The 71850-nt window shown below is 39.3% G+C and overlaps 5 protein-coding genes across 8 annotated transcripts; 1 reads left to right on the forward strand and 4 right to left on the reverse strand.

Annotated features, from left to right (window-relative positions):
- Nucleotides 1–17774: 17774 nt before the first annotated feature.
- On the reverse strand, nt 17775–20844 carry LOC107806774 (vacuolar protein sorting-associated protein 55 homolog). 3 transcript variants are annotated; one of them, XM_016631005.2, is made up of 5 exons: nt 20626–20844; nt 18961–19088; nt 18820–18859; nt 18374–18458; nt 17775–18264 (listed from the first exon to the last, which is right to left on the reverse strand). In XM_016631005.2, exons 2-5 carry the CDS (start codon nt 19057–19059, stop codon nt 18072–18074), a joined length of 417 nt encoding a protein of 138 aa, XP_016486491.1. In that variant the 5' UTR covers nt 19060–19088; nt 20626–20844; the 3' UTR covers nt 17775–18071. The 3 variants fall into 3 exon arrangements, with proteins under 3 accessions (XP_016486491.1, XP_016486492.1, XP_016486493.1); XM_016631006.2 differs by having other exon boundaries at nt 20599–20751; XM_016631007.2 differs by lacking the exon at nt 20626–20844 and having other exon boundaries at nt 18995–19088.
- Nucleotides 20845–22075: 1231 nt separating this feature from the next.
- LOC107806772 (phosphoacetylglucosamine mutase) lies at nt 22076–28556 on the forward strand. Of its 2 annotated transcripts, none has more exons than XR_012705956.1 (9): nt 22076–22233; nt 22850–23112; nt 24641–24760; nt 25162–25304; nt 25386–25628; nt 26288–26706; nt 26796–26971; nt 27096–27487; nt 27640–27736. XR_012705956.1 is itself a non-coding variant. In XM_016631004.2 (9 exons), exons 1-9 carry the CDS (start codon nt 22173–22175, stop codon nt 28303–28305), a joined length of 1677 nt encoding a protein of 558 aa, XP_016486490.2. In that variant the 5' UTR covers nt 22078–22172; the 3' UTR covers nt 28306–28556. The 2 variants fall into 2 exon arrangements, 1 of the variants encoding a protein (XP_016486490.2); XM_016631004.2 differs by lacking the exon at nt 27096–27487 and adding an exon at nt 28151–28556 and having other exon boundaries at nt 22078–22233.
- Nucleotides 28557–31092: 2536 nt separating this feature from the next.
- LOC107806770 (uncharacterized) lies at nt 31093–31401 on the reverse strand. The gene has a single exon (XM_016631002.2). It carries the CDS (start codon nt 31399–31401, stop codon nt 31093–31095), a length of 309 nt encoding a protein of 102 aa, XP_016486488.1.
- Nucleotides 31402–36541: 5140 nt separating this feature from the next.
- Nucleotides 36542–37905, reverse strand: LOC107806771 (transcription factor MAMYB-like). Its single transcript, XM_016631003.2, has one exon. It carries the CDS (start codon nt 37777–37779, stop codon nt 36811–36813), a length of 969 nt encoding a protein of 322 aa, XP_016486489.2. The 5' UTR covers nt 37780–37905; the 3' UTR covers nt 36542–36810.
- Nucleotides 37906–46727: 8822 nt separating this feature from the next.
- LOC142177345 (uncharacterized) lies at nt 46728–48582 on the reverse strand. Its single transcript, XM_075245820.1, has 2 exons — nt 48519–48582; nt 46728–47077 (listed from the first exon to the last, which is right to left on the reverse strand). Exons 1-2 carry the CDS (start codon nt 48580–48582, stop codon nt 46728–46730), a joined length of 414 nt encoding a protein of 137 aa, XP_075101921.1.
- Between the last annotated feature and the right edge of the window lie 23268 nt (nt 48583–71850).

Here is a 71850-nt window from a genome sequence, read left to right on the forward strand (position 1 = left end):
AAGAGCACCTAATCTATGCAGCCACCTTCTAGGAAGGGTTCTATTTGAACTTTGAACTAGGCCTCTTAATAGCCAATAAAAAATTATCATACTAATATTTGTAAGCTCCTATATAACTTCGTTGTAACTTATCTATAATTTCTCTCGGACATTGTTCTGGAATTGGCAATGTTGATTGATGTTCCATGAGTTCCATGCCGTCATCGCTCCCAGTGCTAAGTATCTCATTGTATTCTTCTTCTTCCCTAGTAGTTAATTTTTCAAAACCAAGATTTTTTCTTTCTGAATTAATCCAATCTCTGAATAATACAGAAATCTCTAGGCTGTCCTCCGCTAATGAATGTCTATGATCTCCGATTTGAAATCTTGCCGCGCTAAAAGCACTCTCCGATGCTACTGATGATGCTTGAATAGCAAGGATATCTCGGGTCATTATGGAAAGTGTTGGAAAAGCCTTGCCACGCTCCCTCCACCATTCTAACTGTAGTCTTAGGAAAACCTTGAAAAGCAGGACTAGTGGGTGTTTCATCTAATTCTTCTTCCTCATTTTCTTCATCCTCATTTTCTTCGTCCTCAATAAAAATATCATTGCCAAATTGTCTTTGTAAAGTTTCATGATCTAGTTGTTCTCCGAAATTAATATTATAACATGCGGGGGGTTGGAAAAATGAAGTTTCATCAACATGAGTCATTTCATCTATATGTTTTCTAATTATAGGAGAAGGGCTAGGATTAGGATTACTACTACTTTTACCTTTACTACTTTTTTTACTAGTTTTTTTAAATACGCCAAATACATTTTTAGGTGTCATAATTTAAATACGAAATTAAATTAAAAAAGTTAACACAAAAATTAAAAACACAAATAAAATACGAAAATAGAACACGTAAAGTAAACACAAAAATTAAGCACTAAAATAATGCACAAAAAATATATATTAAAATTAGGAGATGGAACGAGTGCACCGTGATTAAATATTAAAACTTGAAGAAATTGCCCAAAATATTGCTCCAAGTACTTGATAAATTAATTTGAAGCTTGAAAGTTGCTCCAAAAATTTGTCCAAATACTTGAAACTTATCACTTAATTGCGAGAAAATTGAGAGAATAATATAGATAGAATGTAAGAGATTTGAGAGAGAATAATTTATTTTTGTGGGAAGAAATGAAGAAGGATTGGGGTATTTATAGTAAAAAAAAAAGGGCCAAAGTATAATTTAATAAACTTAGAGATTATATTAAAAGTTTGGGGGTAGGGGGTGTTTTGGTCGGGGTGGGGGCCAAATATGGCCTTTTTTGGCCGTTGGGAACGACTATTTTTGCAATTATAGCCGTTGCCCAACGGCTATAATTCAAAAAAAGGGACACGGGACGGGACGGGACAAAACGGGAGGAAATGGGACGGGATAAACGGGACGAAATGGCAGAAGGGACGGGCGGGACGGGCGGAACGGGACAGAAGGGACGGGCGGGACGGGACAGACGGGACGGGTGGGACGGGACGGGACGGGATGAAATGAGACGGGATAAATGGGACGAAATGGCCATCCCGTCCCATCCCATGTCTCGTTTAACATAGGCCCATCCCGTTTAAAATTAAGTGGGACGGGACGGGATGCGGGACGGGATCGGGACGGGACGGGACCGGGACGGAACGGGACGTCCCGTCCCGTTGGACAGCCATTCATAGAGTTAATGCTTGCATTATTTTTTCAAACACCTCCTACCAAACGACCCCTTATACTGTTGACCTTTTTTTAATTGCAACATAAGCCTAACCCTTTCTCTCTTTTGCTTTGCGTTGATCATTATAGATTCAGCTTGGTATGGTGTGTTCTGATTCTAATGTTTGATTTTCTTTTTCTTTTTTTCCAGTAGATACCAAGATAAAAGTATGTGTTGTCAACTATAGCTGTTAAATTTCAGATTTTATCCTATTGTAACGTCAACTTTTGTATTAGTTTGTATGAAGCATATTAGTTTGCTTGATGGTATTGCTTCCTTTTTGGGTAATCCTACTAATCAACTTAAATAAGTATGAAATTATCTTTCTTAGTGTCGAACCACTTTTGTACAACTATCTTAGGCATAGCCCTTGCTGTGCACGGGCACGAGCCCCCTCCCCCCACCCCACTTTTGTGGTATATCTTTGATTTCATCGCTTGATAAATTTAGGGACACAATCACCCATTTAAATGAACCATCTTTTCCAGTATCACAAAGGACCATCCAATGGAATTTCCTATTCACAACTATATAATCATCATTGGTTGAGTCGTAACCCAACCCAACCCATAGAGTGGTTCCAGCTCACATATTTCCTCATTTAAATCAAGTGGAGAATTGAGAAGTCGTCTTAACTCATTGATAGTAGGGTTCCAAAGATATGTATCAAACAAATCAGATAAATCTAACAGCAGGCGAAGATTCACGCAGAACAAACCATTAACAGGCGAGCAATGAACAGTGGCGGATATAAAACTTTTCCTTTCATTATCGCTAGCATAGTTAGGTCTCCAGGCAAAATACCAAAAGAAGATCTTTCTAACCTAATGTACTTCTTCAGTTACTTTTGATTCCTGCTTCTTTTGTCATGTCAGCTTTAAATCTGTATAATTTAAGGAAAAATCGTTTTCCCCTGAATCTGCATGATTTAAGGAAATACTCCCTCGGTTTCAATATATTGAACTCATTTGAGTGGGCACGGAATTTAAGAAAAAAGAGAAAATTTTTGAACTTATGGTGTAAAATAAGGCATATATATTTTGTGTGGCTATAAATCATTGCATAAAGGTAAATTGTTTTCAAATAAGGAAAGAGGTCGTTCTTTTTGGTACGGACTAAAAAGGAAATAGGTTCACATAAATTGAAACGGAGGGCGTATCATTTTTCCCGGAATCTTTATGATTTTACGATAAACCCAGTTGAAAGCGGCACCGCCCAAAAGATAGCCACAAAATTACCAAGAAATCCTTTATCCAGCCATCGAAATGACCAAAATGTCCCTGTGCAATCAGGGATATCAACAAAGACCTCCCTGCTTCACCTGCTTTTACCGTGCTTCTTATACCGGAGAATATAATCAACGCCATAAGCCCTGTGTCATGGCATGATTCATTGACCAGCAATTGCCTTTTTTTTCCCCTCCATTTTTGGGATTTTTCTATTATATTTTACCCATTTACCTCATTAAATTAACCAACAAAAGCCACCGATTAACTTTTTAAATAAACAATTTCTACTTCCTTCGTTGATAATGGCAGCCCATCAATTTCAACCAAAACGTTTCTTTTTCTTTTCATTAACTATGGTAATTTCGAACACTAATCTCTCTTCTTTTTTGTAACGATCCGATCGGTCGTTTTGTTTTCTAGAAACTTATTCCCCTAAATAAGACTCTTCATATATGCTTTTACTATTTCATGACTTGCGGGGATGGATGGTTCGGGTTTGGAAGGGTTCAGGGCTGAAATCAGAACACTTAGTTCCTTAATATTGGCTTAAAAGGGGTTGAGTTTGACTTGAGTCAACATTTTGAATAAACGACCTCAGAACCGGGATTTGACGGTCCCAATAGGTTTGTATGATAATTTTGGATTTCGGCGTATGTTCGGATCGGGTTTTGGATGACCCGAGAGTATTTCGGCACTTAATATTAAAAGTTATCGCATTAAAGGTTTTCAAGTTCTTTAAGTTTGGTTTGAAGTAGGATTTGGTGTTATCGAGGTATGTTTGAGATTCCGAGGCTGAAAATAGTTCTGTATGGTGATTTAAGACTTGCACGCAAAATTTGGCGTCATTCCGAGTTGATTTGATAGGAATCGGACGCGCGGAACTATTTTTTTAGAAGTTTTGAATTTCATGATTTGATTCATGCGTTTTGGCGTATGATTCGTGATTTTAGATATTATTTCGGTGTTTTGATCGTGCGAGCGAGTTCGTATGATATATATTTAGACTTGTGTTGACGTTTGGCATGGAGCCCTAAGGGCTCGAGTGAGTTTCGGATGCGTTCGGAGGACTGGAAGGACTTCAACTTTCTGGGTTTTTTTGTTGGTGCCTCAGGTATCGCAAATGCGAAGTTCCATTCGCATTTGCGAGGAACCCTTCACATTTGCGAAGTTGGGAAGGCACTGAGGATTCGCATTTGCGAAGATCCTGCCGCTTTTGCGAACTACCTCTCTTCGCATTTGCAAAGTTCTTGGTCGCATTTGCGACCATGGTGGAGATGGCTATCTTTCGCATTTGCGAACTAGATGTCACAAATGCGACATCTGCGACTTATGCAAGAGCTTTTTTTATTTCGGGACTTAGCTCATTTACCACTTGGTCTTACGCGATTTTTGAGAGCATTTACGGGGTGTTTTCATCAACATCAAGAGGTAAGTGATCTCCATCAATTCTTTAGCTAAATACGCGGGTCATGGGTAGATTTAACATGGAAAATGGTAAAATTAAAGGAATTTTGAGGAAAAACTAGGGTTTTGGTAAAAATGGGATTTAACCACGAAAATGATTATGGAATTGGGTGAAATTATATATTTGAGTTTGTGAGGTTATGGGTAATAATTATCTTCGAAAAATTTCGGAATTCGGGCATGTGGGCCCTGGGGTGCATTTTAGGAATCTTTCAATTTGGGTTGGTAATTACTCTAATAGTTAAATTATGAAATTTTGAACATGTATTGACTAATTTATATAATATTTGACTAGTTTCGGATTGTTCGGCACCGAGTTAAGGCTTTAGAATGAATTTGTGGGCCGAAAGTGAGCTTGATAACGAGGTAAATCTCTTGCCTAACCTTGTAAGAGGGAACTCATCCCCTTAGGTGTATTTTGTTGTGAGTTATTTGTGTAGGAAGCTACGTACGCACTAGGTGATAAGAGTCCGTGCGTAGCAAGATTTCATGAGATGTCCGGGTAGTCTTAGATTTAGATCATGCTTTAATTGTACTGTCATATTTGTTATGTATATTAATTATCCTGAATAGGACTGAGACTAGAGACGTTAAAGTTGAGAAACTTCCAATTTAGAATTCTTATTTTGGGGAAGAATTGATGGATATTTAATATCTCTGAGAAATCCATGTCCTCTCGCGTCGCAAGTATTTTCGCGAGCGAGGTAAACTTCTCTATTCTCATGGGAGCGGGTCGTTCGCCTCGGCAGTGTAATAGATGCATTTATGGTTTGTGCCGTTCGACCCTCGGCAGTGCACACAATATATATATTTTTGGATCGGGTCGTACGACCTCGACATAAATCGTGTGTGGTAATACTCGTAACCGGATTACACTTGATATTATTTCATGGCTTGTGAAGTTATAATTTACTTAATGATAGAAATTGAATTGGGATTAGTAGATGTTGGCTAGAGAAATTTTTGGAATTTATCATCAGTTAAGGAACCATTTATTCCCTGCTTGTTATTGTATTATTATTATTATTATTATTATTATTATTATTATTATTATTATTATTATTATTATTATTATTATTATTATTATTATTATTATTATTATTATTATTATTATTTTCACGTTCCATACCTGTTTAGAATTTTTGCATTTTATTATTGGCCCATAGTAAGTGTCGAAGTCGACCCCTCATCACTACTTCTTCGAGATTAGACTGGATACTTACTGGGTACATATTGTTTATATACTCAAGCTACACTTCTGCACTAACCGTGCAGGATCTGAGGCAGGTGCATCTGGTAGACATCCTGGCGCGCACCCCTGATACCCCGAGACTTAGTGGTGAGCTGCTTCCCAGTCCGTTCTGCAACACCTGAAGTCTCTTTTTTGTATTTCTTTTTTGTCTACTCTAATTTATATAGTAATTTAGTATTTTGTATATTCTACTAGTAGCTCGTACACTTGTGACACCAGGTCTTGGAATTATACTAGTAGACATTTGATGATTTTTGAGTATTTATTTTATCACACTTGTCCTTATAATTGCTCACACTTTATTTTTATTAAATTTCTCGCCTTCCACTTACTTAATAATTAAAAATCAACCATTTCTAAAATGTTAGGGGAATTTGGATCGTGACATCTCTCTTCCATGAAAAGATCTGTAATTAGTGATGAACCTACGGAAGATTAAGGGTCAAAAAAATAATGCTTAAAATTGAAGGCATACTAACGTTCATCACATCATTGAATAGCAAACTAAGAAGAACGCGAAAAGGAACAGCAATAGCAAAAAAGCACAATTCGATTGTACCATCGCTCCTTTAATAGATTTGGAAAAGGTACACTCTTTTTCTATTTCTGTGTTTTATGGTATATACACTGCACAAAAGATACTCTTTTCACCAATTATCACATTTTGACAATTTGTGTGTTGGCTTAAGTTGGATTTCTCAAAACCAAAAATATACATTTGTGCCCGATAAAGATTGATTTTTTGCTATTAGAATTGTTTGTGAAATAGTTGAATAATTGATTGTAAGCATAATTATTATCACTGATAATTTTTTATTCGAATTCTTCTGTAGTCCCGATTTAGCTTTTCTTTGAAACATTTTTTGCCAGGTCGGAAACTAACATGTCGTATATTATAAACCGTGCAATATGGTTAATCTAGAGCAGTGATTGAACTAATGGCACTTTTTACTCCTTTCATACTTATTTTATCTGACATTTGTAGAGTATTTTGTTAAATTAAAGTCACTGTTTGTTCTTTTGAACATCCAAGATGTCATCTGAATTGGAATTCAATTAGTTGACAATCAAGTGGTAACTTAAGGGGAAAAAAGATTGGTAATGTTTTTAAATCGATCAACAACTAAAAAGTCTATTTATTATGTAATTTTTGATCCATAATATCTGTTTCAAATATAATATTCTTCACTTTTTGCTCTCTTGATATTTTTAATAGGAAAAACAATGTTGGACTGTGTTTTCACTATATGTCGTTACCAAAATTTCAAGCTTTTGGTCACTTGGCTTTACTTTCTTGTAGATTCGATTATAAATTGGAAGAGAATCACTTTTTGGGGTAACTGGAGCAAAATATCAACCTCTATCATCATTAGTTAGTAATGTCTTCCTTCTCCGCTCTTTCTTTTTTTAGTAGATTTTTTAGGTCGAGATTGTTAGTCCCGCCAATATTGTTGTATTTGTAACTAATAATTCTGCAAAATATAAGTTATCGTAATGAAACAGTAATTAATTCGAGCCCACTGAATTCACAGTGTTTCCTTAAGGAATTTAATCCCCTCCTAGTACCCAAGGTTATGGATTATTTCCTTCCAGGATAGAACAAATCACACACTGGTATAGCGGTACTTCAAACCCCAGTGTTTCAGCGAACACAAAGTTCGGTAGCAAATCACACTTACAGTTGCTTTGTTTGAAGTTAAATCAATGCAGAACGAAGGAGTAGAAACTCAGAAAATCGTATGGAAATGCTGAGAGGAAGGAGTGCAATGTATAGCCAAAGTTGAGCGTTTTTCAGTTTTGTTGGTGTTTTCGTTTTTCGTTCGTATCTTTCTTCAACAGCTGCTGCACATATATATAGCAGCCAGCTTTGAAGATGAACGACCCTCCACCCTCCATGGTGGAGCATGCACTAGTTTGTTTGTGGAGCAAGCACTTGGCCATGGTGGGAAGAGCATTAGGCGGCTGCTATTGCAGCTGGTGGTCAATACACGGATTGGAACATATCCGTTACAAATGCGGATAATCTTACGTTAATATTTACTATTAACAAATAAATTTGGTCCAAAAAATTAATCAATCAATCGATCATTTGACCAAATCCAAATCCAAATCCAAATCCAAATCCGAATCCGAATCCGAAGCCGAAGCCGAGCCGAGCAGAGTGAGCGACGACGATGACGGCGCGAGGCTTGCTTTCTTCTTAACTCTTTAAGAGCTACAAGAGCAATTATATATATATACCCACCAAAAATCTTTTCCTCTTCCAATATGGGACAATGTCTCATTGTCAATAGGGAAAAACTTAAAATTTTACTCAAAAAATTTCATTTTCCCTCCATTTCCCATTCACCCTCATTTTAAGACTATTTCATCTTAAATAACAAAAACCTCAACAATCCCCCACATGAATGGGGAATGGCTATATCACGGAAGTATGCATGAAAAAACTGTGTGATTTGCAAGCAAGGATTAATCGCATCTGGATAAGTAGGTTTCCCTTTGAACTTTCCGTAGTGAACTTATGTCGGATATACTCGGTCAATCGGTAGATTTGATATCTTTGAACCGTCGAACTTTGGTGTATACCTAGACAACCATAAGTCACACAACCGACCCTTAACCGTTTTTGGCTCTCATTGTTGTGTTCGTTTCAGCCATGAACACCGCCTGATTTCATTAGTGCGTAGAGAACTGGCCTTACAAAGTTCTCCTTGAAGCGGCTAACACTTCACACTTACATAGGTGATTCCTAAACGTGTCATCCTGTAGATACACTATTTGATATACCCCGTATCAAATTTAGAAATCGTTAAAAAGCCTTAATGCTTTATCCTTGGTACTGAACATTGTCTCATCACGAGAACGGACTAAAATTTTATTTGACAATGTTGAACCATCATTAATGACTTTGTTTGATCTCCTTGAACCTAGATCTTGGGATCTCCAGTCTTCTAGGTAGAGTTACGGCACAATGACTTGTTCTCGGCCATAGCCCCATTCCCCTTGATGATTTCTCAACTACCTCTCTAGTTAGGACTTTTGTAAGTGGATCCGACACATTATCACTTGACTTTACATAGTCAATCGTGATAATTCCTCTAGAGAGTAATTGCCTAACAGTTTTATGTCTTCGTCGTATATGACGAGATTTACCGTTATACATAACGCTCCCAGCCCTTCCAATTGCCTCTTGACTATCACAATGTATGCATATTAGTGCCAACGGTTTGGGCCAAAATGGAATGTCTTCCAAGAAATTCCGGAGCCATTCAGCTTCTTCACCGGCTTTATCTAAGGCTATGAATTCAGCCTCCATTGTAGAGCGGGCAATACATGTTTGTTTGGACGACTTCCAAGATACCGCTCCTCCACCAATAGTGAATATATATCCACTCGTGGACTTAGAATCAGTTGAACCGGTGATCCAATTTGCATCACAGTATCCCTCAATCACCGCAGGGAATTTACTGTAGTGCAAGTCAAAGTTCTGGGTATGTTCTAAATATCCCAAAACTCGTTTCATTGTCATCCAATGAGATTGGCCTGGATTGCTCGTATATCGACTCAGTTTACTTATAGCACAAGCTATATCTGGTCGTGTACAATTCATGATATACATTAAGCATCCCAACACACGAGCATAATCCAATTGTGATATGCTTTGGCCTTTATTCTTTGCTAATGCAAGATTCACGTCAATTGGAGTCTTTGCAGCTTTAAAGCTCAAGTGCTTGAATTTTTCAAGTACTGTCTTAATATAATGAGATTGTGACAATGCCAGACCTTGAGGAGTCTTATGGATCTTAATTCCCAGAATTAAATCAGCAACTCCCAAGTCTTTCATATCAAACTTGCTATTGAGCATACGCTTAGTAGCATTTATGTTGGCAATGTCATTACTCATTATCAGCATATCATCCATATATAGGCAAACAATGACTATGTGATTTGGAATATTTTTAATGTACACACATTTATCACATTCATTTATCTTAAAACCATTTGACAACATTGTTTGGTCAAATTTCGCATGCCATTATTTGGGTGCTTGTTTTAGTCCGTAAAGAGGCTTAACAAGTCTACATACCTTCTTTTCTTTACCTGGAACCACAAACCCTTCAGGTTGTTCCATGTAAATTTCTTCCTCTAACTCTCCATTTAAGAAGGCCGTCTTAACATCCATTTGATGAATTTCAAGACCATACACTGCAGCTAATGCTACTAACATCCGTATGGACGTAATTCTTATAACTGGAGAGTATGTATCAAAGTAGTCTAGACCTTCTCGTTGTCTATACCCTTTGACTACTAGTCTTGCCTTGAATTTATCAATAGTGCCATCATTTTTTATTTTTCTCTTAAAAATCCATTTAGAACCCAAAGGTTTATTTCCAGGAGGAAGATCAACCAATTCCCATGTATGGTTGTTCAATATGGATTCTATTTCACTATTGACTGCCTCTTTTCAAAATAATGATTCCGAAGAAGTTATAGCTTCTTTAAATGTTTGAGGCTCATTCTCCAATAAGAAAGTCACAAAATCTAGTCCAAATGAAGTAGACGTTCTTTGACGTTTACTACGTCTTGGATCCTCCTGATTACATATACTTTTTTTTGTTTCTTCCCGAGGTCGTTTAGATCCTTCACCAAACGACTCACATTCATTTTTATACGAATATATATTTTCAAAGAACTCAGCATTATCTGATTCTATAACCGTATTATTATGAATGTCGGGATTTTCTGATTTATGAACCAGAAATCGATATGCTTTACTATTTGTCGCATATCCTATGAAAACACAATCAACGGTTTTCGGTCCTATCTTTACCCTTTTGGGTTTAGGAACTTGTACTTTTGCCAAACACCCCCACACTTTAAAATAATTCAAGTTGGGCTTCCTTCCTTTCCATTTTTCATATGGAATGGATTGTGTTTTGCTATGGGGCACTCGATTTAATATTCGATTAGCCGTAAGAATGGCTTCCCCCACAAGTTCTGTGGCAAACCAGAACTTATCAACAACGCATTCATCATCTCCTTTAATGTGCGATTCTTTCTTTCCGCAATCCCATTAGATTGGGGCGTGTAAGGGGCTGTTGTTTGATGAATAATTCCATATTCTAAACATATTTCTTCAAAAGGAGATTCATATTCACCATCCCTATCACTTCTTATCATTTTTACTTTCTTGTTAAGTTGCGTTTCAACTTCATTTTTGTATTGCCTGAATGCGTCTATTGCTTCATCTTTACTATTCAGTAAGTAAACATAGCAATATCGAGTACCATCGTCAATAAAAGTTATGAAATACTTCTTTCCACCGCGAGATGGTATTGACTTCATGTCACAAATATCTGTGTGAATTAAGTCTAAAGGATTTAAATTCCTTTCAACTGACTTATAAGGATGTTTAACATACTTAGATTCCACACATGTTTGACATTTTGATTTTTCGCATTCAAACTTAGGCAGTACTTCCAAGTTAATTATTTTCCGCAAGGTTTTATAATTGACATGACCCAAACGTATATGCCATAAATTATTTGACTCAAGTAAGTAAGAAGAAGTTGAAATATTATTATTATTTTTCACAACCATTACATTCAGATTGAAAAGGCCCTCGGTGAGGTAACCTTTTCCTACAAATATTTCATTCTTCTTATGACAACCTTGTCGGACACAAAAACGCACTTAAAACCGTGCTTAACAAGAAGTCCAGTAGAGACTAAATTCTTTTTCATTTCGGGAACATGAAGGACATTGTTCAAAGTCATGACCTTGCTAGAAGTCATTTTCAGAAATATCTTCCCATATCCTTCAACTTTTCCTGTTGAAGCATTTCCCATATAAACTTCTCTCCGGGTCCAGCAGGAGCATAAGTAGCAAAAGCTTCTCTAACTGCACAAACATGGCGAGTGGCTCCTGAATCAAACCACCACAGTTTAGGATTTCCCACCAAGTTACATTCAGAAAGCATGGCACACAAGTTATCAACATCATCATGGTTTACTACCATGTTTGCTTGACCCCTTTTCTTGTCTTTCTTCGGAGCATGACACTCCGTAGATTTGTGTCCGATTTTCCCACAGTTATAGCAGTTTCTACTGAACCGCTTCTTGCTTGGGTTGTATTTCAGACCAGAAGCCTTCTTCCTCTTTTTGTTATTTTTAACAATATTTGCTCCCATTATTGTTGAATTTCCACGGCCTCTCCTTTCAGCAGTTTTATTGTCCTCTTCGATTCTCAACCGAATAATGAGATCTTCAAGGGACATTTCCTTTCGTTTGTGTTTCAAATAATTTTTGAAGTCCTTCCACAACGGAGGCAACTTCTCAATCATTGCTGCTACTTGGAATGCTTCATTGATGACAAGACCTTCAGCAAGTAGATCATGAATAATCACTTGCAATTCCTGAACTTGGGTAATAACAGACTTGCTATCTACCATTTTATAGTCCAAAAATTTTGCTGCAACGAATTTCTTCATCCCGGCATCTTCAGTTTTATATTTCTTTTCAAGCACATTCTACAATTCTTTTGACGTCTCCACGCCACTGTATACATTATACAGATTATCATCCAGTTCACTAAGAATATAATTCTTGCATAAAAAATCAGAATGATTCCACGCTTCAATCACGAGAAAGCGTTCATTCTCTGGAGTTTTATCTGGCAGATCAGGAACATCTTCCTTGATGAACTTCTGTAGACATAATGTAGTTAAGTAGAAGAACATCTTCTGCTGCCAGCGCTTGAAATCAATCCCGAAAAATTTTCCGGATTTTTTTGCCGGTGCCAACGACGGTGTTTGGCTTGTCGTTGCGTTGGCAGTCACCGTCGGAACAGCTTGGTTTTCGCTTTCAGTCGTCATTTTTTCTGTAAAAGAATGACACAAACAAACGTTTAATAAACGTTTTCAAACTGGAGTAAAAATCACGTAGATTTTAATCTCCAACAAAACGCCACGAAGGCTTTACTCTCCAAAACGGGAGTACACAAAACCACTAAGGTTTTAGTTTGCAGAATAATAAGAATAACACAAATACAGAAATAAATATTAAATTTCTTAAGCTTGTTAGTCCCGCCAATATTGCTGTATTTGTAAATAATAATTCTGCAAAATATAAGTTATCGTAATGAAACAGTAATTAATTCGAGCCCACTGAATTCACAGTATTTTCTTAAAGAATTTAATCCCCTCCTATTACCCAAGGTTATAGATTATTTCCTCCCAGGATAGAACGAATCACACACTGGTGTAGCGGTACTTCAAACCCCAGTGTTTCAGCGAACACAAAGTTCGGTAGCAAATCACACTTACAGTTGCTTTGTTTGAAGTTAAAACAATGCAGAACGAAGGAGTAGAAACTCAGAAAATCGTATGGAAATGCTGAGAGGAAGGAGTGCAATGTATAGCCAAAGTTGAGCATTTTTCAGTTTGGTTTGTATATCTTTCTTCAACAGCTGCTGCACATATATATATAGCAGTCAGCTTTAAAGATGAACGACCCTCCACCCTCCATGGTGGAGCATGCACTAGCTTGTTTGTGGAGCACTTGGCCATGGTGGGAAGAGCATTAAGCGGCTGCTATTGCAGCTGGTGGTCAATACATGGATTGGAACATATCCGTTATAAATGCGGATAATCTTACGTTAATATTTACTATTAACAAATAAATTTGGTCCAAAAAATTAAAGCCGTAGCCGTAGCCGAAGCCGAGCCAAGCGAGCGACGACGACGACGGCGCGAGGCTTGCTTTCTTCTTAACTCTTTAAGAGCTACAAGAAGAGCAATTATATATATACCCACCAAAAATCTTTTCCTCTTCCAATATGGGACAATGTCTCATTGTCAAGAGAGAAAAACTTAAAATTTTACTCAAAAATTTTTATTTTCCCTCCATTTCCTATTCACCCTTATTTTAAGACTATTTCATCTTAAATAAAAAAAACCTCAATAAAGATCTATTTCTATTTAATTATTTTTTGTACTATTGGAGTTCTGCATATGACTGCATTAGTTTTTATTCTTTCTGGGTGGCAGACGAGGAGAGTTTCGACGCGCATTTCCTAACTTATATTTTCCTTTGTGATGTCGCCATTGGATACTTCTCTTTCATTAGATCATTCTCAGCTTTTTGTGTTCGAAGGCATCAGATTATGATGCCATATAATGCTAACCCTAAATATTATGAGCCAATCTTCAATATTTCTTTAGTTTTTTCTGTATTTCCTGTGGACGTTCAATGAATCTTTTTGTTTGTTGGCATATGAAGCAAATAATTTAGCGTTTGAAATAAATTTTTCAATAAATTATGCAGTCTATTTCATAATCATGTTGTATAATCCTGGTCCATAGCTTCCTAGATAGTGAATTTGCACTTAAGTTCATTTGAATCGGAGTTTTCCATCTTTTGTTTCCCTTTATATTTTTTTCATGAGTCTTGCTTTTTCTCGTAGAACTGTATTCTTCATACTGCTCAATTGCCTCTTCTGTAACATTTCAAAGAACATTTTGGGAAGATGTGAGTGAAGTTTACTAAGCAGAACGTATAGAATGCAAATTTAATTTGGAAGAGTTTGATGAATGACCACAAAAGTCATATTTCAAATAGTAGTTCAAAGTCACGCTTAATGTAAGAATGAGATTTCCAAGATCAATGGTCAGAAAATTGGCTTGTATTGGGAAGCAATGTTACATGCTTTCTTTTATTCTACTTGCTTGGGTAAAAATATGTTTGGAGCATACGTTACTTTGATCTTAGTAATGAGGGCTACGGATTACTATAAGACTAATATCATATACTTCCTTCGTTTACTTTTATTTGGCACGTTTTGACTTTTCATGCCCCTTAAGAAATAATAAATAAAGTGCATAATTTACTGTGATACCCATATTAATTGATGCATATTTTATTGGATTGAGAAAATGATTTGAAATGAGTAATAAATATTGTGGGTATAACAAGAAAAAAAAATATCTTCTCTTGATATGCATAAAGTGACAAGTAAAAATGAAAATCTATTTTTAGTATAAATGTCAAGTAAAAGTGAACGAATGGAGTAGAAGGTTTAGGGATGAAACAGAAGCAAATGAGAAGGAATATAGGGAAGATTTATGATGTTGAAAAATGAGTATTTTTCTTCTCTTTCCTTGAAAACTGTAGGTTGTCTTGTGAACATCTGGAATGAGCTATAGCTGGAAAGTATTCAATTCTACATCTAATTTCTTAAATCTCACTTTCAGTGTTCTTTTGCATTTTATTTAGGGTGTGTTTGGTATAACGGAAAATGTTTTTCGTAGAAAATATTTTCTTGGAAAACAAGTAGTAATCTTATTCATTTTTCGGTGTTTGGTACGCATAAACTTCCAAACATATAAACCTTTGAACTCATAATTTTAGAACTTGTAAAATTTCAAACATGTAAACCGAAAGATGAAAAAACTAAAACTGAAAATATATTTTTTTTTAAAAAAAATCGAGGGGGAGAGGGGAGGGTAGTAGGGTGGGTGGTGACAAAAAAAACTGAAATTTAAAAAAACAAAAGCCTTTTCTGAGAGAGAGGTGGGGTGGGTAGGCATGGGATAGAGTTAGGTGGGTAGGTGTGTGAGGGTGTGGGATGGGTGAGGGCGGGGAAGGTTGAGAAGGAGTTTTGGAAAATATTTTCCCTTCTCTTGATAAGGAAAATATTTTCCTCCAATTGGAGGAAAATGAGTTCATAAGGAAAATATTTTTCAAAATATTTAAACCAACCAAACATGAAAAAATTGGAAAACATTTTCCGAAAAATATGTTCTTTCGTACCAAACACACCCTTAGAGTCCTCTAAATTTGTTTCTATTAAGTTTTGCTGGTACAAATTTGTTTTCAAATATAGTGTAACTCTTCTTTTTTGTTTTTCGAGACTACAGTGTACGAGTGTTCGTATATTCATTTACAACAATATTTCTTTCTAAAATTTTACATGGAATCAATACACGGTTGTGCATGGATCGGATAGATTTTAGGAATTCGGATTCTAGAAAAGAATTAATATCGGATCGGATCGGATTTTTGAATTTCGGATCAAATTATTATGCCTCAAAGTTTCAAACTCATATGTATATTTTCTTTGTAAAATAGGCAGTACAGTAAGAAAAATTCATGTTTATATAATTATGAGAGTACTATGGTGCCAATAGAGCTAAATCCATCAATTTTAAAGGTAATAACTTGGAGAAAAATATAAAGAAAGTACTAATTATCCGAATTAAAGTTTAGAATTTATACATGCCCTAATAATTTCGGATTTCGGATCGGATCGTATTAAAATTATACCAATCCGAATCCGATACGAAATCCGAAATTTTAATAAACACAATCCGAAATCTGATCCAATCCGAAATCCAAAATCCAAAATTGAACGGATCGGTTCGGATTTCGGATATTCGATCCAAATGAACAGCCCTAATACACAACCATGAGAATGCTACAATATTCAATAACTAATATATACCATTTTCGAGTTTAGGCTTCGACGACTGTTTTACTGATATTTGTTAAATATTTTTGGTTATATTGTGATTTTTTTACCTAACAGGAGAAAATATTTATATTGTATAAAATGCATGGAAATCGTACCTCTTCTATCTCGATTAAGTTTATAACACGATCATATGACAAATTTACTAATTTTTGTAATGACCGCGCGAAGTGCGGAGAATTTCACTAGTTCTCTTACTAATATTTGGCTTCTAGTACAGATGTGACATGCACTTAATCCTTACATCACACAATGTACTAAGCTCCCGTTTGGCTATCGATTTTGGTTTCATTTTTTCAAAAAAAAAAATTATAAACATTGTTTGTTTATGAAATATGATCATGTTTTGGGAAAAAAAATTCAAAAATTTTCAAGTTCCCAATAACTGGTTTAGGGCGATTTTTGGGTGAAATTTTTTATTTCAGTCACAAAACTTTAACTTTTATTCAAATAAAATACATGTCCAAACATAACTTCAACTTTCAAAAATTATTTTTTCGCACAATTTCTAAAACTCTTTTTTTAAGTTTCAACTTTACATTGAATTTAATAATTAAACCTATCGGTTTGGATGTGGAAAGAAAAAGGACCCTACAGTTTTTTGGTGATTTTTGACAGTAAACACTTGCGATGAACTGAAGATGAATTACCTTTAAACGAGAAGTTTAGATGAAAATTATTAAGTAGATCAAGAGCAATTGGTTGGTTAATTTATGTAGATTTTACAATTCGCGTCATTAACTTGAAATGAGAATTGAGCTGTAGAGCTAGTGAATGTCTTGCAAATTGATGGGAGCAGTGTTACATTCTCAGTACACTATTTCACTCTGAAAGAAATAAAGGTACTCTCTCCGGTTTATAATAAGTAATTTTTTTGGTTGTTTTCACACAGATTAAGAAATTCACTTTTTAATATTAATTAGCAATGAAATTGACCATATTAACCTTTACTATCTCTTCACATAAACACTCCTAACACATACTCCAGCACTATTTACTCCAAAGGTAGTGTAGGAAAAAAATAATTAATTCATTCTTAAAATCTGAAAAAATCACTTATTTTGGACCATAAAAAAAAGGTCAAAAAATCACTTATTGTGGACGGGCGGGAGTAAAAGTTTTCAATTGTTTTTTAACTCATTTGACCGTCCCAATGAGGGAATAGGAATCATTGGTAACATACCAAAACTATCAACATTCCTAACCTACTATTCTTCATCAACCATGACACTCTTCCTTCAAACAGAAAAATTAAGGTAAAAGATTTTAACTTCTTTTACCCCTCTGACTGACCAAATAAAAATTCTCAATTTCATTACGCGAAAATAAAAAGATAAGGAAAGATTTGTCATGCTGGACGGTTTCATAAGGTTCAAGTCTCCAAATACTGATATTGATTTGAAACCTCATTTTCTTGCTGCAATTATTTGTTCACTAATTTCTCTCCATTCTCCACCAAAATTAGCAACCTCCAAAGGATTCTATAACAAAAGGTTGCATCTTAAGGGCCATTTGATTCCAAGAATGATTATGATGATTTATCAACTATTTTTCCCTGGATTAAAACATCATTGAGTTTCTTCAGTCATGAACAGAAATTCTGTCATGAAATTCTTCTCACAAATGGAATACAATTTCCAATTACACAACCGAAATTTCAATCAAAAAAAAAATTTATCCTGCAAGAACTATCAAACATCAAATGTAGCTCGCGCAGTAATTGTTGACTTGTCACAACCAATAATTTACAGACAGCAATATTTCTATCTACAAAACATAACAAGACTCAGACAATGACCATGTTGACAAGAATGGGAAGTTGAGGTTCCATATTCTGTTGCACGCAAATAGAGCAGGAAGCGTAAGACCAATTTCAAAGCATACTATATCCGTCCTCTTCATTCATCCCAAGATAACACAAAATGGACAGTACAAGCACGAAAAAGGATGAGAGCTCCAACGCCATGGCTCCCCAACCGATTACACCAGCATGCTTTAAGATAATCGGAATTGCAATGCTGCCAACGGTGGACGCTCCAGTCAAGAACTTAGTCGCATTTAGCCAACTGTTAATCAAGTCATTTAAAAGCAAATATGAGGCCTGGTCCTTGAGAAGAAGTGCTTTTATTTAAGATTTACTAATTATCGCATGATGTGCGTAAGAACAAGCCTCACCCGCTTCCAGATTCAGAGTACAGACTGGAAGTATCTGAACCAGCAAAGAACATCAAAGGCATTGGTAGAATGACATACATTATAACTACAGCAACAAAAACCAACAATAGTCAGGATCCATGATAGTTTACAGAGCATTTTTAACTCAGATATTTAAAAACAACAGATTTCACATGTTATGTCTTCTAAATGTTCAAGATCTCAAAGCTAAGCACAAAATTATGTAATATCTAAACTACACACCCCAACTAAACAGAAAGGAAATTTCCTTCTGAGACAGTTGAATCATTTTATATGGCCATCCTAAAAGCAGAGTTTCCAAATTTGCGTATTGACAGGGAGTAAGAGTGAATGGATGATCTAGTTTAAATTTGCACAAGTGGATGACTGGGAGTAAGAGCAAATGGATGATCTAGTTTAACCCAAGATTTATGATTTCAAAACACCTGTCAACATTGGCCACCAGTTATTGTACAAAGCACATGCCTGCAACACAATACAAGGAAAGCCAGATCAGGACAAATGACTACAATAAGAGAGAAAAGAGATCCTATAAACATAGGATATTAAAGGACAATGGGGCAGACCAGAATTTGCATTACAATGCCTCCAGATACTAACATTGCTAAACAAGCTAGCTTCCCTGTGTGCAAGCATTCTCTGAGATAACGTGGCATGTCCGTCATTATCTTGCCCACTTCATACAAGAGAACGGCTGCAGTACAGATTTTCAGCACAGTTTCAGAATTAGGATTTTCAGACCATATGATGTGGGTCATAAATAGTTTGAGCAATTAAAAATAACAGAAACAAAAAAAAAAGGAATTAAGCAAACTAAACATTTATGCCACGACATTACACATCCAATACATCTTTTCTTTCATGTAGGGCAATATGAGGATAAAACCCTTTTGGCAGAATTGTTATTGATGACCACAGTCCTCTGTTCCCTAAGATACACTCTCTTTCAAAGTTAAAAACTCCACACAGTTGCTTCAGTAGGCCATGAACTAGGCAGTATTACTCATAATGGATTGAAACACAATTTTATGCCAATAAATACATCCAAAAAGAGTAGTGTTTACTCTGGAGAAGAGAATTTGCACTCCAGAGTTTCTACATATGCCTTTGCTAATTAGAGGATAATTCCTCCACTAGATGCGTTTTACTTCAGAGCTAACCTTCCATGCTCCAAGAAGTTGCCCCTATGTCCATCTCCAGAGCATAAAGCAAGAGAAAAGAGCATTTGAAAGAATTGAACAAGCCTCAGAGCCACTGAAACCATACCCATGCCCATGTCCCCTATCTGTTTTCTTTTACTCTCTTTGACATATTAGGATCAAAGTGGCAATTTCTGCTCTTTTTTCCTTTTCAAAAACTTCATTAAGCAAAAGAGATGACATCCAAAGTATAAAAAGAAAAGGCAAAAATTTTTGGTTTACATTCTTAAATTTGTGATTTTTTCAGGTAATATGTCTTTATTGGATATCGCCATATCGGTGTCAGTTTAATGTTAATATATAAACTTCTAATTATCCTTAAACTTGAGTTTTCCCCCTAGACTTTAGTGAGAGACAGCGAGAAACTTGACTAGGAATACATTTGCTAAGTTACACAGATTGTTAGACCTACAAGTGGTGACGTCTCTCCATATTGAGCTATCTTTTAGGATATGCTCAGAGTTAGAGATACTTCATTTACATACAAATGCAAGAACGTCACTTGTCCATTTAGGATCTCATCATCCTACTTCGACATCCAAAAAAATAGAGATAAATGATCTCCTTCCTGTTCTTATATTTTAAGAACCTCGAAAAGATTCCAACTTTAGTAGACTTTAATCAACAAGCACGAGGACTAAACGTTTCTATTCAATCACTTTAATTCTCCATTAATCCTACATTTCTTCATTGATGCAGTAAACCTTTAATATCATTATTTTTATTTTTTATTTTTTATTTTTTATCACAGTGATATCAGGGTACAGCTTCTCCCACTTCAGCTGGGTGAATAAAATTTAAGAAAAAGTATAAAACCAATTTAAAAAAAGCCTTAAACTTTGGCAGATAAATTAGTTAGAGCAGATCCTCAATTTCAACACTAAACTTCTAGTCCTGTTCTAAAGAATGCCCGTAAAGATTCAAATATAATTAGCGATCACAAAGATTCTGAAAATATATAGAACAAATTAATTGCACTAAAATTAATGAGAAATGTAACTTTACGGTAGAAAATGATGGATTGGGGGATACCGATCACTGATGAACTAATATTCTAGGGTTCCGATTGCCGGCGGCGTTTGATTGGACAAGATTCAACTGTATTTTTCGCCGGAGAGCTGAGCCGCGACAAAGATGTTGATATTGAGCCTTGTCTGTAATATTTCTGATTTTTTATAAGGCGATAATAAACTATTTTGTTTGCTGAAAAGCCATTATTATTAGGGAAATTACCACTTGCTTGTCATTTTGTGAAATGGAAAGTGCGCGCGGGCAAATGTAATTTGTTAGGCTATTAAATCACTGTTCAATAATGATTTGAAATTGGTGCCAGATAAGCAACGTTGATGGCAAAATAAAATTACTTTTTTTATGATTTTATTTTTCACCTGGTATTCAGTATATGTTCTGGATCACATATAATTCAGATTCATTACTTTTGAGGTAAAATGCTTCTGACTTTAATTTCAAGGTTCAAACATCGGGTTAAAAGCAAAAGGGTATCTCTATAAACTTTTGGTGATACTAAAATAAAATTCCATTAACTTTTGACATGCATACGTAGAAGTAGTGACCTACTTATAAAAATATGGATAGTCGTTGTACATTTTCAACCACTTTCTTTGTCGCGCTTTTAAATTTTCATTTAAATAAGCATAACTTATACTAGTAATTTCCCTTAAGGTATTCTGCATCTGAGCCCAACAAAACCCTGGGCTTTGACTCGCTTTGCTTTTTCCTTCCGAAATTTTTTCATAAAATATTATAATTTAGAGTCTACTAATTATAGTTTGTCTAATTATTATTTGTACTTAATGTTTAACTGTTACCAATATATATTACTTGTATTCAGAAGAACAACGAATACAGTTTGTGTCTACTATATTCGTTGCGAAAACAACAAAGGCAACGACAACAGTAAAATCCTACCAGTGGGGTCTGGGGAGGGTAGAGTGTACTCATACCTTATCCCTACCCGGAGGGGTAGAGAGGCTGTTTCCGGAAGACCCACGGCTCAAAGACAATAGATCCGTAATAACAACATAAACCAAAAAAAATAAAATAAGCTACGTGAGAGACAACAAATAAATGAAAAAGTAGTAACATAAATAATATGCAAAAGTGTGAAACACAACATAAACCGCTAGCGGTGCTAGACAAAACGAAAAAACAACAAAGGCGAAATATAAAAATACAAATAAAATAAAATTATTTGAACTCAAGAACTCCGTTTATTAAACAAGCACTCTAACCAACTGAGCTGCGAGAGCCTGTTGCTCTCTTATTTCAGTTCAAAAATATTGATCTTTTATTTCATGAATTTGCTATAAAATTCAATATAAACAGGAATGGTAAATTTGTCGCGTAATACATTCTTTAACGAAGAAATTTCTGATTAAAAGTGATAAAGAACATATTAAAGGGGGTAAAAGTCATAGATCCAACTATCCGACTACACTTATTAATTAATGTTAATGAAAGACAATTGAATCACAATTTAAAGGGGGTAAAAGAAAAAGGGAAAAAGCAAACCAAAAAGCAGCATCAACTGAAACACAGTGCTCTCAGCTCAGAAAAGGATGAACGAAAAGCAGCAATCACTTCTGCTCGAATCCGCCGCTCGTTTCCCTCCTCCCAAAGGTCCAATCTTTCTCCAAATGGGTTTCTCAATTTCACTTTTTTTAAGGAAAAAGCAATAAGAATCACTAATTTGTCATAAAGATCAAATTTTGTTTTTTGGTATCCAAATGAAAAGAGGTTCTTAGGATGGTGATTAATTGATTGTTAATCAATTTTCTTTGAAATGTATGAACTTTATGAGTCTGAATAGAGAAAAAATGTAAAGCTGGGGATCAAGGTTTTAGTTGATTGATTTATATATAGCAGGCCTTAGCTAATACGGGATTGACGTGTAATTGTGACTGTTGATTGATTTTCTTTTGAAATGTATGAATCAAAATGAGTCCAAGTAGATGCAGAGTGGATACAATTGGTTCACAAAAACCGACCCAACTAGTTTGGGATCAATTTGTAGTTGATTGATTATTGCTTGATTTATATAGCAGGCGTTAACTAGTTTGGGATTGAGGCATAATTGATTGATTGGTGACTGATTTTCGTTGAAATGTGTGAACCAAAATGAGTCCAAGTAGATGCAGACGGGATACGAATGATTCATAGAAACCGATTCAACTAGGTCAGGATCGTGATGCACTTGATTGGCTGTTGATTGATTTATTTGAAAATGTATGAACAGGGGTGAGGCTGTCTTATGGGACAGCTGGCTTCAGGGCAGATGCATCATTGCTCGAATCGACAGTATTCAGGGTGGGGATATTGGCGGCATTAAGGTCGTTGAAGACTGGGTCAGTGATAGGTTTGATGATCACTGCATCACACAACAAAGTAGCAGACAATGGAATCAAAGTGGCAGACCCAAGTGGTGGAATGTTGACTCAGGATTGGGAGCCTTTCTCTGATGCCATTGCTAATGCCCCTGATCCCCATTCCCTCCTTCAGGTTTCAATCCTCTCGTTTTTTTAAAACACATATACTACGTATGCAAATATATGTGAATATGTATTTGTCTGTCAAATTTTCAAAAAAATGGAAAAGAAAAAGCTTTCATTTTTATAGTACTCTTGCGATCTTGTTCAAGTGGAAAGAATGCAGGTTAATGGGATAAATCTGGAAAATTTGAAGATTACCTATTTACAATATGGGCGTTAATAGAGCAGAATGAATGCTACTAGCTTGCGACGGAGACATAACTGATTAAATGATTGATCTTTCTTTACTATATACTGATTACGAAAGAGTGCATTAATTCACATATATCCTGGTATATCACAGCAATTACAATGCACAGCTGCTGCAACATAAGCCAATTAGAGGGTTTGAGAAATATGATTATATTACTGAAGTACGGGAATAGAAAAGATAAGGATGTTCTGGGTGAAAGGGCTGCTAGGAAGAGAAAGAAGGGAAAATGTAAACTGATAAAAGGGGATCATAAAAGGAAACTGGATGTTTTGATAAAAAAAATCCTTGATTACACTTAGCTGAGGGCAAAACAACTACGTATAGCAACTTTCACTTACTTCCATATGGAAGCTTTGCTTGATTGGCACAAACTCATTTTAGTATTTAAGTGAGTACAATATGATGTTATTACATAAATGAACTCATGTTCTATCAGTCCTGCTACTGTCTTTGTGTGGAAATATATTTTCTCTTTCTCTTTTATGTTGTGGTTGTGATTGCCAAAAGTCTCAAGCTTGCAGTTGAAATTGACCAACAAGATACGTAGAAAGGTTGGAAATCCCTAGAACATGTGGAGTTAATCTGAATAGGATAGGCATGGCTTGCATATTTTTCCATGCAGATTGAAGAGTGGGAAATGGTTTTGGGACATGAAAATATGGTTAGAACAAGTCTGAATAGAAGGATCGCACTTTTACGATAATGGGCAAGCAACGGGGTGTTACTGTTAGTACGATGACTATTCTTTCTTCTCTTCTGATAAATTTCTTAGAGAGTTAGCTATCAATATCTTTAGAGAGGTAGCTGCTACATACCACTTGCACACAAATTGAAGAATGGAAACCAGAGAATAAGTGTACAAAGAAGAGTATGACTGGCAAATGAAACAAATGTAGGACTTCTCTTGTAACCAGTCTTTGTAATTTTTTTCGATAGGTTGAACTACGCGTAATTAGTATTGGTAAGATGGATAAGGGGGCGGGGGTATTGTCCTATATTGGAAAAGAAGATCAACATTAAGAATATAATGTGATTCTGGACTGTTGCTATTGATTGAGACCCCAATAAGTAGTTTTGGTATTACTGCATGAATGTGATTTACTAGTGTGCTTATAAAGTGTTTTAGCTATGCTGATAAAGTAGTTTGACATTTACAAATGTCAATAAAGATTTGACTTTATCTTCTCTGTTTTCGCTTCTGCCTATAATCCTTTGCATCAAGTGATGGATTAGTATTCCGTCAATTTGCTAAGTTCTGATTCATTATATCTTGTTCTGGGAACAGCTAATAACTGAATTTGTGAAGAAAGAAGAAATTGGCTTTGAAGGAAGACAGCTAGCGGAGGTGTTATTAGGAAGAGACACAAGGCCTAGTGGAGAGGCTCTCCTTGAGGCTGCCAAACAAGTAGGTCTTTTGCATAGCTTCTATGGACATTGTTCACATTTCTTTAATCCAGTGTCTATCTGCTTCACTGCAGTTAAATTCAGGTGGAACTCGAGCTGCTATAGGCTCTGACTTTGTACACCATATTGCTTTACACTCCTCTGCTGCTTATCTAGAATCCTTTTCATCTAATCCCATTGTCTAGTTTACCTTTAACAATAAAAAAATCCATTGTCTAGTTTAGGTTTAATAATTCTCTTCTCTTTTCTGTGTCTTTTGATTACCCTTATAACTCCTGTTGGCCTTCTGATTCATGCATGAACTTGCAGAATAGAAGTACCAAAGGAACCTCCTAGTTAGATAGACCAGCATGATTTGCAGTTCAGTTGTATTTATTGGTAGCAAATAAATGTCTATTGAAGGGAATCACTTCAATCATTGGAGCAATTGGCACTGACATGGGAGTGGTTACAACACCACAACTGCATTGGATGGTTCGAGCACGAAATAGAGGCCTGGAGGCATCTGAATCTTGTTATTTTCACCAGCTTTCAACCTCTTTCAGGTCACATTAAGTAGACAATTTCTTGAAGCCTTTAAATTTAGTTGAGATATGTTTTAATAGAAATGCTACTGACTTTTTTAGGTGTTTGATGGATTTAAAGCCCGAGGAAATCAGCAAGAATGGCAACGATGCTACATTGGTGGTGGATGGGGCAGATGGTGTTGGTGGGGAAAAGCTTGAACAGTTTAAGAAGATGTTGACGGGGTTGTGTATTGAAGTTCGTAACAGGGGAGATGGTATACTTAATGAAGGTGTTGGTGCTGACTATGTGCAAAAAGAGAAGGTTGCTCCACGTAGCTTTGGTAGTGCCGATGCTGGGCTAAGGTTAAACATCTTCTTGTCCATTCCTTAATCTAGAAAAGTTTCTGTTGAACATTGTCTAACTGCAGTGTTTGGGTATTGTGAGTTTAATGCTGCATAAATATAATATGATATTCACTAGATCTAATATTCATTTGGATGAACGTGCAGCTACTTTTAAATATAAAGCAGAAAAGAGGAAATCTGATTATATCCTATGCCATTTCTCTCATTGGTGATAATGGTTTAGTTTAACTTGTTTTCAGTCATATGGATTTGTTAGGATCTCTCTTATACCTGTTTAGTGCACTTCTCTTGTCTTTCTTGGCCCTACTTAGGATGCTATATGCGTGTAGGAGTTACTAACCTGATAAGGCTTCTTAGATTGCACTTATGTGTGTTTCAGTATACATTTCGATGGAAAACTGACTGATAATTTAAGATCATATTTCTTGCATAAATTAGTGTATCAATTGTTTCCAAGAAGCATCACTTTTAGGAAGATTTTCAGTAAGAAGATTGTTTATCATATGCTCATATCTAGTCAGAGCGGATACATGTTATGGTTAGTATCATCTGTTGATGTGGTAATCTTACTATCTTTCCAGTAACTGATCAAAATCCTCAGCTTCCATGGTGAAGAGAAGTGGTAATTAATTACTTCAATACTCCTAGTGGTTCAGGTGTGCCAGTTTGGATGGGGATGCTGATCGGCTAGTCTATTTCTCAGTTCTGTCGAAGAAGAACAACAACATTGAACTCGTTGATGGGGATAAGATATTGTCTTTGTTTGCTTTATTTATCAAGGAGCAACTAAGTATTTTGAACGAGGGTGAAGGAAAGAAAGGAAATGACTCTTATCAAGCACGTCTAGGTGTTGTGCAGACAGCTTATGCGAATGGCGCATCAACTGATTACCTGAACGAGATGGGTCTAGAAGTTGTGCTTACCCCAACAGGAGTCAAATACTTGCATGAAAAAGCTGCTGAATTCGATATTGGCATATATTTTGAGGCGAATGGGCATGGAACTATCTTGTTTTCAGAAGCTTTCCTATGCTGGCTGGAGACTAGTCACAAGACGCTTTTATCAACGTCAGAAGGTCTAACCCAATCTCCTCCTCTGTTGCTGTTGTGGCCATTGACCGTCTATTTTTTACCACTTATTTTATCTATCTGTTACTTATTTTAGGTTCAGCGAAACAAAAGGCTGCTTCAAGACTTTTGGCTGTCAGTCAGTTGATTAATCAGGCAGTGGGAGATGCGTTAAGTGGGCTGCTTCTGGTGGAGGTTATCCTGAAATACATGGGATGGTCCATACATAGATGGAATGAGCTTTATCATGATCTACCCAGCAGACAACTAAAGGTCAGACTCTTGCACTTTGAGTTTCGTCACATGGTCTGCATAGTTTTTTTAGAGATATGCAACTAATAACTGCTTTAACTCCGAATCCATTGAATAGAGACTTCAGTTTTGCTGTTTAATTCAGTTGATTAATCAGGCTGTGGGAGGATGCTTTAGTAGACTGCTTCAAGTCAGTGCCTTATCTCCACACTCGGGCTAAATTAAAAACTGAGAGAAGGATAGTAAACAAAGAAGGAGAAGAAAACAGAACTTATCAGTCATACAACAAAAAGGTAGAAGAAAACAAAGAGAGAAATTCAGCTTATGCAGTAGCTCAAGTGAGTTACATCACATTCAGAATTAAATAATCAAAATAGACCCAGGTTCAGGGAAGCTCTGAGAAGCTAGTGATGTACTCTCACTATAAGTGGATGACTGCAATAAAGAAATCTAAACTTCAACTTTCTAGTTTGCTGCTAATGCAACTAGTTAACCTCTTCCCAAAAGGAAGAATCAACTTTACTTTTAAATGCACGTGTAAGTTCTCCAAGATTTTCTTTTCGGTGTGTTTTATCCATCATTTTGGAGTTGAATGTGATCTTGAATAAGTCTCTTTGTAGTTCATCTCATTTCAAAGAAATTACACTTTTAAGATAAGTGCTTCAATTCCAAGATCCTCCTATTTTCAGGTAAAGGTCGTTGACAGAACTGCAGTTCTCACAGCAAATGCGGAGACAGTGGCTGTTCAGCCTATTGGTATTCAAGAAGCCATAAATGCTGAAATAGGTAATTCCATCAACTTGCACACCATGTTCAGTAGTTAGTGCCAATCAAGCTTCGATTTTGTTCTCTTTGGTGAACTTAGTAGGTCGTCTGATTTTGGTAGCTGAAATCACCGGTCCATTGAATGCTCTCTCTCTCTCTCTCTCTCTCTCTCTCTCTCTCTCTCTCTCTCTCTCTCTCTCTCTCTCTCGTGGTTGTAGCCGGGATGATTATCTTCTATGGTTTCCTCATGCACAAAAGTCATGTTTGCAGCCTCCATAACCATGTAAAACTTAAATAATCAGCCTTTGAAAGTTAAAATGAACCGAGTATTTGTTGCAAGTGGCTTATCCTGATCAACCATATCAATTTGTGCAAATTTATGTCATTGAATGATCCCTAATTAGCTACTAAAACTGTATTTCTTATTTTATCCAGCAAAGTACCCCCGAGGCAGATGTTTTATTAGACCATCTGGGACAGAGGACGTTATAAGAGTATATGCTGAAGCAACCAGCCAGGATGCTGCAGATGCACTAGCCTCTTCAGTGGCGAAACTTGTAGATCAGTATCTCGGTTTTGGCAGTTCTTGATTAACTTACTAACGAAGTAGTAGTCAAAATTTGAGACTTTTAACTACTTTTTAGCAGATTTAATACTGAATATTGTGACAACAAATCATTGCCTTCTGTTTATTTTGGCTATAAGGAGAGGCGAACTTCTTTAGCTCTTTGTTTGGACGTTTTGGATCATTCCTTGAGTCCTTTCTTTGTAGAATTGTCGGAAAAACTTGGGGAACAACGTTTATTTTTTTTTGCTGAAGAGACATTGGAAACATTGAAGCTAATAATTATGTGCCTCAGCATATGCCACAACTGCTTTTGATAATACTATTTGTTTCCATTTATGTGACTTGCTCAAACCAAGTATATACATTTTCCATTTTTGTGACTTGCTCAAACCACACAATCTGGACTGATAAAAACCATTATAAGCCGATAATATATTAACCACAGTTAGTGATAAAGGAGCATATGATAGAAACATGTCATGTGTTCGTTAGTTTGGTATAAACGTCCAATGTCGGTAGATTCTGTGTTACAATGCACCCAATGTTTGGTTGGCAGTTGGGTTATCTTTTTATTTCCTAACATCACCTTTAGTTTTGAATTCCTCCCAAACGACAACTTTTTCACTTGAGGATCTTGTCTGGTGGAATGACAATCCTGTATTATGAACAATGGCCATAAACATTTTTTTTTTGTTTTTGAGAAAGGTAACAGATTAGCCATAAACATATACTAGTATTTACAACAATGATATAACCAAAAGATAATCTCATAGTAATCCAGATCAGAAAGAGAATCACTCCCTCCCTAAACCCTTGTCGCGAATATAAAACTTTTTATTATTTAAATTTTACGAGTGACATCATTAGTGAGGTATCTATATGAATTTGGTTCTATTATCTAAGATCAACAATATCTTAGGAGAGACTAAATTATTTATAAAAGAAACTATTAACAACTGATGTTAGGCCAAAATTCTATACTTTTAGCACATTACTCGCCCTATATTTTGTTGGTTTAAGTGAGTTATTGTGCGACAATTGCGCTAAATTGTGTTGTTCTATGTGTAGAAACATCGGAATGAATCATCGATGTTATGATAAATTTTTTTTTACTTCTAAAAGGCCCCAAATTAAAAATTGGCTTTAGGCCACCAATCTTCTTGGCCGCCCCTGTCCAGATGGCATCTAATAATAATGAGTTGAAATCTATCTTTCAAATATCTCCAGCACTAAAGGAGCCATATCAACAGGATTAGCACAACTCCTTCGGGGCTTACCTTTTCAGCCTCTGTAATGCAACTTTACCTATTACTTATTTGAACAAAAGTTTGAAAACATCCATATACAGTGATGCTTCTCCCATAGGGATAGCAGCAGCAAAATACTCCTCCCAATTAAGAGAAGACAATAAAAACTTTCTTCCCCTTCTTTCTATTTCTCTAACACAGTAGAGAAGATTCATGACCATGCATTGCATTAAAATATACTCTGCTTTTGATTAATGTTCACATATTACTAAATAACAATTTGTACACACATCATTCTGAAATCAAAATTGTATCAAGCATGCAAACACAGGAAATCAAGGAGTTATAGCTAGTTATTCGCCAGACTCAAAACTCTGACAGTACAAAGAACCACTTGGGAAACCATGGAAACCAAGGAAAGCCCCCATTGTGTTGCAAAACACATTATCAGAGTATATATGGTAGAATCATTATCATGTCCTACAAAAGAAAATTTGCAAAACACTCTGAATCTTTTTTTTTTTTTTTAATAAGGAAAAAACACTCTGAATCTTGTCACAAGAAAAAGCATCTTTAGATAAGCCTTTACAAACTATAAGCACAGCCAACTCAGAAAAGGGCTTACTACGAAAACTCAAATGGCCCAGATAAATTGTGAATATCGTTCAAGAAATCGTAAGCTTATAAGAATATTTCAACATACAGCACATCTGCACTTGGCTGCACCAAATTTCTTCAGTCTAACGCCAGCAGAAACTCTGCCATACTTCTTGAAACAAGACAGACAGGAAAGAAGCAAAAAAGAGCCACGTGAATACATTGCCTTTTGGTCTCAGATAGCTCTTTTTTTGATTGCTCTTATCGTCCATTCAAATGCTCTTATAAGATAACAATCCTGTTCAAAAGTAGTAGCATTTGTCTTCTGCGTTCAGCCCACTATCAAGTAATTGGGATAGACTGTATAAATCATCTTAGTAAGAAATTTCTTTTTATTTTTTCATGAGGTCTCAGGTTCATATCTGAACGGAGGCAAAACCAAAAAACACTAGGTGACTTGTTCACCTCTGCCTAAGCATTGGGGGCAGATTTACTCTGTAATTATGAGAGGTAGCGGGTACCAGGTGAATAGTCACAAGATGGCCTGGACACCATGTCATTGAAAATATTAGACCATTTTAGTTAGAACATCTATCAACTATGCATCAATCCCGAATTAATAGGGTTGGCTGTATAAATCATCTGTATCCATTCTGCGTTATTCGAGCTCAATCTATTCTAATATTAAATAAAATGGCGTTTCCTAAAACTAAAAGTTCTACACAACAGATAAATTCAAAAATCAAAATCATTAACCAAACACACATAGAAACAGAACACCAACATAAAATGCACTGAAAATCTACAATCTTAACATGAATTTAGCAACTAAATTAGAGTTTTTCATTAACCATGCTCAGTAAATTACACAAAAACAAGAAAAAAGCCCTTTTTTCAATGTCCTCAAGTGAAAAAAACAACAAGTCTTCCTCACAAGTTCCATACAAGCTCTTTCTTACCCCAATTCAGAAAACCACGCGAAATTGTGGTGCGTTAGACCCAGTCGCCGGTAAAATCTCCCAACGGCAGGGCTCAAGCTCATCAGAAACAGGACAATATCCAGCAAGTGTAACCTTATCAACAGAAGCAGCCACTGACCCGAACTCGAAAACAGTTATATCCGCCGGCGGTAGATTTGGCCGGGAAACCTCAACGGCTCCGTTCATGCCCGGAACCTCCGGCTTGCCGGATGAGATTTGGGGTTTCGGGTCGGGTTTCTGGGTGGTTTTAGGAGTTTCCTTTTTGTCGCCCTTCCACCATGATAGAATCCCCATGGCTATTCGCTACAAAAGGGTTTTACTGCACTTCGTTATGCGGATAATCGGATTTCTTCGATATTTATAATGTGACCCCCGGTTTTTTTATTGAGTGCTTTTGACAATATCCATTTTTGCACCAAATCACGAATTTTAATTATTATAAAGGCTATAAAAAATAAGAATACACATTATAAATAACTTAAGTGATAAAAATTGGCGGAATACCTAAAAATCTCCCTAAACTTGACACGGATTATTAGTTACACCTCTAAACTATTCGTGGTCTTAATTACCCCATGAACTTGGCCTTTTGAGAGCTATTACCTCCCTGAACGCTGATGTGACAAAGAGTGTGGGTGTACTCTCTTTTAAGCGTGTGAGAGTGAAGAAAAAATAAAAAATCAGCTTACAAGTAGATTATTTTTTAACTTTTAATTGCATATAGTCATATATAATGATTTATTTGTTACAACTATGTATTTCTTCTTGCTTCATCTTGACATATAATGTGGACTTTACTCTAACTTTTATTCCTTTTAATTTCTTCTATAGATATAATGTCTATTTGTTCTAACTGCATATTTATTTATTTATTTATTTTTGGGAGGGGGGTGTAATTTGTAAAAGTTTGTTTGGAACTCACATTTTAGCCAAATAGAAAACTTTTAGCAAAAATAATGGAGTACTAGTTGTGTATTTTCTTTTATTTATTTTTTAGATATAATAACTATTTATTTTAATTGTGTATTTTTATTTTCGAGTCAAATCAGTAAAAAAAATAGCTACAACTCCATTATTTTTTACCAAATAAAAAAGTATAGCCAAAATAATGAACTTGCAATCGTACATTCTTTATATTTCTTCTCTTGATGCAATGGCTATTTATTTTAACTATGTATTTTTACTTTTTTCAGTAATATCCGTAAAAAAAATAAATATTTTTAGAGCTCCATAATTTAGAGCTATATAAAAAATTACAATCAAAATAATAAAAATCAAACTATGTATTTTTATATCTTTTTAGAAGCCTTGACTATTTGATTCAATTGTATAAATCTTTATGTTCAGGTCTAATTCAAAAATAATAACTAAAACTTTATTATTTTTAGCCAAATAAAAAAAATAGCCTAAATAATGTAGTTCTAACCAAGTTTCATTATAAATATTATTAGAAAAAGATTATCTAAAAAAGTAACACGCTTAAAAATGTATAAAATATATTTTATTTTTAAAAAAATGCCACATGGACAGGAAAATCCAAGTGGAAGGCGAGTGCATGCCACTTTCTTAGGATGAGATCGTCCAAGGGGGTAATAGCTATCGAATAACCAAGTATATGGGGGTAATTAAGACCACAGATAGTTTAAGGATGTAATCAATAATACATGCCAAGTTTAGGGGGATTTTAAAGTATTTTGCCATAAAAATTTATAAGCAAGACACATTTTTTATAACTATTGAGTTGATACAAACATTGGAGGCTCGCTTCAGGGGTTTTGTGTGATAAGAAGGTGCGTGCCACCAAGACACAAAGGTAAGTTTTATAGAGTAGTGGTTAGACCGATTATGTTGTATGGGGCAGAGTGTTGGCCGGTCAAAAAATACCTATATATAGCAGATGAAAGTAGCAGAAATGAGGATGCTGAGATGGATGTGTAGTCATATCAAGGAAGATAATATTAGGATTGAAATTATTTGCGATAAGGTGGGAGTGGCCATCGTGGAGGATAAGATGCGGGAACTAGAGTGAGATTGTACGGGCATGTGAAGATGAGGCGTATAGAGCCCCCGGTGAGGAGGTGTGAGAGGTTAGCCATAGTGAGGCTAAGGAGAGGTAGACCTATTAAGTATTGGGGAGAGGTAATTAGGCATGACATGTCGCAACTTCAACTTACTGAGGACATGACCCTTGATAGGAGGGTGTGTAGGTTGAAAATTAAGGTAGAAGGTTAATAGATAGGCTGTAAGTGTCTCATTTTAATATCGGTAGGATTGGTATTAATCTCTTATTTTCATACCTTCTTATCCATAGGTTTCTTTTACTATATGTTGATCCTTTCGCTTCGATTATTTCATCATTCTGTCATCTTATCACCTTATCTTGTTGATGTTACTAAGTGTTGTGTCTGCTTCTTTTATTTTTACTTTTACCTTGAACCGGGGGTCTATTGGAAATAACCTCTTTATTTTCACAAGGTAGGGGTAAGGTCTGCGTACATTCTACCCCTCCCAGACTTCATTTTGTGAGATTATACTGGATTTGTTGTTGTTGTTGAGTTGATACAAATGTGAACAAGTGTTTTTTTGATAGCATGGTTTGACAATTCAATAAATATAAATAGAGTGGTCGTGAATTCTTTTATTAATATCCTTCATTTTGTGATTAATAGCTGTTGGGAAAAATTATGAAAAAACTAGTAAGAAATGTCGTTGGAGGTGTCTTCATGACATTTATTGATAATTTCCTACAAACTTGACATGATTCCAAAGTGGCCTTCTCGCGAATTTAGACCACTCCGCTTTCTCCTTTGGTGAAGCCCTTTTGTGGCTTAAGGGTTTAAATATTAATGAAATGATGATTGAATTCGATTGTCAAAAGATTCTCACTGCTCTTAATTTAATACCACCTATTTGTCTGAATTTGGTATTGTTATTGGGATTATTTTTCTTTAAAAAATCAATTCCATGACTTTGTCCTTCCATATTTAATTACTTAGTATTCAACTGCTATATTTTTTTATATTACCTTTACTGAATTTAATTATAGTTTAACACTTCTATAGAATAGTCAAAGTCAACTTAATATTTAATTAGCCTAATATTTTTCAAACTCCTCGGCCCTGGAACATATAAACTAACCCTCCTTTCCTCCATAATAGAGAAACAAACCCTTCTGCCTCCCTTCAACCTAAACTTTCTTTTTCAGTTCTCTGAATCTCTTTCAAATTTGATAGTCTGATTAGGCGACGGCGACTGAATTTAAGACTCTCCTTCAAATATTGATGTTTGTATTTTAATGCTAAATTATCATAGTCATTAAGTATTCAAAGAGTTGCACCCGGAACTTTAAAGCTGGAAATTGGCATACTAAAGACAGTGGTGCCCCCGTTGCAACATTGACATTACATTGTTTCAAGAGGAAGTGATGACGGAGTTTGCTACAATTTTGAGGGATGATCAAGGCTAGTTTATTAAAGGTCTTCAAGTCATTTGTCTGGGTTTTTGCATGCTCATAATACTGAAGCTTTTCGTGGCTTAAGGGCTTAAATATTAATAAGGTGATAGTTAAATTCGATTATCAAAAGGTTTTTACTGCTCTTAATTCAATATTACTTATTTGTTTGAATTTGGTAGTTTTATTGGGATTATTTTTCTTTAATAAATCAATATCATGCCTTGTCCTTCCATTGGACTAGCTAGGATGCTAATAAGGCAGCTTACTTTCTTGTTCGAATAGCTTGTCTAGCTTCTGGTCTTTGTTTTGATGCTTCTCATCTATTTGACTACACTATTGAATGAACATTTGTTGCACTCAAAAAAGAAGAAGAAAATCAGACTTGAGCAAAATAAAAAAAATCTGTTCGATCGAGTTTGTTTAAACATAACGCGATGCAGCTCCAAGCTGGTACACCTACGCTGCCAACAAACCAGAAGATAAAATGCCTGCATTCATATTCCTATTCTTTCTTTCTTGTTCTTTCCCTTTGTAAAGGAAAACATGACTCCTTTTCCTTATATTGAACCCTGAAGTTTTTATCCTTACTTTATGTTTATTTCGTTGCTACAACATTACCTCCAATTATTGCCCCAGGACTTTGGTTAAGCGCATGTCAGGCGTTCCAATCCCACCGCATACAAAAGTCTGATATTTAAGTGGAGAATAGTAAAAGGACAAGTTTATTATCCATGGGTTTCGAACCGTGAGTCACCGCCCATCGGTGATTTCTCGATTGTCAAAATATAAAACGATATTACCTCAAACTCCAGATAGATGCATGCAATGGAAGGTTTAGAGGATGTTCTATTCCTTTAAATAGACCCCCTCTTTCACTAGAATAAATAAGCACATTAATCTACTTCACCTCTTTCAAAATCAGCAAACGACTATATTATCCATTTATTTAAACAACTACTCAACATGTAAAAGAAGCAAAGTTGGAGCATAATCGGAAAGTTAAATCACATTTACTTTTCTGCAACAAGCTGACTATACACTAGTTGTAATAGATCCGCAAGGGAGAAGAAGGCTAAGCTGCCCCTCTGTTGTCTCCCACACCAAGGCAAAAAGAGATTCATCAGTCGGCTTGGGAACCGGAATCTAAGAATAAGGCAGGTAGACCCATACTCAGGCAAGAAAGAAAGTCTCTTATAGAAAAGGCTTGAAGAAGAGGCCCTCGCTCTACTGGAAACCTAATAGAATGGGCTACTTCTTAAGGTGGAATGGACCACTTATCATAGAAGAATCTTTCTTACATCGATTGCTGACTATACAGACAAGGCAAGTCAAAGCAAAGCCGATGCACCTGATACGACTAAAAAAGAGAGCAATGGTCCGAAACCCCAAGCAATTGACTAGGAGAGGATCATCGGGAATGGACTAAGGGCCTACCAACCCTTTCTTAATCTAAGACATCTACCCCTGGCAGAAAAGAAGACGGAAAGAAAGCCGATTAATACCTTAGCTTTGAACCAGCTTCTTCAATCCTGCTGCTCTTCTCCCTCTATATAGCGCGGGTAGCTTGCTTCCAAGCCACTGGTCGGAACCAGATAAGGAACAAGAGAGAGAAGCAGCTCAATTTCAAAGGTTAGGAGCGATAGCCACTCGTGCAGAAGGAGATGTTTGGGAGAAAAGCCCCGTCTCATGGTGCTTTTGTTAGGAGTTCCCCTCTCCGGTATATTTTACTGTGGCAACCCTGATGGAATACCATACCATGTAATGTTTGCACAAGTAACGTATTCTAGCAATTACCAAGAAAATCACCTAAAAGAGTGAAATTGTAACCTTTAACAGTTTGATACGTCAAAGCATTTTGATTCCAAGCATCACACAGTACCAAGATCAAATATTTGATCAAATGTCAAGAAATAATCCTTAGTAAATTGCAACTCAAAATTGAGACGAACAACCATGCTTAGCAAGTTAGCATATCCACAGTAAACTCAATCGCCAGAGTGGTAATGTATTTATTCATATAAAAGATTGTCAAGTTACATATTTCAAAGAACATATAACTCAGTAACTTTCTAAGTGGACAACTGGTTGTTTATCAATTGCTTCCTCAACTAATAACAATGCCAAAAAGTAGTGTTCTTAATTCTTCAAGAAATAAGTAAGTAGTCTTTATACGAAAATTTGTTACCTCTTCAATAAAGCTGAAAATTTACCTATAATGAGGTTCAAATCAATAACTGATCTTATGCCCCCTAAGCTTCAGCATTAGCAGACTTAGAACTTCTAAAATCCTTCTTCAACACAGTCATTCTTTTCATACAAGCTGCTTTACTCCTCCCAGGCACAGCAGCTGCAATTTTCTCCCACCTCATCGCCACGTCCTTCGGAAATGTCTTTAATGCATTAAGCAAAGCCAAATCCTCCCCACTAGTCCACCCACTCTCCACCACCTTCTTCACCTCCACATTCTCAGAATCAAGCTCATTTCCACTCTCACTTCTCTTATCCACTGCTTTCCTATCCTTCAAGAACCTCTGATACGAATCCTCATCGCTCATTTTCTTCTCGCCTAATTCTTTAGCTTTCTTGATCACATTTTCCACTCTGTATCTCCCATTAAACCCCTCCGCTATTGCCTCCCACCGCCCCGGTTTCCCCACCGGGTGCTTCCCCATCATCTTCCTCAACAACTCCTCATCCCCTTCGCTCCACTCGCTCGACCCATTAATTTTCTCCAAATTCGCAACCGACCCATTAATTTTAACCGAATTTGCTACCGACCCATTAATTTTCTCCGAATTCGCAACCGACCCATTAACTTTCTCCGGCAGTACTGGCTCAAAGTCAACGACTTTCTTGGTGGGTCGGTTGGATCTTCTGTTGGTTTTTTTGGCATCGGGTTCGGAATCAGAAAGTTCGTCTTTCGGCGGGTCTTGGATGGGAGGTCCGAGTCCGACCCGGATGTCACCGGCAGTGACGGAAAGTGGGGCAAAAGGGCCGATAAGGAGGGAAAGAGAGAGCCAAATGAGAAGGGATCCGAAGGGTTCAATGGTGAAATAGAGGAAAGAGAGAGCGAAGAAGAGGAGGGAAAGAGATATAGAGATGATGATTCCGGGTCGGCATAGAGACCGCGTTGGGGTTTCCGGATCGGAATTGGATTGCTGTAATGGCTTGGATTGGAGGAGGAATCTGGGTCTGGCATCTTCGTCTAGGAACTCCATTGTCAAAGGCAAGATCGGTGCCTGAAAGAAGTACGACCTGATGTTTACTTTGCTCTTTCGTATTTCATACTACCAAATTTGTGCTAAAATAAGTATAACATATACACTTGAGATAATGAACGTGCCAAAAAATGTTATGTACTAATATAATGTAACCCAATTTCCCCAAAATAAATAAGTACCAACTAAATCATGCTCGCTAGAATTAATGACCTAAATATGAATTTGGGATGTAGGTTTAATCCGATTATACAGTTAGTAAATTTTTATTAGGAGCTTAAAAATAATTAGGTTATACATTTTCTTTTCTCCAAATAAAAAATTCTTTACATATTCTTTTTATTTTGTTGGGGCTATAAATATGAGTTATGATTAGTTTTACACTTATAGGCATGTGAATTTTAAAAAGACCCTATGTATCTCATAACTTATAAGTTGTCAAACGAAGATCAATTTCATACACTTTTGCAAGTATAGGAATTATATAGTAAAGAGTGTTGTTGCTCAATTTACAAATTTCCAAAAAAAATAAAAAGGAATTACTACAAATTGACGCTAATTGTTTGCTTGTCGTGGATACTAAAGTAGGTGAGTTAGTAGTAGTAGCAGTAGTAGTATTTTTATTTAAGGTGTTTGTCGTCGTATTGTCGGAGAAGACATGACGATGGGCTTCCTAAAGATTACAACTAAATGGAGAAATGATAATCATGAGCATCAATATTGTTTATCCGAAAAATGGTACAGTTAAATTTGTTCGTAGTTTCTAGACAAGTGAATTAGTTTGATCCAAAAATTAATGAAATAACTGATGAAATATGAAATACTTAGCCTTAGAATGTAGATGAAGCAGCAGAGCTAATGTGTCCGGGAACGAGGTTTCCGGGCACAATAATAATAAGATCAAAAGCGAGAGAATCAAATTGTATTAAATGCTCTATAGAATGTAATATAAGTTAGCCAGAAAATTTCTCTCTATTACAATGATAACCGAGCTCTCTATTATAGCTATGTCTAAGGAAGGAAGTCCTAGCATCATGCCCTTCTTTAATGTCAATTATGAGGGTCATTGATGAAGATGTAACGTTAGACATAAATGCCAAATTCCTTGTAACGGGCCATCATCCTTAATGCTGCAAAATATTCCATATTAAATGTTACCGGGCGCAAAACATTTAATACTCCTTTTATGATTGTTATTCCTTCCAGTGACAAGTTGAATAGCTATGTTCGGTGGCCATCTCCATCTTGTGTTCCACGTGTCCTTCCTTTAAGCGGCCACGTGTCATGTCATATTTTTTCCTATACAGATAGCCATATGCTTTCCGGTGATATAACTTTGTGTTACCGGAAAGTTGGTAGAAATGCTCTTTTGGCGGGAATTACTATAATTCCTTTTGAAGGCCATTGATGGATGATTAGACGCTTGTCTCTCCGCATTTAATGCCCCGAACATGTGTCTTCTCATGATTTAGCACGCCTTTTGCCGATTATCGAGGTAATCATGGCCAAGAATTTAGCCGCCAAGATTTTAGTTATATGCATCCTCCTCCTCTTATGTACTTCATAATTTCTCAAACTCCTAACATGCATCTTTATTTCCCAACTTTTCTCTAATCTTCTTCGAACCAGAAGTTTTCCTTTCTTCTATTCCAATGGTTTCCTCTTCAAAACGTGCTAGTTATTCAAAGGGTAAGAACAAAACCGAGAATTTCGTTCCTCCAACAGTGGGTTCCATCATCTCAAGAAGGCTTAGTACTTCGAAGGATTTTGAAAAGAAATTTCCTACTGCTAACCCACACACATAGGCTGTTAGTAGGTACCCTTCTTCTATTCGCCCTTCCAGTATTCCTGCTGTGAAGGAGGACTGCCGCTGTCATGAGTTGGACATTATTGCTACTGATCTATCAGTGCGAGTGACCCTTCCCAGGGAAGGGGTTACATATTTTTTCACGTATCCCTTTACTTTGGGTGCGCTTTCTTTCAGCGAAGAGCTGGATTCCGTAATTGCGGAGTTTTGTCTTCGCTACCAGGTATGTTTGGCATAGGTAAGTCCTTCAGTGTGGAGGACGGTCGCCTACCTTCAACGTTTGTGCCTAGAAACTAGAGATAAGCTAACCCTAGCTCATATGATGAATCTTTATTCCCCCAAAATCTTCCGCGGGGAAATGATAAGCCTTTGCAAGTGTGGACACCATGCTTTGTTGTCTAACATGGACGGCGACAACGACCGTGGGTGGATGAAACGGCTCGTTGCAGTTGCCACCAGTGACATTATTCCAACAACGTCTTCATCCTTTCCAGTTGCTTGGAACCACTCTCGTAAGTTTTCTTTAATATATCTTTTCTTACTAAATATTCTTCCATGTTTATATTGATATTTCAACCTTCGTTTGTTATAACGACTCGATGGATCCCACCAGTGATAGAAGGCTTGGACCAGTGGGTTCAGAAGATCTTGAATATCATAACGCCCGAAACCTGTTCGTGGAAAGAACTGTCCATTAAGTACGGGTGGAAGGCCAAGAATCATGATAACTTTAATTTACCTCGCTTCACTTTTTGTATATGAAGAACTTGGTTGAACCTTTTTGATTTGCTCACGAAATTAGGTCTACCTGTGGGCTCAGTTGATGTCCCCGAGGAGGATGTTTTGGCTGACCCTGCTGATGCGGTGAGGCTGCTTCAGGAGACACTTACTCGAACAAGCGTCTTTGGGCCTGCTTCGGGCGCAAACATTTCTTTACGGAGTCCCCGTCCAGAGAACAAACAACCAAAAAGAAGACGTTCCTCTGCGACTGGGGAAAAGAATAAGAGGGCAAAGGTTGATGCCCCCAAGTCATCTCCGGTGGAGACTAGTCCTCATTCTGGGCTGGTCATAGAAACTTCGATGATCGATGATGATAAAGAAGCTAATGATGAGGGAGCTTCTTTACACATAAGGCGATGATACTCATCATCTCAACAGGATGCTCAACCCGTTGAGATAGTCACACCAACCGAGGATGATATCTCGACACTTTGGGGAGAATTTGATTTGGTAGATAATGCCAACTCCCGTTCTCGAGCCCCAATTGTTGTGCTTGGTACTGCAAGGCAGAGTACCGGGTCCGTGTCGTCTTTGGTTGGAGAGCATCAAACAACCATCACTGCATTTGATGCAGCTGCTTCACAGTCTTCAACTCCATCAGCTTCATCTATACCTTCACCATCACCAGCAACTGCCACATAATTTCCACCTTCGTCCACTCTTCAAACATCGGTTGCTACATCATCTCCATCGCCCGCACCTTATCGTGAAGAAGGTAAGCCTTCTCCCCAGTCCCCAGTTTATGGGAATTTGGGGAAACATTGTGCTGCCCCTTCTGAAGATCCACAAAGCAGGATGAGTGTTACCCTTTCGGTCTCCACCTGGTGCAACTTGCTTTCGAGTCCAGTGGAGCTTGCTAACTATCTGAAGCCTTTGTCTTCAGAAAAAGACTGGGAGAAAATTTAGACACTCTCGGGATAGTGTTTGTTGAACAATGCTATGCATAATGCCGCAGCGGTACGTTCCTTTCTTCTTCTGTTATTTCATCTACTTTTGAACAAATGTACTCTAAGTTTTACCTCTTCCTGTTTTGTAGGCCAACTTTCTTGCTTCTGAGGGGCTCCAAAGGCTGATTCGTGAGATGGAAGAACTTACTTCTGAACGGGATCAACTTTTGGCAGAACGGGACCAGTTTGTTCTCCGTCTCTCGGAACTGGAGACCAAGGCTACCGAGGCCGTTGTTTGGAGGTTTGTTTGCAGCAGAGCAAGAAAGAAATGGTGGCCCTTAGCCAAGAAATTGGCCGCTAAGGGTTAGATTTGATGAAGCCAAGGCTAAATGGGCAGAAGTCCAGAACACCATTCTTGATGCAAACGATCGTGAGGGTTCCTCCATTGAAAGAGTGATTAACTTAGAGGTAGCCTTAAAATCCAAAAGTGAAGAGCTTGCTGCTGTGGTAGAGAAACATACCCAGTTGGAGGAGAAGTACATAAAAACTATCGAGCATAATAGGCTCTATAGTTCAACTATCCGTGAGCTCGATGTCAGTCTCAAATTTGCTATGTCCGCCCGGGAAAACCTTTCCGCCGAAATTTCTCAACTCAAAGAAGAACTCAAGCGTCGAGCGACTTCCCGTATTGTTGAAAAACCTTATTCCATGTATAGAATGAGGAGAAAAACCTTGGAAGAGGCCAAGACTGGTATCATTGACATTGATGCCGAAATTGCTATGGCCCGGGAGCTTGAGTTGGATGCAAAAAATGGATTCCCGGCACAGTCTGACGCTCCAGGTTCTTCTGATTCAAGTTCCGAGTTTTTGGAAACTGAAGAGGGATCGAAAGGTGATGATGTCGAAGACCAAACTAGGGAAAATGTTGAGCCATCGGTGGAACCAACTCCCGAGGATACAGATACTTCTATTCCTCCTGATTCCGAAGACGCTGCAACTTAGCTTTTTCTTTCTTTTTCTATTTTGTACCTTTATTACTCTAACGCGCCCTTGTAAATAAAAATATATTTTTTCCTCAACTATCGTTTGAGTCTTATTTTTCTTTTGAATATTCATACAAATCTTTAACTTTCATACTTGCTTAAGTATTCTGTGCATGTTGTTCTGTTCGCGCTTTATTATGTGTAATCTCGGATGCTTTTTCTACGAAGCATTTTGGTTCCAAGAGTTATTCCTTTTACACGAGGGTTTCAATAAGTGCACAAGTTTGCGTTTTGCGTCTTTTTCGTATGCAGCTTCGGGTGTATTTTTCTCCAATGGCATTATGGATTCCGGGAGTTGATTCTTCCTGAACCAACCCTTTAATGTGAGGTTTTTATAAAAGAGGGCCCTCTTATGTTTATGGTACTCTTGAAGGGGACATCTCATGTTCATTACGGCACAAGCATTTGAAGTACTTGTTTAACTTTCAAATGGTAAAATTAATCATCGTTCAGACAAGAAACAAGATAAAAACAAAAGGATTTCATTTCATTTAATTCCTTCCATTTTCAAAAGTACATAAGCATTTTGCTATGCAGAAAATAAATTGCCATGAATTGTGGCTTATCTTGTACAAATTGTTTCTACGGGGCTGGCTGCGCAGTCCCCGATCCCGATGATGTATTATGTTCCGAATTTTTGTTCCCCGGTTGACGTGACATTCAATTATGTATGGCATTCAGTGTTGTCGTATCCTCATATCATACCCCCTAGTGTTCGAATGCGGAGAATGCGAATTGGAAAACTGGAAGTCTTATGTCTTTGAAGACCCTACCAATGAATTGCTAGGTAATCCTTCACTCAGCAACATATCTTGTTTCCCATTAGGAACCCATGCTATCGAGCAAAAGAATACCTAACAGTTCTCTAGTGGTTTATGCTCGGGAACGATCGGGTAACCCTTGTTAGGTAGCAAACTTAACTTCACGGTGGGAATTTTCTATTGAAGCAAAGATTTTCTAATCGTCCCCGAGTGGAAACTTGTTTGTTTGCCTTGTTATCAAATGACTTACCACTACTGTCTTTGTAGTATGCTTTTCATCACTGCCTCATTAAAAACCTTGCCAGAAAAACCCAATTGAGACAAAAACTGAATGAAGGGAAAAAAGGTGCAGCACATACTTTCCGTTTGACTGTTATTCGTCAGCAGTAATATATTTTGAGGTGAGCCATGTTCCAGTTGCTGGGCAACTTGTCTCCTTTTTGTTTTTTCCGAACTCGTATGATCATTTCCAGTGATAGCTGAAACCCGGTAAGGGCCTTCCCATGTTGGGCCTAACTTACCCGCGTTGAGTTCCCATGTGTTTTGAGTTACCTTCCTCAAGACCAAGTCTCCTACTTTGAAATATAGGAGGTTGGCTCTTCGATTATAATAACACTCCATTCTCTTCTTTTGGGCCGCTATTCTGACATGCGCCAAGTCCCTGCATTCCTCGAGCAACTCCAAGTTGATTAGCATTGCTTCGTTGTTCGATCCTTCGCTCACCTCAAAATACCTTAAGGTTGGTTCTCCCACTTCCACTGGTATCAAAGTTTCTGCACCGTATTCAAGGGAAAAATGGGTCTCTCCCGTGCTTGACTTGGCTGTTGTTTGGTACGCCCATAGAACCTCAGGTAATTCTTTGGGCCAGATGCCTTTTGCTGCTTCCAACCTTTTCTTGACCATCTGTGCTCGAATGATAAGGTGAAGAGGTAATCCTCTTTATCTGCAAGTCTTCAAGGAGCTTTGTAACTTTTGCGCCGATAAACTGCGGCCCATTGTCGCATGCAATCTCTTTTGGTTTTCCAAACCTACAAATTATATTTTTCCACAGGAAGTCGACCACTTCGCGTTATCTGATCTTCTGATAAGGACATGCTTACACCCATTTAGAAAATAGTCATTCAAAATTAAAAGAAACCTTACCTTTCCAGGAGCCGGCAGCAGTGGTCTAACGATGTCCATCCCTTATTTCATGAATGTCCACGGGGACAGAACCGAATGTAGGGGTTCTGCCGGTTGATGTACTAGTGGTGCGTATCGTTGGCACTTTTCACATTTTCATACGAACTCTTTGGCATCTTGTTCCGTACGGGGCCAGTAATATCCTGCCCGAACTAATTTCACCACCAAAGAATCTGCACCCGAGTGGTTGCCGCATATCCCTACATGAACTTCTCTTATGACATAGTTAGCTTCTGATTCTCCTAAGCATCGGGCCAAGGGGCCTTGAAAGGATTTTCTGTACAACTGGCCTTTCTTGAAGCTATAACGTGCAGCTTTAGTGCACAATGCTCTTGATGCTTTGGGGTCTTCGGGCAACCTTCCATGCTCGAGATAATTGATTATTTTATTTTTCCAATCCCAGACCAAACTAGTCGAATTCATGTCATAGTAATCATCTGTGTCTAACGCTGAGTTCATCAGTTGTACTACCATCCCTGATTACTTTCCTTGGATTTATGTTGATGAGCCTGAATTTGCCAATGCATCTGCCTCCGCGTTATCTTCCCTCGGGATATGAGTTACTGATCACTCCTGGAATCATGCCAGTAGAGCCTGAACCTTTACTACATATTGTTGCATACGTTCCTCTTTAGTGTCAAAAATTATATAGACCTGATTTACCACCAACTGTGAATCACATTTGATTTCGATGACTTCGGATTCAAGTCCCCAGGCCAATTCGAGCCCTGCAATCAAAGCTTCATACTCTGCTTCATTATTAGTTAAAGGAATTGTTCTGATGGCTTGCCTTAAGGTTTCCCCCGAAGGCGTGATTAAAACTATTCCGAGCCCGGACCATTTTACGTTTAAAGCTCCATCCGCAAATAAGGTCCAAACCCCCGATGTCGATTCTGACACCAATAGTCCCTGACTGAAGTCGGCCACGAAGTCAGCCAAGATTTGCGACTTAATTACAGCCCTCGGTTTATACTCTATATCGAATTTGCTCATTTCGATGGCCCATTTGGCCAATCTACCCGAGAGCTCGAGTTCATGGAGGATATTCCTCAAAGGTAAAGTAGTTACCACAGCTATTAAGTGGCATTAAAAGTAGGGCCTCAGCTTTCGAGCGGCGACTACGAGAGCTAAGGCCAACTTTTCCAGATGTGGGTATCGAGTTTCTGCTCCCGTTAAAATTTTGCTAACTTAATATATGGGAGATTGCATACCTTCATCCTCTCGGACTAAAACTACACTTACCACAACTTCTAAAACCGCGAGGTAGAGTATCAATGTTTCACTTTCCTTTAGTTTTGAGAGAAAATGAGGGCTTGACAAATATTTCTTCAACTCCCTCAAGGCTTGCTGACACTCCGGTGTACACTCGAAATTGTTTTTCTTTTTGAGTAGTGCGAAGAAGCGATGACATTTTTTGATGAACGGGAAATGAACCTACTCAAAGCTCGTGAGCCTTTGAATATTTTTTTACATTAGACAAGTGATCCAGGATGTCTTCTATGGCCTTGATTTTGTCGAGATTTACCTCAATTCCCCTTTGTGATACTAGGAATCCTAGGAACTTACCCGAACTGACCCCGAATGCACACTTCTCGGGGTTAAGTTTCATATTATGCTCCCTCAGGATGCCAAATAGTTCTTGCAAATGCTTCAAGTGGTCACCTGCATTCAAAGACTTAACAAGCATATTGTCTATGTATACTTCCATAGTCTTTCCTATTTGTTTTTCAAAAAATTTATTCACGAGTCGTTGATAAGTGGCTCGAGCATTTTTTAGCCCGAAGGGCATCACATTGTAACAATATATACCAAAACTTGTTATAAACGAAGTCTTTTCCTGATCTTCTGGGTTCATCTTGATTCGATTGTACCCAGAATAAGCATTGAAGAAACTCATTAACTCATGACCGACCGTAGCATCAATCATCTGATCGATATTTGGCAATGGGAATGAGTCTTTCGGGCACACCTTATTAAGATCCTTATAATCTACGCACATGCGAAATTTATTATTTTTCTTAGGTACTACTACATTGGCTAGCCAGTCCGGATATCTTATCTCTCGGATTGAACCGATCTTAAGTAAATGATTTACCTCTTCTCTAACAAATTTATTCCTTGCTTCAGCAATAGGGCGCTTCTTTTGCCTTACCGGAGATATGTTGTGATCCAAGCTTAACTTGTGTACAGATATCTCCGTTGGGATGCTTGTTATAACTTCTTGCAACCATGCAAAATAATTGGCTTTAATTTTAAGGAATTCAATAAAAGCAGACCTGTGCTCCGGGTGCAGTCCTGTTCCCAAATGGAGTTTCCTTTCTAGGAATTCTTCGAACAATGCAACCTGCTCCAGTTCTTCTGCCGTAGACTTCGTCGCATCCGTCTCTTCCGGTACTTGAAAATACCTTAGTACCTGATATTGTTCTGACTCTGTTGTCCCCTGATTATCTTCCTATGGCGCGGGGGCAGGTGCCGGTTCCGTTAATTTCTATGCCGCGTGTTCCTTTCCTTTGCTATTGGAAATCGAAATTGCATTCATCTCCTTTACTGCCAATTGATCACCCCTTATCTGTTTGATCCCCTCGGGTGTCAGAAACTTTAACAGTTGGTGATATGTTGAAGGCACAACTTTCACCGTGCGCAACCATGGTCTTACCAAGATGAGAGTTGTCTTCATTACTCCCTCAGCGTTCGTGAGCAACAAAATGTTTCCCCGAGTTGTCACGCTTGCGAGGTTGAATCCGGCGAGGAGTTTCATTGCCGGGATAATGCTTCCAGTGAGTTTAGCTTGCTCTAGTACTCTCCATTGTATGATATTAGCGAAACTTCCTAGATCCACTAAAACACGTTTAATTTTAAAATCCAACACATTTAAAGAAATTACTAGTGTGTCATTTTGCGGCAGAAGGCCATAACCTTTGTAACTAATGCGTCCTAGGTAGGGGTAGATGTAGTGTGTTAGTGACAGGTTCAATGAACCCATAATTTTTGAAGCGGAGTAAACATTTACATGTAATTATTCATTAAAATTTCAAAAATAGTAGATATAAAATTTCGATGCTAACTCACATGTGGCTATCGAAACAAACTTGCCAACCGACCCCGAAAACAGCATTCACGGGGGAGCCCGATCGATAGCCCGGAGTGCACACAACGGTGAAGACGACGTGATCAACTTGCGGGTGATCTTCAAAATATTACAAGCTCAACAAGCAGCGATAGAGCAGTTGCAGAACCAGAGTCGTGCCCCCAGCAGAGTTGAGTAAGAACCATCCCGGAAAAACACTCGCAGAAATGAACCAGTCATATAAAGGCCGAGTGAAGTTGAACCCGGGACCAACCCCTAGATAATAAATATGCTCGAGAAACTGACAAAATGTGTGGAATCGGGAGAAAAGAAAATTGAAGCCAACGACAAAAAAGTGGAGACCTATAACTCCATGGTCGATCAAATCCCAGGAGCACCACTGATATTGAAAGGCCTGGATTCCAGGAAGTTTGTCCAAACGCCTTTCCCGCCGAGCGCAGCTCCGAAGCCGATCCCGAAGAAGTTCAGTCTGCCCAAAATTTCGAAGTATAATGGAACGACTGATCCAAATGAACATGTGACCTCCTACACGTGCGCCATCAAAGGGAACGACTTGTAAGATGATGAAATAGAATCCGTTCTGCTAAAAATGTTCGGAGACACCTTGTCAAAAGGAGCTTTGATATGGTATCACAACTTACCCTTAATTCTTTTGACTCGTTTGCTATGCTTGCAAATGCCTTTGTAAAAGCGCACGCCGGGGCCATGAAGGTCGAGACCAGGAAGTCAGACCTTTTCAAGGTGAAGCAAAGAGATAATGAGATGCTCAGGGAATTCGTATCGAGGTTTCAAAGTGAACAGATGGATTTGCCCCCGGTTGCGTACGATTGGGCCGTCAGGCATTCACCCAAGGACTCAACCCCCAAAACTTATTGGCTTCACAACAGTTGAAGAAAATTTGATAGAATGCCCGACGTTAACTTGGGCCGATGTCCATAACAGGTACCAATCAAAAATCAGGGTAAGACGATCAACTTGGGGCCCCTTTCGGATTCGTTTATCCCGTCAGGACTAGAGACAGATCCAAAAGAGTTGTCGATCATGAACTAAGATCGAACAGATATCGGTATCAACCATACAATGGAGATCGAAAGAATAATGGGTCCGAATGTAACCCTGCAAGGAATCAAAGAAGAAGCGATCGAGGTCATAATAACCGGGGACTCATGACCAAAAATGGTTTTGACATACCCATCGGGTCCAAGGAAGCACCAAGGTTATCAGAGTAAAACTTCAACGTCGATGATGCCGGCATCGTATTAGCCATCGGACGAATCAAAGATACTAAATGGCCTCGACTATTGCAATCTAATCCTGCCTAAAGGGACCCCAACAGGCAGATCGAGCAAGAGGAACCTCAACACATCATTAACATGACCATTGGAGTAGTTGACGCCCCCCAAGGGCTGATGTTAAAGCGCACTAACGTGTCCATTACAAGGGAAAAGTGGACTCGAGATTACGTACCAGAGGGAATCTTATCTTTCAACGATGAGGACGTTGAAGGCATCGTACAACCACATAATGATGCACTAGTAATATCTATACTCATAAATAAATCTCGAGTTAAGCGTGTGTTAATTGATCCAGGTAGCTTGGCCAATATCATCAAATCGAGAGTCGTGGAACAGCTGGCTCTACAAGACCAAATAGTGCCTGCAGTTCGAGTTTTAAACGGATTTAACATGACATGCGAGACCAGTAAGGAGGAGATAACCCTGCCAGTAAACACCACCGGAACCGTTCAGGAAACAAAGTTCTATGTGATTGAAGGAGATATGAGATACAATGCTCTATTCGGAAGGCCATAGATTCACAATATAAGGGCAGTACCCTCGACGCTATATCAGGCGTTGAAATTCCCCACATGGGGAGGAATCAAAACAGTTTATGGGGAGCAACCGGCCGTAAAATAAATGTTCGCGGTCGATGAGGTGGTCCCGATATCTGCACTCTCAACATCAAAGAACCCGAGTTCGGTCACCAAGGAAGAAACCAAATAGCAATCACCGACACAAGCCCCGACTGAGCCATAAAAGTAGGAGACATGCAATGACGATAATTACGGAGTCCCTAGCTATTTCATAGCCCCTGATGATTCCGATGCCACCAAGTCAACGGTCAAGGAGCTGAAGCAAGTCATATTGATCGAACACCTTCCCAATCGGAAGGTATATCCCTGGGCACGGGTCTAACTCCCAAGCTCAGGGAAAAACTCATTGAATTCCTTATAGCTAACATAGATTGTTTTGCTTGGTTCCATTTTGACATGACACGGATCCCGTCGGAAATAACTACCCACAAGCTTAGGTTCGATCCGAAGTTTCACCCGGTTAAACAGAAGAGAAGGCCTCAGTCCGAAGTCAAGCATGCATTCATCAAAGACGAGGTATCCAAACTCCTTAAAATATGTTCCATTCGGGAAGTTAAGTACTCGGATTGGTTAGCAAACGTAGTGGTAGTGCCTAAAAAGGGAAATAAATTAAGAATATGTGTAGACTACAAATACTTGAACAAGGCATGCCCTAAGGACTCTTTTCCTTTGCCTAACATTGATCGCATGATCTATCCGACGGCCGGCCACGAGATACTCAACTTTCTCGATGCATATTCTGGGTACAACTAGATTTCGATGAACCTGGGCGACCAAGAAAAAACTTCCTTCATCACTAAATACGACACCTATTGTTATAACGTAATGCCATTCGGACTAAAAAATGCTAGTGCCACTTACCAACGCCTAGTAAATTGGATGTTCGAAGAGCAAATAGGAAAATCAATGGAGGTTTACATTGACGAGACATTAGTTAAGTCCTTACGAGCAGAGGACTATTTGGAACATTTACAGGAAACCTTCAACATACTGATGAAATATAATATGAAGCTGAATCCGGAGAAATGCGCATTCGGAGTTGGGTCCGGGAAATTCATTGGATTCATGGTGTCCAACCGGGGGATCGAGATCAATCCCGATAAGATCAAGGCCATAGAAGACATCACTGTGGTGGACAATGTCAAGGCCGTCCAAAGGCTAACCGGGCGCATAGCCGCCCTGGGTCGGTTCATTTCAAGGTCCTCCGATAAGAGCCATCGATTATGCTCGGATACCGCTAAGTACATGTACAACTGCTCGTCTGCCTTCGAAGAAGAATAACTTCTTATGGACCCCGAAGTGCCAGCAAGCTTTTGAAGAATTCAAATGGTACCTTTCGAGTCCATCTTTGCTTCATACTCTGAAGGCAGACGAGCAGTTGTACATATACTTAGAGGTATCCGAGATAGCGGTAAGTAGAGTCCTAGTCCGGGAAGAAGAAGGTATGCAATATCTTATATATTATGTTAGCAGGACTCTAGGCAAGGCCGAAATGAGGTATCCTCACCTGGAGAAATTGATGCTCGCTTTGCTAAGCGCCTCCAGGAAGTTAAAGCCCTATTTTCAATGCCATCACATATGTGTCATGACTACTTACCCATTGAGGAACATAATGAACAAACCCGAGCTCTCAGGAGGTTGGCCAAATGGGTTGTGGAAATTAGCGGGTACGATATTGAATATCAACCCCAAACCGCCATCAAATCTCAAATTTTGGCAGACTTCGTGGCCGATTTCACGCCGGCCTTAATACCCAAAGTCGAAAAGGAATTGTTGTTAACCTCGGGGACCTCCTCAGGGATCTGGACCCTATGTACGGATGGTGCCTTGAACGCAAAAGGGTTCAGACTCGGCATTATGTTGAAGCTGCCCACGGGTAACGTAGTTAGGCAATCTATTAGAACTGTCAAATTAACTAACAATGAGGCCGAGTTTGAGGCCATGATTGCAGTTCTCGAATTGGCTAAAGACTGGGGGCTGAAGTGATCGAACCTAAATGTGATTTTGGTGAATCAAGTCAATGGGACATTCGAATTAAAAAAGGAACGAATGTGAAGATACTTGGATAAACTATAGGTAACGCTACATCGATTCATGGAATGGACCCTACAACACGTGCCCCGAGATTAAAATAGTGAAGCCGATGCTCTAGCTAATGGTCGTACAACTCATGAAATCGGTAGTGGAAGAAGGCCACGCTGAGATAAACTCGACAAGCTTAACCTGGGACTGGAGAAACAAGTACATAGATTACCTGAAGACCGGAAAGCTGACCTCGGATCCTAAATAATCGAGAGCTCTACCCACGAGGGTGGCCAGGTTGAGCCTGTTCGAAGATAACACCCCGTTCAGAAGAACATTTGATGGCCCACTCGCCATATGTCTAGGACCGAGAGACACCGAATATGTTTTGAGGGAAGTTCACGAAGGTACCTGCGGGAACCATTCGGGGGCCGAATCGTTGGTTCGTAAGATAATTAGAGCCGACTATTACTGGATTGACATGGACAAATATGCGAAGGAGTTCGTGCAAAAATGCGACAGTTGTCAGAGGCACGCACCAATGATCCATTAGCCCGTGGAGCTACTACATTCTGTCTTGTCACCTTAGCTATTCATGAAATGGGGAATGGACATCGTTGGTCCCCTACCATGGGCACCCAGTAAGGCTCAATTTATATTATTTATGACTGACTATTTTTATAAATGGGTTGAAGCCGAGGCATTTGAGAAAGTCAGGGAAACATAAGTTATTGATTTTATTTGGGACCACATAATATGTCGGTTCGGGATGCCAGCCAAGATCGTATAAGACAACGAGAAGTAGTTCATTGGCAGCAAGGTACGCAAAGTTTTTGAGGATCATAAGATCAAAAGGATCTTGTCAACACCCTATCACCCTAGTGGGAATGGGCAGGTGGACTCTACAAACAAGTCAATAATCCAAAACCTTAAGAAAAGTTTGACCGATGTCAAAGGAAAATGGAAGGAAATTTTGCCCGAAGTCTTGTGGGCATACCGTACGACCTCAAAGTCTAGTACCGGGGCCACCCCATTTATGTTGGTCTACGGTGGCGAAGCACCAATATCGATAGAGGTAGGAGAATCGAGTTTCAGGTTCTGATATGCGACCGAAGAGTCTAATGGTGTGGCCATGAGCACAAGCCTGGAACTATTGGATGAGAGGCGCGAGGCCGCCCTGTCCGGTTGGCCGCCCAAAAATAACGGATCGAAAGGTATTACACTCGGTGAGCCAACCTACGACTCTTTAATATCGGGGACATGGTGTTAAAAAGGTGACACTAAACACCTGAATCCCGAACGAAGGGAAGCTGGGACCGAAATGGGAAGGTCCATACGAATTATCGAGATTACCGGTAAAGGTTCATACAAACTCAAAGCAGGGAACGGCGAGTAACTACCGAATAACTGGAACGTAATCCACTTAAAGAGATACTACTGCTAAGGTATGACCCCATTCATTCTTTTCTTTACATATATTGCAAATTAGACTAACACTTGTAGACAACAGCCAAAGGATGATGTAGTTGTTAGGCCTGAAAGCACGTGTTGCTGTTAGGCCTGAAAGCACACGTTGCACTCTTTTTTCCTTGGACTGGTTTTGTCCCAAATGGGTTTTCCGGCAAGGTTTTAACAAGGCAACAGTGGATCATGCTAACTTAGAATCGAAGACCCGTTTTGAATCAGAGTTGATGGTCACATCAACAGTATCCGAGCCCTCTCGACAATCATCCTCGAATATTCGGGGTCATCACCCTCGGGTCATAGTTTTTAGCAAGGAAGGAAACTCTGTGCTCGATTAGTCTAGGCTCGGTAGTTAGGATTCATTGTAAGGGCCAAATGGTCAAATGAATTGTGCCCGTGTAGGTCATACCTGCCATAATACGAGCTTTTATACAATCTTGTATGTTACGCACATAAATGAAAGAATGTTTCTACCTTGTTAACAAATATTTTTTGCTTCTTAAAAGTATCGTGCCTAAGGGCTACTACTGCCCGAGAATTATCGAGCCCAAGGGCCACCCCATTCTGAGCCCAAAGGCTACCCCCACTCGGGGACTGCCGTCCTTGATAAGTTCAAACAACTCGGATTATCTAAACCCAGAGGCACAAGACCTATTAGGCAGTGCTCAAACCTAAAAGGCAACGGCCACCCTAAAAGCAGCTCGAAGATGTTTGAAGCCCGTAATCAAAACATAAGGCCTTCAAAATTTCAAACTGGTTCAAAGGTTACCATCGGCAAAATTATAGTCTAAAATCATTTAAACAAGCATTTTGGAGAAATTTTCTGGTCATTCCGAGCCCCCATAAGTTTCAAACAAAAATTGCATTGAGAACAAGTCTTGTTCGGACATCCGAAAAATAACTTATTACTATGTTTTATTTCATGCTAAGGCATTTAAAATCTTTGCAATTGTAAAAAGGATGCTAAAGGTGATAGACTTGAAAATTTCCAAAAGGGAAAAACTTTATATATACATTCCAAAATGTCTTTACAAAGGACAATGAAAACGACCTTAACAAAATAAATGTACAAGGTGCAAAAACAAAAATTCCTAAGGCACCTACACCCGATTTTCACCAGAACCCGCCTCGTTACCAGTGTCGTCGGGGCCTTCTTCATCCTTCGGTTCCTCGGAGCCCTCAGATCCTTCTTCATCCTCGAGATCAACCAGCTTCTTGGCCTTGACCTCGAGCCTTTTTGCCTCCTCGATCCCGGCAAATAGGTCGAAGCCTCAGGCATGGATCTCTTCGAGGGTCTCCCTTCGAGACAGAAGCTTCATGTACTCAATAATGGTTTTCAGACGTGCCTTGGTGCCTAGACATCAGCCCTATACTTGTCCACCATCTCTTCAGCATCGGCAGAGGTTATGCGCATCTGAGCCTTTACAGCTTCACATTCACTACCGAGGGCATCCCGCTCTGCCAGGGCCGAGTTTAGTTGAGCTCAAAGTTCCTTGTTCAGCTGGACTCGCTTATCGGCTTCTCTTTTGTCACTCAGAGTTGAACATCTACCGATGCCAGCTGTGCCTGGGCGGTCTTTTTCTCCGAAGCCAGCCGATACATTTTTCCCTTCCAAAGATCGGCCATGGCTTGGACCTCGTTCATTTCAGCTCGGAGTTAGTCGATCCGGTCAATCTTCTGCTGTACCTATGAGGTTTGGTCATTAGTTTCCATGGCTAAGTCCTCATTGCTAACTTTGAAAACCTTTACCTTTTCGACCAAGTCGGTATACTCCTTTTGAGCCGCATCCAGCTCGGCCTGGAGATTCTTGACGACCCCTTCGTGTTGCTCGTTGAGAAGCTTATACGTGTCTCTTTTCTCAGCAAGCTCCTTGATCTCGGCCTCGAGCTGGTTAACCTCGGCCCGGTACCGAAGAAAGCTTTCATGATAGAGCACCAAGTCCCGCGAAAGGGTAAAAGAAAGAAGACGTAAGAAATATCAAGGATTAAGTCGAAGGTCAAAAGATCGTAATAATACCTTACCCGATTTTGTGCCTGATGCGCCTCGTTGAACAGGCACAGTACGTCCACATCTTTTATTTTCGCCTGATCTTCTTCAGTCACTAGATATCGAAGGTTCTCTACTCCCATGGGAGCGGAAATAACCCGAGAATCCTACGGGATAGTGATGACTATCGACCTCTTATGGACATGATCTACGCTCGGAGTGAATTGGTTGACTAACTCCGGGATCGAATTCAACCTGCCGACTTCTGAAGATGACCCTTTTCTCGGCACCTCTAGGTTGCCCAACCCGGAAATATCCTCCAAAATGGACGAGTCCACACCGTACAAAGGGAACGAAGGCGATCTTCCGCTCTATGAGTCCCTTCATTAGACCTCTCATTTCCTGCTCAGGCCTCCTCGAGCATAGACTCGGCATAGGAAGGAGACCCTGAAATGTCTATTATACCGGGTACCTCCTTCGGGGCATGGCCGGCATCCCGGGAAGTCCCGGACCTAATCTCCTTATTGACCCCCCAGGCTTGAGGGGGATCAACATCATGTATCTCTTCTTCAACGGCTGCTCGCTCCTCGGGGTATGTCGGCCTGTAGGCCACGAAAGAATCATATTCTTTGGGCATATCCCTGAGCCAATAAAGCGAATCCTAGTACGACGCTCGAGAGCTAGAACTTTCCTTTGGCTTATGGGCCAACATTTGCTTTGGCTTCTTCTTCTTTGAGCTCGGGGATGATTCCTTTTCATATGTTCTACTGCTGCAGCCCCGAGCTACCCCAAAGTAGAGGTGTCAGCGGACGGATCCTCGTCCCCTACTAAAGGCCTAAGTTTAATGGTCTTAGGCAAACTTGTAAAAGGAAAAGTGAATAAAAGATGGTAATTATGATGCGAATGAGAGAGCCAGATGTTACCTATTCGAGGAAGGGTTTTACCGCGAGAACGGGCCTCCCAACGGCCCCTAGAGAGTTTGCGCCATGAGCGCTCGAAATAAGGCATTTGTGAACAAATGCCCTCGATCCACTCATTGAGCCGAGGGATCGCGTTTGGGACTCAAGCGACGGCTGCACCACCACAAATACCAATAAGAAAAGAGGAGATGAAGGTAAAATGGCATTCAAGGGGAAACTATACTTACGAGATGCGTTCCACTTCTCGGGGAATGGCATGAGTTTGGGGGGAACCAAGTCTTCGGTCTTCGGTCTTCACCCGAATGAAACCTCTCTGCCAGCCCCGGTTCCAGTCCTCATCGATGCTCGAGAATAGGACTTTGCTGGCCCAACATGTGAGCTTTATTAGTCCCCCTCGGAAGATTCGGGGATTGTATAGGCAGAGAAAATGATCGATGGTGAACCGATAAGACTCGATCTTGTTCACAAAATAACGAAGGAGGATCACGATCCTCCACAATGACGGGTGGATTTGACTGAGGCATACTTCGTACCTCTTGTAGAAATCCAAGATAACCGGGTCCACCGACCCCAATGTGAAGGGATAAGTGTGAACACTTAGATAACCCTCCACGTGGGTAGTGATGGCATCCGCAGGCCCGGGGATTACTTCGTCCTTACCCGCCCAGTTGTAGTCCTCTCGGACCGTGGGGAGGACGTATTCGATAATGGAGTATATATATCTTGATACTCCTTCACACCGACACTGCACCGACGAGGGCTTTTCAACCTTAAAGTTATCGGCAACCGAACAACCCCCGTGAACAAACATTTTCAAGGGAGGCTCCATAACCGCTTTATTGGTACCCGCATCAGGAACGGACCCCTCGAGGATGACCATATCGAAAATAATCTCTTCGATTTTAGCTATCGGTTGTGAAGAAGAAGAAATGACTTTTTGGGGAAAAGATTTGAAAGTTTTTGCCAATGTTATCTGGAAGAATCTTGAAAAATATGAAGAGAGGCTGAAAGATGAAAGGTCAAGTGCGCTAATTTGGGTAGAAAGTAAGTAAAGCTGGCAACTTACTGAGAAGTTTTGAAGAACGGAGGTGAAAATATTAGAGTGTGAAGAAGGATAATGATATCCTGAAAACTCAAAGGTAGAAGCTTGGTCAAAAGGTAAAAGATGAACGAAGAAGGAAAGTATTTATAGAGGTTTCGTGCCGTTTTACATTTAGGGATGACCTGCCAATGGCTAACGCGTGTTTGAAGTCATAATGACACGACTGACGGGACGTTTTAGATTCTTTGGCATTTCTGTCACGGCGTATTAAAGAAGGGATCGAAGTGCATATGTCGTTTCTCATCGTTTCTATAAACTTACTCTCCGAGAAATGAGGGTACTATCTGTATATGGGTGAAACCGAGCCCTTTGGATGCCTCAGTTCCCAATGAAGCAAATGGAGCAGAGATGCGACTGTAAGGAGCCAGAATTGGGGCAAGGAGCCCCTCGAGTCAGGGTCCGAGCAATACACTGCCCTTAGAAGAATCGTGGCCACGTCCCCAGGTCCGATTCAAACCCCAAAACTTTGGAAAGCATTACTAGATGATCTAGCATGACAAACAAAGGGTCGTGATATCCATGCCCAGCCTGATATTACAGCGTGAATCTCGACACGTATCGGCAGAAAATCAGTGATTAGCAAAACAGAAGATTTTTACCTCTTTTGGAATTGTACTTAGGGTAAAACTTCCCTACTATATAAAGGGGAGTCTAACTATCTATTACGCATTATTGTAATACGCATATCAAGGCAATGTACTATTATTTTCTCTGTTATTCAAAGTTCTTACTTTTGTTCATCAGTTCTTCATTATCGTCAGCCCGGGATCGAAGGCAGTCATTTTATTAAAGTTGTTACTGAGTCCGAGATCACTCCTCTTAATTGGTTTGACAATTTATAGCGTCCTTTATCTGTTTAATCTAACGCAATTTATCATTTTTATTGAATTAATTCGCGTATCTTTAAAACCACATATAAATTTAATTGTTATCTATTTTTTAGGGTAAACAGTCATATTCTGGTTTGACTCTCCAGATCTCTCCATTGTCATGATGTAGATCAGTACCCTTGATTTTTATCCCTTAAAAAGAACAAGAAAAGAAGTTAAATTTAGATCCTTTAAAAGTATCTTAACTTTATATTCTTGAATTTATTTCAGTATTAGTCCGAGAGTGATTGTTATCATTTTCTTTTTGGGTTCCAAAAATATAAATCCTTGCAGCTAGAACTAATTAGGATCAGAATTTTAAATTATCAATAGAACTTTACCTTCTTGTTTACCCTTAAAAATGGATAACAATTGAATTTATACGTGGTTTTAAGGATATGTGGATTAATTCAATACAAGTGATCAATGACGTTAGATAAGCGAATTATAGATAAAATAAATAAGCAAACCAGTTGTGATGTTAAGTTCGGGCTCGGATATGAGATTAAAGATTATTCTGCCATTGACTCGGAGCCATAAATGTACGAAGAGCTATAAGCGAAAATAAGAAATTTGAATAACTTGGAAGAAGAGAAAACAAATCTATATTGCCTTGATGTGCGTGTTACCATGCGTCCATTCAATAAAAACTACCCCCTTTATATAGTAGGAGAGGTTTACTCCTAATACAATTCTAAAAAAGGTAAAAAATCTTCTTTTTCGTTAATTACTGATTCACTACCGATACAGACTAAGATCTGTGCGGTGATATCTGATGGGGTGCGGATATCGCGACCCTCTGTTGGTCTTTGGTAACAATTATCGTGTCTTCCGAGGTCTTAGAGCTCGTTTCGGGATCAGAGAAGTAATATCTTATCAAGCCCGATGATGACCACTCAGTTCGGACTATAATACGAGGCATTCCGACTTTGATTCTGACCCTATATTATCGTGCCTTTTCTTCTTTTGACCCCTTATAGGTTACCCACGGTTTTACCCGTATACAGATAGTCCCCTTATTTCTTAGAGAGTAGGTTTGCAGAAATGATGGGAAACGATAGATGTTCCCCGGTTCCTTCATTCGTACGTTACAACCGAAATGACAAAGAAGCTGAAACATCCCATTAGTCATGTCGTTCTAACTTCGTACACGTGTTAATCATTGGCTGGTCGCTCTCGAATGCAAAACGACACATACTGCCCCTATAAAAACTTTTACCCTTTGCTCTTTTTCCACTTTCCGATCCAAGCTTCCACCTTCGAATTTTCTAGCTATTACCAACTCTTTCAAACCTTCATATCTTCATCTTTGATCTTCAAATCTTCATCTTTGATCTTCAAACCTTCATATTTGTTCTTAGGTTCTTACCCAGATCTTTATCCTACCTTAAAATCTTTATACTTTTCTCTTCAGCCTTCAAACTTGTTCCTTCAGATTTTCATACTTTTTCTTTATGTGTTCAAACTTTCTCAGATAGTAATGTATAAAACTTCCAAATTAGTTTCTCAACAAGCTGCCTCATTGTCTTCTCACCCGGCCACAGGTACCGAGTCGGCCGCTCCTGAAGTGGTTGTTCTCGAGATGACTGCACCCGAGGCGGTTTCTCCAGAGGTGGTTGCCACAGAATTGGCCTTATAGCCCCCATGAAGAGCTTTATTCTCGGGGGTTCTCGACCTTAGACGACATCAAATTTGAGAAGGCCTCGTCCAAACAAGACCGAGGTGAAGGGGCATCGAGGTATATATGCTCCGTCACCGAAGATACCTTTCCCATTATCCGAGAGGACTGTAACTAGGGAGGTAAGAACGTGGTAGTCCCTGGGCCTGAGGACGACATCGCCACTCACGTGAAGGGGTATTTAAGTATTTACACTTATCCCTTCACATTGGGCCTAGTAGACCCAGTTGTTTTGGACTTTTGCAAAAGATACGAGGTGTGCAAATCACCTTTCTATTTGGAGGATTGTGATACTCCTCCATTATTTTGCAAATAACATCAAGTCTTGTCTGTTCACCCTCGACCATCTGCTATGTCTATACAATCCCCGAATTTTCCGAGGAGGAATAATCAAGCTCACTTGCTGGGCCAACAAGGCCCCCTTTTCGAGCATCGACGAGGACCGAGACCAAGGCTGGCAGGGGCACTTTGTTCGAGTGTAGAGCAAAGATTTAACCCCTCCCGAGTTTCTGCCATTCCCTGAGAAGTGAAATGCATCTTGTAAGTGAACGTTTTCCTTAAGTGTCGAGTTTTCTTTGCTCCCCTTCTCACCGTCAGTATTTGTGACCGTGCAGCTATTGATCGGGTTCACAATGCAGTCCTCCATCTTAAGGAGTAGATCGAAGGCATCTACAAGCAGATGTCGTATTTTGAGCTCTCGTGGCGCAAGCTTTTGAAGGGCTGATGGAAGGCTCGTTCACATGGTAAGTCTCTTCTTAAAATAGTTAATATTATGCCCCAAATATACATAACGCCGATCCTTTCTCTTTCCTTCACAGGTTTGCCTAAGACCACAAAACTTAGGTCGTTGAAAGGGAGCGAGGATGAGTCCCTGTCCGTTGATCCCTCCGTTACGGGATAGCCCGAGGCTGCCGCAGAGGAAAATAAGAAGAGGAAAATAAAATCCTCGGGCTCGGAGGGGTCCTAGGTGAAAATAAAAAGAGGTCGGCTACTCGGTCTCGCAAACCCAAGAAGAATACTGGGTCCCGGGTGCCGTACTCCAATTTTTTTTCTGGCTTAGAGATGAGCCCGAAGAAGATAATATCTTTGTTGTCCACGGATCGACCTTTGTCGGGGAGCAGGCTACAACCTAGGAATGGTCATGAGGTCAACCTTCCACCGATCTGAGAGCCCGAGATGGAGACAGAGGCTTAGACCTCCCGAGAAGCTGCTTCTGTACCGAAGGAGGGGACCGACGTGATACACATCATAGAGACGCCCTCCTACACTGAATCCATGCTCGAAGAGGCCCAAGCAGGCAATGAAAAATCAAGTGAAGGGGCACAAAGGGCAGAATACCCTCTCCATTCTTTCTTCGAAGGCATGAATAAGTCTATGTTGGAAGTTTTTTTCTGGCTAGGCCACCTGGAGATACCAAAGAAGAATGGGCCTTCGGGAGCTGACAGACCGAGCACGAGCCCAAGATTGGTGAAGCAGTTCCCTGCACCGAGCGCGGACCCCGAGCATAAGAGGACGGTTGTTATTACAGTCCCGGAGGATGCCCATGTCCTATCTGCTCCGGTAGGTGATAAGTGGAGATTTTGACTACTTATTAGCGCATTTTAGCATCTGTATTGGTCCAAAAACATTTAATTGTGTTCCTGAGAACTAATGAAATGTGCTTAATTGCAGGAATATTGAAAGATGAACTCCCGAGATGAAATCCAACTCAAAAAGGAGTAATATGAACTCAAGAATATAAAAGGGCACAGAAGCTCAAAAGTGCGGACCGCAAAATATCATCTGCGTCCGCAGGTTATGAAGGAAAAGCCATCAAATTTTGGTGCAAAGTGCGGTCCGCACATGTATTGTGCGATCGCAAAATCTAAGCCAGAGCAAAGTTCAGAGAAGGTGCATTCTAAGTCCCCCAGAAGTGCGGACCGCACAATAATTATGCGGCCGCAGATATAAAAGTGCCGACCGTAGAAGAGCAAGGTACGGACGCACATGTAAAAGTGCGGACCGCAGAAAGAGTGCATTGCGACCGCACATGTAAAAGTGTGGATCGCAGAAAGAGTGCATTGCAGCCGCAGATCAGAATTATATGGCGGCAGACTTCCAATCCTAACAAATTGAAAGAAAGTGTGGACTGCACATAGAATTGTACGGTCGCAGAACCCCACGAAGGGAATTTTTGTCCAAAATATTTAGCCCTGTATAAATAGACGAGTTTCACATTTTTAGGTCAACTTTTGACATCAACTGCTACAGTAACCGTTTCCTTTTACTTCTTTTAGTAGTTTTTCATATTTTGAGATATTTTAACATAGATTTCATCATTTTAATCTTACAATATGAATTCAATTATCATTTCTTCTTCTATTTCTTCAATTGCAAGCATGTGTAGCTAGATATTTACTGGGGTTGTGACCCAACCCTAGTGTGTAAACTTAATGGGTGTTTAATTTAATGCTTGTTTATGGTTGGGTGTTTATTATTTAGCCTCGTTTACGCTTTAAATTGTGGAATTAATGGGTGCAAATATTAGTTCATGCCTAATTGACTTTTTCTCTACTTGAGAAAGAGAGACTTAGTCTAGGAAAATTTGGCTAATAAGAAATTGGGTCAATCGAGAGATTGATAATCCCAATTAAAGGATTCAACCTAGAGATAGTAATAACCCAACTTGAGCTTTTATCAACCTTTTTGTTCAATACTCATTTGGACTTGAGAATGCCAAATTGGGCAAAATCACTCTCTGACCGAGAGGTATTGAGTGGGTAATTGAGTGTTGATAGCTATAATACACCCCGATCAATAAAACAAGCATTAAGGTTTATATCCCATTAGGCAAACACCTAGGCGATGGTCATAGCCCTAGTTTTATTTCTCAACTTGCACTCTTAGTTTTAAATTAGACTTAAAAACAACTCCAATTTGTGGAAGTGTAAATTTAGATAGTCAAATTCATACACTACAATATATACTACTAACTCCCAAATATAACTCCCTGTGAAATTCGATCCCGGCTCTTGTTCGGTACTATTATTGCATCGATCGTTTCATAACCTTGAACTAAGGTGTGAAATTGGACGATATCAATTTTTGGCACCATTATCGGGGAGATAAAAACGGCGTTAGCTATATATTTAGGTGTGTTTTTGGGAATATCTTCTTTTCCTTCAGTGTTACTAACGTGTTGAGAAATTGTAGGTGCAATCATGGCAAACAATGAGCTTGAAAACTTAATTTTGGAGAATGTGGACGTTGGAGATGATCAAATGGATGAGATCCCTCTTGAACCTCAAGCCAATAGACGAGGCCGACCGCCTCATGACAATGTGCCCGTACCACCCCCACCTCCACCACGAGCGGCTCCACACCGGGTGTTGTCGAATGATGGGTATACAAGTGTTATAGTCCCTCCCCGTATTAGGGCAAAAAACTCTCAAATAACCAACGTGATGCTCACTTTGCTCGAGCAATGAGGGTTCTTCACTAGTGTAGTGGGTTAAAATGCATACAAACACTTGAAGGGGTTCGTAGATACGTGTTGGGGAGTAAACAAACAAATGTCTCCGAGGATGCTTTGAGGCTAATGCTTTTCCTCTTCTCTCTACGGGGGAAAGCTTTAGATTGGTTGGAACGTTTGACAAATCATTCCATTCATACTTGGGATGAATTAGAAGAGAAATTTATTTGTAAGTACTTCTCGCCCGGGCAGATGGCTATTCTTCGGGATGAAATTCTAGCATTCAAGCAAGAGCCCAATGAACCATTACACGAGTTATAGGAAAGGTATAGAACAATGGTGAAAGAGTGCCCCAACAATGATATTATGGAGAACATGATTCAACAAACTTTCTATCGAGAGATCAATACAACCACCCAATGTATAGTGAATCAACTTGTCGGTGGAAACTTCATGACTACGCCTTATGCGGAGGCGTGTGATATCTTGGATGAGATGGTGGATTCTTCATCGACGTGGAAATATTGGGCTAATGTTCCAAAAGATGACCCCAATGTGATTCACCTTCACAAAGAGTTGCATGACCATGCACAAGCCATAGCCGAGTTGACTACCACCATGAACCAATTGGCAAAGGCTCAACTTCAACAAGTGCAAAACCCGAGGCAAGTCAATGCAATGGAGGGAGTAGATATGATGGTGAATAAGCGAAGAATAAGAAGTCCACAAGTGCAACAAAGAGTGGTCAATTTTGTGCAATATGATAGTGAATTTGATCAAGATGAATCTTACAATGACCAAGAAAAGGAGGTCCAATATGTGAACAACTTTCAAGGGCAAAGAAACAACTACTAAGGCCCTAGCCAACAACAATGGAGACCTCAAAATAATCAAGGCAATTGGAATTCTTAAATTGGAGTGATGGAAACAATCAAATAAATTGGAATAACAACAACAGTCAAGGCAATTAGAGTGGAATAAATAATCAAGGGAATTGGCATAACAACAATAACCAAGGCAATGGGGGAGACAACAATCAAGGCGAATGGAATAACAATCAAGGAAATCGGGGGTCGGGTTTTCATAGGCCCCCAATGTATCAACAAACGAGCAACCCACATCCTTATCCTTTCCATGGTTATATTTCTTACAACAATGAAATGGGCCATTTTGAGAACATGTTAAAGCAAATGATGGAGAAGAATGCCGATTCCGATGCTCAACTTTCTTCACACAACACATCGATCCGTAACTTAGAAGTGCAAATGGGACAAATCTCTCAAGCTTTAAATTATCGTCCTAAGGTGGCACTACTAAGTGGTATGGTGGTGAACCCAAAGTGTGGGAATAATACGGGCCACGCCATGGCCGTTAATATAAGAAGTGGAAGAGGTGGGAATGCACCCACCTCAAGTCAAAGGCAACTTGTAGATGATGAGCAAGTGGTAGAAGAAGAGGATATCCCGAACACTGTGGTGCAAGCGAATGATGAAGTGCAGATTGCTATTAATGATACAGTAGAAGAGACTTAAGAGGAAGTGAACCCATTTAGGGATCATGTTATTGACATACCGGAACCGGTAATGCAAAAGGCTAAGGCACCATTGCATAAGCCACTTCCTCTATATACTCAAAGGCTCGCCAAGCAAAATGGCAAAAATCAATTCAAAAAGTTCATTGATATGATGAAGAGTGTCTCGATAAATGTGCCATTTGTTGAAGTCTTAGAGTAAATGTTCGGTTTTGCAAAGTTTATGAAGGACTTGGTTACAAAGAAGCGGTCGATGAATTTCGAAACTATCAAAGTCACTCATCAAGTGAGTGCAATTGTGCATTCGATGGCTCCTAAATTAGAAGATCCCAGCGCTTTCACAATCCCTTATACCATTGGAAGTGCCGAGTTTTCTAAAGCTCTTTGTGATCTTGGGTTAGTATAAATTTGATGCCCTATTTGATTTTCAAGACCTTGGGAATTGGGCAATCAAGACCCACATCTATGAGATTACAAATGGCCGATCGTACAATCAAGAGACAGATGAGAGTGATTGAAGATGTATTTGTTCGTGTTGATAAGTTCATTCTCCCGATGGATTTTGTTATTCTTGATTGTGAAGTGGACCATGAGGTGTCGATTATTCTTGGTAGACCTTTCCTTACTACGGGGAATGCTCTTGTTGATGTGAAAGCCGGAGAACTCACTTTACGGATGGGTGATGAAAAGGTGGTGTTCCACGTGTGCAAATCTATGCGGCAACCAAATTGCAATGAAATGTGTTCTTTCATGGTCTTGGTGACTGATGTGATTATTGATGATACAAGTGCCACAGTTAATGTGGGTGATATGTTAGAGGCCGTCTTGCTAAATTTTGATGATGACGAGATGGATGTCTTCATAAAATGTGTTAATTCTTTGCAAGAAATGGGGTCGTATAACTATGCACCCCGAAAACTTTCCTTGGATATTGAGAATAGGAAAACTCCTCCTACAAAGCTTTCAATTGAAGATCCTCCTATTTTGGAGTTGAAGCCATTGCCTCCACACCTCAGGTATGAATTTCTTGGCCATTGTTCCACTTTACCTGTTATTCTTTCCTCCTGTATGACTAACGTGCATGTTGACTCCACATTGGCGGTGCTCCACAAGAGGAAGAAGGATATTGGATGGACTATGGTGGATATTCAGGGAATAAGCCCCGCATTTTGTGTGCACAAGATTAACTTGGAGGAAGATGCCAAGCCATCTATTGAACATCAAAGGAGACTCAATGAAGCTATGCAAGACGTGGTCAAAAAGGAGATTATCAAATGGTTGGATGCCGGGGTTGTCTACCCCATTTCCGATAGTTCGTGGACTTCTCCGGTGCAATGTGTCCCGAAATAGGGGGGCATGACAATGGTCACCAATGAAAAGAATGAGTTGATTCTCACAAGAACAGTGACCGGATGGAGAGTGTGTATGGACTATCGCAAGCTTAACATGTCGCGAGGAAAGATCATTTTCCACTTCCCTTCCTTGATCAAATGCTTGATAAGTTAGCCAGCCGTGATTTCTATTTCTTTTTAGATGGATGTTCGGGCTACAACCAAATCCTTATTGCCCCGGAAGATCAAGAGAAAACAACTTTCACTTGTCCTTATAGCACTTTCGCTTTCAAGCGGATGCATTTGGCGTATGCTATGCACTAAAGACTTTTCAACAGTGTATGATGGCGATCTTTACGGATATGGTAGAGGACTACCTTGAAGTCTTCATGGATGACTTCTCCGTAGTTGGGGATTCCTTTGATGATTGTTTGGAAATTTGGATAGTGTATTGGCAAGGTGTGAAGAAACGAACTTGGTGCTAAATTAGGAGAAATACCATTAATGGTCGAGGAAGGCATTGTCCTTGGCCACAGGATTTCAAAGAATGGTATAAAGGTCGAAAAGGCGAAGGTAGAGGTGATTTCTAAACTTCCGCCTCCAACCTCAGTGAAAGGTATGAGAAGTTTCTTGGGTCACGCAGGGTTCTACCTGCGCTTTATAAAGGATTTTTCTAAAGTGATGAACCCATTGTGCAAGCTCTTAGAGAAAGATGCTAAGTTTCACTTCAATGATGATTGAATGAGAGCCTTTGAATTTCTAAAGTTCAAGTTGACAACCGCTCCCATTATCACCGCTCCTAATTGGAGTTTTCCTTTTGAGCTCATGTGCGATGCTAGTGATGTAGCGGTTGGGGCAGTTTTGGGGCAACATATCAATAATATCTTTCATCCGCTCTACTATGCTAGTAAGACCATGAATGATGCCCAAGTCAATTACATCATTACAGAGAAATAGCTCCTTGCCATTGTGTTTGCAATTGAGAAGTTCCGCCCATACTTGATGGGTGCAAAGGTTATTGTTCACACGGATCATGCGACACTTCGCTATCTTATGAGCAAGAAAGATTCAAAATCTAGGTTGATGAGATGGGTGCTACTATTGTAAGAGTTTGATATTGACATCCAAGTTCTAAAAGGGAGTGAAAATCAAGTGGCAGACCACTTGTCTCGTTTGGAGGAGGAGGGGAGGCCACATGATGGCCTTAAAATCAATGACTCATTCCCCGACGAGTTATCAATGACTCATTCCCTGAAGAGAAACTCTTGGCTATTTCAATGAAGGAGGTGCCATGGTTTGCGGATCTAGCAAACTTCCGTATGTGTGGAATGTTTTCGGATGAGTTCTCTTCAAATCAAAGGAAGAAGCTCAAATGGGATTGTCAAGATTATTATTGGGACGAACCATACCTTTTTCGAATTTGCATAGATGTGGTAATTAGAATATGTGTACCGGACGAAGAGAAAAATGTTATTCTTAAGGCTTGCCATTCTTTGACTTATGGTGGTCACCATGGCGGAGCAAGAACGACGGCCAAAGTTCTAAGTTGTAGTTTCTATTGGCCCACTCTTTACAAAGATGCAAGTGATATGGTGAAGCGATGTGATGAATGCCAACGGGCCGGTGGAATCTCGAAGAAGAATGAAATGCCTCTCACTATCATTTTGGAGATTGATATCTTTGATTTGTAGGGCATTGACTTTATGGGTCCTTTTGTGAGTTCTTGTGGAAATACCTACATCTTGGTCGTGGTTGATTATGTGTCTAAATGGGTTGAGGCCATTGCTCTACCCAACAATGAAGTGAGGAGTGTGGTGGCATTCTTGAAGAAGAATATTTTTACAAGATTTGGTACTTCGCGGGCAATCATAAGCGATGAGGGGTCGTATTTTTGCAACAAGGATTTTGATACTTTGCTTAGCAAGTACAGTGTCACTCATAAAGTTACGACTCCCCATCATCCACAGGCTAGCAGTCAAGTGGAAGTCTCCAACCGGGAGATAAAGTATCTTGTCCAAAACAATGAATGCTAAATAGACAGATTGGTCAAAGAAGCTTGATGATGCACTATGGACTTATCAGACTGCTTTCAAAACTCCTATCGGGATGTCTCCATACCGTTTGGTGTTCAGAAAAGCTTGTCATCTTCCGGTGGAGCTTGAGCACAAAGCCTTGCGGGCTTTAAAGAAATTGAATCTTGATTGGGATGCAATCGCTTACTTGCGGGTTGCACATTTGAATGAATTGGATGAGTTCCAGTACCATGCCTATTCAAGTTCGTCCTTGTACAAAGAGAAGATGAAGTACCTTCATATTCATAACAAATACATCCGAAACAAGGAGTTCAAGGTGGGCGATCTTGTTTTGTTGTTCAACTCACGATTGCAGATGTTTCCCGGAAAGCTGAAATCTAAATGGAGTGGTCCCTTTGAAATTGTGGGTGTGACACGTTTTGGTGCATTGGACTTGAAGAACAAAAATGATGAGGTATTCCTAGTCAATGGTCACCGGGTGAAGCATTATTTGGGGCAAGTTGATGATAGCCACATGGTGGCAGTTATTCATTTGAAATGATAGTAATCTGTGTAGTGTCGTGACGTTAAAATCAGCCACTTCTTGGAAGGCAACCCATGTTATCTTTTATCTTTTCTTTTCTTCTTTTGTAGATAGGTGTTATTTTTGTGCTAACTGGATTTGAAGTGTGTTGTAGGAATGAGTGTACTTTACAGGAACTGTCCCCAAAAAATTGGCTAAGTGTGGAGAAAAGTACAGACCGCATGTGTATTGTGCGGATTGCACAATTTAGGTTGCTACAATAGAAGGGAACTGCAGCCGCACAATTGTAGTGCGGACCGCACAAATTGGAAAGGGAAAATGCAAACTCTCTGAAGTTTGGTTTGTCAGAGAAATGGCCAAAGTGCTGCCGCACAACAAAATATGCGATCCGCAGCAAAATGCTTCAGTCGCACCACAAATTCTGCGGACTGCAGATCAGCAAAGGCTTTTAAGCCCTAGGTAACAGAGTGCTGACTGTAGAAGGAATTCTATGGCCACACTCATCACTTTTTCCCTCTTAGTCACACTGTTTGTATAAATAGTGAACCTAGGGCTACTGTACATTTCTTTCCCTCTCTAAGCACTCAAAATTCTAAAATATTGAAATCTTTGTTCAATCATCTGCCACACTCAATCCACATCTGTGTTCACTCATTTGCACTACTTCATATCTGGTATGCTTCAATTACTCAAAGAATTTTTTAATGTTTGCTTTAATTTACAATTTATTAGGTAACTTTAGGCCATTTGTCAATAGATTTCAATTTTACAACCATGTGGGGTTTAAACTGTAGTGGGTCAAATGATAATTGCTCTATGGGGAATGGGTGAATTGATTTTCATGCTTAATTGTGAATACCATGTCAAATTTGTGCAAAACATTGAACAACCCTAGAAAGTTTGCTCGTAATTCTTTTGAAATATGCGGCCGCACAAGAAATTGTGTGGTCCGCAGAAGTTGAGATAAGGGTCCTTTAGTTAAGGCTGATTCTGTGGCTGCACTTAAAATTGTGTGGACCACAAAATTCCCATCTCGGCTGAAGAAAAGTGAGTGCGGTGTCAAAACAGCCCAATGTCTATCTTCAAAGAGTTGACATGTTAATGAGTCTGATGTGCGGCCGCGATGATGAAAGTGCGGACCACACTTCAAATCTGTGGCCGCACTAATAATTGTGTGGACCGCAGATCTAGTTCTGCGTCCGCAAGATCAAATTGTGCGGTCCGCACAGCCCAGCCTGCAGCCGCAGTTGTAATTGTACGGACCACACTTCCGCACCCTGCAAATATGTTTTACACTGTGTGTTCACTCTCTATTGCACTTGACTTACAACTGACTCCTGTTGTTGCTTGTTACAGAAAATGGTGAGATCTTAAGGCCGTTGAGATACGTCAAAGGGGAGGGGTGAACCTTCTAGAGGTCGAAGTAAAAGTACTTTACCCCTCGCCCTTCAAAAGATAATCGCAAAGAAGGCTACAGTCGGCCGAGGAAGAAATGCGGAGCCCTCCGAATCCAGTTCTTATGCCCCATCTAGGGAAGCATCGGAGGGCAACTCAGCTCAAGAACAACCGGCTGTCCAATTAAAGCCACCGGAGAGGTATCAACTCCAGGACGAGCCTTCCACATCACATAGCACCTCCGAGGGTTCGGAGAGTGCCAGTCAGGCTTTGGAGCCCTCCTCTACATCTGTCCCTGAGGCACCAGAGACTACAGTTGATGATATTCCGGATGATGGCTGAGGGGGAGATACTGCAGTTACCGTCCTTGAGAGGTCGAAGAAGAAAGAGGTCCGGGAGGACTGGTTCATTAGTCTGGCTGCCTTCACTAGTTTCTGTGAGTGGTAGCCAATGAGATCGCTTACTCTTGAGCGATAGTTCCAACTGAAAGACCTTGACAAGTATAATCCAACAGTCTTGAGACAGTTCCTAGAGCGGAAGGGATGGATGTGGTTCACCCATAGTGTAGTGGACGCCAAGGAGTATATGGTCCAGGAGTTCTACGCCAATGTGGCGCACATAAAGAAAGGGACAAAAGTGACAAAAGTAAGGAACCTGAAGGTGCGGTTTGACCAACACACACTTAACTCCTACTTGGGGTTTGAGAAAGTTGAGCCTGCACGGTACTTAGAGAAGCTGGCGATGGCGAGCCTCAACAACTGGATGCAGATAGCTACTGCAAAGCTGTCTGACATATCTAGTCATGCTGCAGCACAATCATCTATTCCGACACCTCAGATTCTACCCACAATTAAAGAAACCTTGAAGAAGCTCTTGGAAAATCAGAACACAATAATGGCCACTCTAGTGCAGCATGGGTCGGTGATAGAAGAGCTGGGAAAGGAAGTGAAGAAGATGTGGAAGTCCCAGGCCTCCAAGAAGTCACTAGACAAGCTCCAGCGACAGGTTACCAAGATTGCAGCAGCCTGAGACATTCCATTTGATATTCTGATAGACCCACACCACCCAGGCCCAGATCATACAGCACCTATAGCACGAGCTGGCCAATCTGAGGAGTCATACATTACTGCTGACACTGCCGAGGCGGTCAGTCAGATGTTCACCAACCCAGCCACTCCCGGACTTGAGGATTATGAGATCCAATTGGATGAGGCTGAGGTCGGTGCCACTTCTGAGGACATAGAGATGGCCACAGAGCCATAAGGAGTTTTCTTCACTCTCACCCTTCTTTTACTCTTATTTTATTAAGCATTGGGGACAATGCTTATTTTTATTCGGGGGGGGGGGAGGGGTGGAGATATTTTGACACATTTTGATAATTCTGTGTTTTGATAACTATGAGACATTTGGCATGTAATTAACTTATTATTATTTTCTTCTTCTTTCTCATTATGTATATTCATTACGCTTTCAATAGTTTCTTTCTTTATAGCTTCTTTATCTTTATGTTTGTTTTCTTTTTGAATTAGTAGCTTCTTTTTATGTTTTAATGGTTAATAAGCCTTTGGTTTTCTTAATGCCACGGTTCTTTCCAAAGGTGGTTTTTGTGTGAACCGGGTGACTTTTTCTAACGATGGATGGCGTGACAACCTTCTTAAGGGTCTGAGTCCGTTTTGGTGTTTAGGTAATAATAGTACTTGTAATGAATAAAAATACCTAATTGAGTCATGCTCGAAGAGTCAAACATGCTTCACTTAGCACCAACGCACTTAACTACGTGCTTATGGTTAAAAACAAGGTTTTTGGAAAGAAATAGCTCTAGTTAGTGACCTTGTGACTTGTGTTGACTCGGGCAATCATCGTGTGGTTTAATCGAACCATAATGATTTTCAATCTTGAATATGGTCGTTATGGGCCCTCAACTCTATCCTCTTTAACAATCCAGTTGTGTGAGAGGTGAGATGTTTGTGTTACCAGTCCACGTACCCGTGCGAATGGTCTAGAACTTGCCCCGAACTTGACTCAGGCTTGAGAAGTGATTGTAGGCTCACCTTGGCCCGCTTGAAGTTTTTCATTGCCCACCAATGTTGTTATCCCCAGTCAACCCATTTGAGCCTAAAATCCTTTTCATTTGATAACCATGTTACAAGCCTTTACCCATTTTGTTGTGACCCTCTCTTGGCACCCGAGCTTTCCTTAACACTCTTGTGAAACAATTGGCTAAAAACGTAAGTTTGGGGGAGAGACGAAGAACATGAAAGAGGTATCAAGGCACAAAAAAAAACAAATGATGAGAAGGAAAGGCAAGAAAAGGAAAGAACAAAAAGAAAATTGCAAAAAGAAAG

The sequence above is a fragment of the Nicotiana tabacum genome, chromosome 23 (genome assembly GCF_000715075.1).
Source record: "Nicotiana tabacum cultivar K326 chromosome 23, ASM71507v2, whole genome shotgun sequence".
NCBI classification, from domain to species: Eukaryota; Viridiplantae; Streptophyta; class Magnoliopsida; order Solanales; family Solanaceae; genus Nicotiana; species Nicotiana tabacum.

Bases quoted from the DNA above. Each gene is read 5' to 3' on its own strand.
- LOC107806770 (XM_016631002.2), bottom strand. From the start codon at position 31,401: ATGGGGATTCTATCATGGTGGAAGGGCGACAAAAAGGAAACTCCTAAA.
- LOC107806771 (XM_016631003.2), bottom strand. From the start codon at position 37,779: ATGGAGTTCCTAGACGAAGATGCCAGACCCAGATTCCTCCTCCAATCC.
- LOC107806774 (XM_016631005.2), bottom strand. From the start codon at position 19,059: ATGACGGACATGCCACGTTATCTCAGAGAATGCTTGCACACAGGGAAG. The intron at 18,459-18,819 runs GTGTTTTGAAAT...TTGTTGCTGTAG, and splicing joins CTGGTGGCCAATGTTGACAG to TTATAATGTATGTCATTCTA. The intron at 18,265-18,373 runs GTGAGGCTTGTT...CTTGATTAACAG, and splicing joins TACTCTGAATCTGGAAGCGG to TTGGCTAAATGCGACTAAGT.
- LOC142177345 (XM_075245820.1), bottom strand. From the start codon at position 48,582: ATGCCGGCATCATCGACGTTGAAGTTTTACTCTGATAACCTTGGTGCT. The intron at 47,078-48,518 runs GTATGTCAAAAC...AACGTGTTTTAG, and splicing joins TGCTTCCTTGGACCCGATGG to TGGATCTAGGAAGTTTCGCT.
- LOC107806772 (XM_016631004.2), top strand. From the start codon at position 22,173: ATGAACGAAAAGCAGCAATCACTTCTGCTCGAATCCGCCGCTCGTTTC. The intron at 23,113-24,640 runs GTTTCAATCCTC...TTCTGGGAACAG, and splicing joins ATCCCCATTCCCTCCTTCAG to CTAATAACTGAATTTGTGAA. The intron at 27,737-28,150 runs GTAATTCCATCA...TATTTTATCCAG, and splicing joins AGCCATAAATGCTGAAATAG to CAAAGTACCCCCGAGGCAGA.